Source organism: Coptis chinensis, chromosome 4 (genome assembly GCF_015680905.1).
Source record: "Coptis chinensis isolate HL-2020 chromosome 4, ASM1568090v1, whole genome shotgun sequence".
In the NCBI taxonomy this organism is placed as follows: Eukaryota; Viridiplantae; Streptophyta; class Magnoliopsida; order Ranunculales; family Ranunculaceae; genus Coptis; species Coptis chinensis.
The window spans coordinates 70905236-70977324 of record NC_141459.1 but is presented as its reverse complement, the minus strand read 5'-3'; the positions used below and the strand labels follow the sequence as shown (position 1 = coordinate 70977324).

The following is a 72089-nucleotide window of genomic DNA, read 5'->3' as shown; positions in this document are numbered from 1 at the left end:
TGTTCTTGGAATTTGATCAATACACCGAAGCCCAGCGCCCTTCAAAAAGCGCGACCAGCTAAGTTACTGGACTTTCGAATTTACATATAAGCGGGCGCGCAAGCCAGAGCGACCAGCTAAGTTCTTGGACTTTCGAATTTACATAGCGGCCAGCAAGATAAGCGCCAGCGCCAGCCTTTAGCTAAAATTTCCGGTTTCCACGGTTTGCTTGAACTTCGAGTTGTCAAGTTTTTCAGTGTTTTATTCTCTTATATACACGAACACGCGTACACAAGACGCCATTCATAAAAGCGAATCAAGGGCCTTGTCAGGTATTCCTTTCTTCCACACCTCGCATCTCCTGTTAGAGGTTTATACTAGTACATCAGAATTGTTTGGAGTGTTGCATGTTTAGTTAAGCTCGACTTAGCCTTGCATGAGATTAAGGTCTGGCCGAACAAAAACACCTAACGTAAATACACAACAACATCAACAAACAAGTCTATCTAGTATACCACAAACTACACCTCTAGCTACTATATCACACACACCACCTGATATAATGGGGGAAGAAAGAGAGACTCCTCTCTCGGACTTCTACAAAGCCTTGAGCGATAGCCCCAAATCTTGCATCGTTCTAGCGGACCACCGGGGATTTGAAATCCCTCCAAATATTTTTAATTTGTTACCCGTGTTTCATGGTTTAGACCATGAAAAACCTTACCAAAGATCGTTAGGATTGAACAAGTCCTAACAACATTCCACCATCCTACGGTTGGTTGGAACAAATTAAATTAAGGGTATTCCCTTTCACGTTAGCCCGATAAAGGCGTCTTGGTTAACTGCCCAAGCCTAATTACGTGGACTTCGTGGGCTAAACTTGTTCAAATTGTTTATGGAACATTTTTACCCACCCCTAAAGACGGATGAGATGCTTTCCAAGATTCATTTCTTTCGACAAAATCCTCATGAATCATTTTCAGAGGCTTGGAATCGTTTCACCGATCTGCTTATAGAGTGTCCACACCATAACTTAGCAAAAGACACGTTAGTTCGTGCCTTTTTCAAAGGACTTCAACATCACCATAAAGAAGTCCTTGACATAATGAATGGGGGTAGTTTCTTAAACAAAGGAGCCTCAGAGGCTTATAAATTTTTAGAGGACCAAACTAAGCGAAATAATAATTGGGGGGGTAGTGACGATTACTCCCGCTCCGCTAGTTCTTCTTCCACAGTTAAGGCTACCGGTATGTTTGAAATTAAACACGATTCCGAGCTTAAAACTCTAATCGAATCACTCACTAAAAAGGTAGAGGCCATTTCTGTACAACAAAAGCCTATCCCCGTCATGAATGTAAATTCAAACCCATGTAGTTTCTGTTGGAGCCCTGAGCATCCCGATTCCCACTGTCCCTATAGCCTATGAACAGGCTTGTTCCATTAATAGTGAACCTAAGCCCCGCGGAGACAAAATCCCAACTTCGGTTGGAGAAATAACCAACAAGTCACACCTAAAGGGTACAATAATCAATATGTTAGGCCGCAGAGCTTTAACCAAGCTCCACTCGACAAGGGCGATTGGGTCGGGGTAATTTTAATAATTATAACAACCAAGTGCAACCTCGACAAGGTCAAGCACAAGGTCAAGGTAATTATAATAATTATAATGCTAATAGAGGTATCGTTCCGGTAAATAATAACTATCAAAATCCACCAATAAATAATTCACGGGAAATAGTTCCAGTAACAACACCCGTGAACACTACACCCACCCAACCGGATCGTCTTGACACCTTCATACAAGTGAGCCAAAAACTTTTCCAAACCATGGCTCAATCTAACCAACAGCTTCTACAATCCGTTAATAATTTAACCCAACACGGTTGGCTCAAGATAAAGCCCAACCCAAAGGTGTGTTTTTCCGGGTAACACAATACCTAATCCTAAAACAACAAACACACGCCTTTGAGGTCACCGATAATACTAGTAATGAATATGAAAATGTAGGTGAGATAAATGCCATCACCACTCTCCGTTACGGCAGAGTGGTTGATAACAAGGTAACTATGCCTATAGTTACCCCACCAAGATAACCCCTACACCTCGCTCTTTTACTAGATACGAAATAGAAACTGAAGAGCCTACCACTGTAGAGGTACCGGTTCAACAACCTAAGAAACAGAAAAAGCCACGGTTAAACATCCGGTGATACCATTGCTAAATATAGACGAAACCACCGTTTCCACAAAAATTAGCCATGTTAACTAGAGATACAAATTACGAGGAGATTAGGGGCGTTTTCAAGAATCTAACTATAAACCTTCCTTTCCTCGAAGCTATAAAAAGCTACCACACCATGCTAAGTTTCTTAAGGAATTGTGTACTACTAGGCGTAAGACAAATATACCAAAAGACGCTTTTAACGAAACAATTCCCAACCTTATCTGAACATAATGGAATTGTTAAGTACAAGGACCCCGGTCGTCCCTTTGTGATAATGCACCTTAGGAGATTCCTATCTGACGACCGCATATTAGACACGGGGGCTAGTGTTAACTTACTCCCATTTTATTTGTATAGACAAATAGGTCTAGACAAAATGCAACCCACTAAAATGACGTTGCAATTAGTTGATCGGTCTATTAAGTACCCTAAGGGTGTAGTCGAAAATAATGTGTTTGGTAAAAGTTCGGGATTTCTACTATCCGGCTGATTTTGTAGTCCTCGATACAGAAATTAAGCTAACGACTCTGTCCCGATCATTCTAGAAGGTCCTTTCTTGGCAACCGCCAATGCGCTCATTAATTGCGTGATGGTTCAATGTCCATGTCTTTTGGCCATCTTGTTGTTGAAGTCAATGTTTTAAAACAAGGACCACGATTACCCGATTAGATCTATGGATGGAGAGGTTAGCATGATCGAGAGCTTTGCTCGAGATTATTTCAACAACACGTTCCCTGATAGTCATATGCCCAAAATTCTTTCCTTTGGAAAGTCATACTCCAACATTTTCATCCCTACACTAGTCGATACACGTATTATTGATGAGGAAGGGATAGAGGATTTTCTCAAAGATGTAGAGGACTACTATAGTAATGTGGATATGACCAATCTTGATGAGGAATTTGATGAGTTTCTTCGAGTAGGTGACAATTCACCCTATCAAGAACTAACTTGCACAACATCCACCTCGATTCCCCTCCTGCCACCCTTTCAAAGGAATCTCGAGTTTGCACTCGATCCTTTTGTTTCTCCTGTGCTTCATAATTTTTTAAATCCTCCTAGCAAACGGATACTTGAAGGACAAACTATTTGACACCTTCATTTTCAGAATTGAGGCAGTCCCTACACACACAATGAATGAGTTCAGTTGCCAAAACCACATCCTCATTGTGCACGGGCTGTCTTTCTAAAACTTATCCATATCCACCATATTCTCCACAACCATTCACTTTTCCACACTTATTTACTAAAACACCCACGCATTCAAAATGAAAAGAAGGTGCATGATAGGTTACACAATAGGGTTATCCGACTTCGTTTGGATTCCACTAGGTCATTAATGGTAGGAAATCTTGGTGCTTCATTGTGTTTGGATATGTTTTTGTGATATTTATTTATGGAATGATCCACAACTATTTAGGTTGTTGATATATGATCAACCGCATGTTCATACATATGTTTTAGATAAAGTCTTGAGTATCGACTATAAACGACACAAATTTCTGTGTTGGTGCATTTCCTTTCATTCCAATATATTGGTGAGTGCACCATTAAGGTAACCGGCCCTCCCTATGGAGTGTGTGGCTGTAAGTACGGATCCTAAGTCCACGGTTCACATAGTTCACGTTTTCCACTCTTGCATGTTTTCTCGGATTTTTTGAGTCATGTTTCTCTATGGTGTGAATTATGTCTTTATTGCTTATTGTTTTCTTTTCTAAAAAAAATAAAAATAAAAAATAAAATAAACATAGTAATCTAGGAAGTCTCGGGAATCGACTCTAAAAGACCATCGCTAAAACAAATTTTCTAAGCCGTTGTAAAAAATTTGTTTGGGGGTGTTCAAGTGTTAAATGTTCCGTACTAAAATGTTTTATGTCCCATTAGAGTTGCTTAGGCCGTTTTATTGTATTACGATTCGGATTGACATAATCTATTAATTTAGATTTCATTCGTTAAGCATAACTTACGTCATGCACGATTTCGAGGCGTTTTCCACTATCACGTATGTCATCTGAAGTCGGAATAGAGTGTTTTATGGATCATTGGATAGGAAATTCTCTCCTGATCATTTCCATATCTCATTCGCGCAAAAATCGGACCCGGTAACGAAGCGGGAATTTCGATTTGAAATTAGCGAAAAAAATCGAAAAAATCAAAATTTCGATTTTTGGGCTTGGGCCCAACCAGCCCCACCAGCCCATGGAGAAGCAAGCGCTCTTTACCTTCTCCGCGAACAGTTCATCGCGTTCTTCATCTTCCACCGCCATTAACGCCAAGCTTAAAGTTCAAAACCCTAGCAAAAATAAAATTTAAAAAGAAAATCCAATAAACCCACTTGATATCAAATCCTAACCCAAATCTTCTCTACAACCAAACCACCACAACCCCCACCGATTTTAAGCACTAAAACCACCGAAATTTATAAAATTGGTGCTTTAGCGCCACCACTCCATCACCACCACTGTTCTTTAGGTCGGTCAAGCTAATCCACCACCACCACCACATCATATTTAGACCCTCACTCCATTCCAAACACTAGATGGCTCAACGCCGAATCATCTGGAGCAAGTTTTCCTTTGCCGACCATTTCGCCCGTTTTCACGGTGACGAATGGCTAGTAAAGACTGGAATAGTCTCGGTACTTTCGACCGAAGACTTCTACCACGAAGACTTGGTCCGGCGATTCTACAACACTAGGGGAGTTGGAGGGAGTAGGATTTTTGTGATGGTCGGGGAAGAAGAGAGGGGAGTTGACTACGGGCTGTTGGCTGAGATTCTAGGCATTCCGCCTAGAATCAATCTGATGCCACTTTACAGGATCCTCGGTTTGAGGGTAGAGCCGCGATGATGAGGCGTTATCATCATCAATGGGAGTTACAATCCAAACTCCCATTGTGTTCGCCCGAGCATCCCTCGGGACCAACCAACCGGCTACAGCTTCGATGGATTGGTCGAATGTCTAAACAAGGACAAGGTCGATGACATCGGTCGACCTGCCTCCACGCCTATGGGTACTCGGGGGCGAAGTATGATTTCTGCATCCTGCGGTTTTCTTGAACATTATTAGGGGTTCGGAAGGTCTTTGGCACCTCTCCACGTGCTTATTACTAAGATCATCTTTGAGATGAAAGCAACTCCTGCATCGAGAGAATTTACATTACCCCGCACCGTAACCCGCGTATCTATAGGGAGTGTGCCCAACAAGTATGGAGGAGGGCTGAGGATAGAGAGGAAGAAGAAGAGGAGGGGGACAGCGGGGATGATTCGGAGGAGGATGAGGAGGATGGGACTTGCTTTGATCACGGATGCCTTCGAGAGGTGTTGGTCGATCTTGAAGCGCATGACTATGCTTCATAGGGGCATCGTTCACTCAACACTCTCGTGCGGACCTCCGGACTCGACGAGGCGACCATTCATCATAACCGAGATCCGCACCCGGAGGGAGGATGAGAGATGGGAGCAGGCGAGGGCTGAGATGGAAGCCAGCGCCCGGTTTAGAGTGGATATGCTAGCACGCTTCCCACCTCATCTGACTCTGCCTCACGAGGACCAGCTCACGAGGCATGGCGTCGTCGGCGAAAGGGCGGCTACTTCTTTGGACCTTCGGGAGCCGGGAGCCACCACTAGAGATCGCGTGCCCCTCGGCCCACCGGGCGAGGAGTTTAGAGAGGATGAGGAGTGATAGTGGTAGTTATTTTTGTTTTATAAGTTGTTGTTTTATTTATTTTTGTTGTTTTATTGTAATGTAATTTTTATTCTCGTAATTTGAATTTTGTAAGTGAAAGGACCTCGAATGAAAATTATAATATAAGGGTTATTTTCAGTATGTGTGCTTGTTTCATATTGATCCCACCTTCCCAACTTGTTTGGGGGTGGTTTTATCATTTCAAAATCAGATTTTTATAAAACCCCTAGTGTTAGAATTTCTTTGGGAGTAAGGTGAAAATATGGAGTTTAGGCCTATCTATGATTGAGAATCATTGTAGGATGAAATCTAGATTAAATAGGTACATTCAATCATAAAATCCAAATAAGAATCTTGGGTTTGAATCGAATCCGGGATATGAGTTGTTCCGTTTTTTCGAGTTTGGAAATTTTAGGATTTTCGAAACTGCCGTAATTAGTTTTGGCAACTTTCCGATCCATTCTAGCAACTTTAAACCTATATAAACTTGATACAATCTACCCTCACAACTCACACTACACCTAAACCCCATCACTCACCCTTCACACCCGCGATTCCCGCGTTTAGTCTCCATTTTCACAAAACGCAACTTCGGGCCCGTGCCCTCTAGTTAAAGGCGCTTCGCCCCCTAACCTTCTGTCGAGAAAAATTTGCTCGAGCGCCCAGCGCAAGTCAAAAGCGACCAGCGCTAAGTTCTTGGAATTCTAAAATACAAAGCGCCCAGCGCCTATTTAATGCCCAGCGCCACGACTTCTGGGACCAGAAAAATTCCAGTTTTTCGTTGTGCCGGTCGTTTTGCAACTATTCCATAACGTAGTTTTGAGATGACTTCTCCCATAATAATACGGAACAGTCTTTTCGAGATTTGTTCCAAAACACTACTTTACGGTGCTTGGTTTTGGCGAGGTGATCACATCGTTGGTAGGGAACCTCTTATGGTAAAGACCGGCTGAACTTTATTCTCCGGCACTTGCATCTTATTTTTATAATAACTGCATTTTCTTTGAGAGACGGATGGAGAACAAGTGTTCTCCATCACCATTGACGATGAACCAATGGAAATTACCGTGTTCTTGCTAGCATTTGTTCTTGGACTTGCTATGCCCGGTTGAGATACAAGACCCATGGTGTTATTGGGTTGATAATATGCATGTCTATACTTATGAGTCTTTGCACGAGGCTTATGGGGCAGGCATTTTCCATTATTGAGGACCAAGGGGACTATAACGCGTTGCCGCTTGGTAGCCTGTCCATGAACATAGGAACTGTTATGTTTTGGATTATGCTAAACATTTTAGGGAATGGCGTTTTTCTTACGTGAATGGCGCCACTTGCGGCGTTTTCCTTTGCTTTAGCCAATGGGCGCCGGTTCTATGACCTTCCCGGGACTTTGATGTCTAGTTTAGCACGAGCCCATACCATGAGGCATAAGTACCTTCTTATGCCTGTTCTAATTTCAATGATTATGCTATGTTTCTTTCCTGTTTTTGTACCGTTTCCGCGGATTGGATTAAGGTAGACACGGTCGCGACCCACCAATAGTATTATTATTCGATCTTTCCGTGCAATGACTTGGCATGGGTGGCGGATACAACCTCACCAGGTTGCATCCTACACCCCATCGGACCAAGTGGCACTTAATAGGTTAGCAACCATAGATGATAAATGGCGTGAAGCACAAATTATTATCATAGCATGGCAAGGCGAAGGAACCTCACTTCTTTATAGAAGTAGAGGATGGCGAAGATGACGAATAACAACGGAGTGGAGGTAAGTTTTAGTTACGTTGAGTGTGCCGCTTATGTCCCAAGCAATTTAATTATGTTAACCCCATAATGGGTAGAACTCTTATAGAGTTGTGTCGGTTTTATTTCCTATATTAGTAACGTTCTAACTTTGTTTTGCGGATGTTCCCGAATTTCACGCGCGTTTCAATGGTATTTTTTCTACCCTCTTTATTTAAATGCTTTGAGGACAAAGCATGCTTTTGTTTGGGGGGGGGGGGGCATAGAAACACGTGTAATTAAGACATCTGTTACGATATAGATAGACATAATATGCATTTGTTTTCTAGTTAAAATTTCAAAAATTTAAAAATATAAATAAATAAGTCATGCTATACACTTAGGAATATTGGTATTGTTTCTTTCTCCATGCTTTTAACAATCTAGAAGTCTCACATAGCTGTTGCATCAGAATAATTGTTAGAAACTTAGGTTAATACGTAGGTAATAATCTTTGCATCTATCTATAAATATATTACATGAGTATCTATGATTGTTAGCAGTAAGTTTCTGAAATCTAGGCTAGAGTACTTATTCTACAAATCCTGTGAGAATATAGCCTAAAGCCTTATATGAGCGAAACATTTGAGAAATGACACAAGGGAGAAGTAAAAAATCGGATAGAAAATCACACGTCCACTTGCTTGATCACTAAACCATATCCTAAGTGAGAATTTAGGCGCTCTTTGGATCGATATAGCCGAGAAATTCAAACCTATGAATTATTTTCCGCTAGTAAGCCACTCTCGAGCCTTTCATTAGCCCTTCCATAAACCACAATTCCTTTATCCTGTTACAAAAACAAAAACAAAATAAAAAAAAAAAAAAAGAAATAAATCAACCTACCCAATTTAGAATAAGTCTGAGAATAGAATGAGTGAAGAAAGAAGAAGAGAAAAAAACTTGTGTAAACAAAAAAAAAAAAAATTGTTAGTTGCTTCAGAAAATAAAGAAAAGAAGTTTCCATCCAAAGAAAAGAAAAATAGAAATAAAATAAAACTCCAAAAAAATAGAATAAAAGGGAGTCAAAAGCCAAAGAAAAAGAAAAAGAAAAATATGGCTAAGGATGGAAACAAAGTATAGAAGCAAAAGAAAATAACAAGGTTTTCTCTAAGTTACATAATATGAAGACTCTATTATCTCAGACTTGTCCTTTTGAATATCCATTTCCTTCCTTCTTAAACCATCTCCTAATCCCCGTAACACCTAATAAAGACCTCTAGCTCATTAGGAATAGGTTAGTGTGATAGTAAGTGGCGGATGTGTTTGATCGACCCGGCTTCCTTGTTGTCATTGAGATTGTAAGGTAAAGTGTACCCACTGTACAACTTTAGCTTAAAACCTGAGTGGAAAAATCAGAGTGTTGTTTCTTGACTATTATTGTGAGAACCTACTTAAGGGCAGCTATTAGGAGTTCTCGAAAACAAACCCGCTAAACATTTGATAGTACTACTCATTGTATATATGTTTATTGTAGATGATTGATTATTATGCATATATTAACTTAGGGTTTTGACTGGTTATTCTTATGTAATTGCTAGAGAGATGTATAGATAGTTGAGCATGAATAAAGGAAACAATAGTTTTATTTTCTTAGTCGTTGTAGTATAGATGAAGTTTGTGAGTACCTTCATTGAAAAACTCTCCGAGGCTATAACTTCGTCCACTAGGGAATTCCTAGTGGTTTAAGGCCTTGTTGCATATGGTCAATGCAATCGCACTCAGTAAAAACGAGATTAGGTAGAACTCCATTTTTGGTCACTTATTCTAATTTCTCATCTTTGCTTGAGGACAAGCAAAATCTTTGTTTGGGGGTGGTTTGATAAGAGCCCAAAACTGTAGTTTTAACCCCTTAATAATCATCTTGTTAGACCAATTATGTGAATAATAAGTAAGAGTTAATACTGATTAAGTGTTTTTATGCATTTCGGGCTTCAAAGTCCATTATGTGCGAAATGTGCCACTTTAGCGAGATAAAGGAGCAAAAGTCAGCAGAACTTCCAAATGCCATATCTTTGGACTCAGACCTCGGATTGAGGCCTACCTTATGTCAAAACGACCGGCTCGGAAAGAGCTTTGCAATGGTCCAAGCCTTGACCCAATCAGAGGAGCAGAAATGGACGAAAAGTCTGTGGAAGCCAACTGCAGCTGAAGAGGCCTTTTTGGACTGAAAGAATTGGGTTTTGGGCCTGATTCTCTGGCCCAAAACATGGCTCCAAGCCCATGCACGATTTTTGGATCTGAATGTATAAAAACAAAAGCTTAATTCTTTGTTAATGGTAGAAAAAATAGTAAAGAATTAGGGTAGATAGCTTAGAATAGAAAGTAGCCATTAAAATAGCTTCTAGATCTAGATTTAATTGTTTTCTTTAATTAGTTTCAAATCCCTTATTAGATTAAACCTTTGGATCTTGTTCTTCAAATTAATTAGATCAATAAAGTAGTATTTCTTATCAATTTCGATTTTTGTCAAATCCAATTCTAGATCTAATTTCAATTCATGTCCTTATTTCAATTTAGTCATTAAATTAGATTTCATTATTGTTAAATTAAGTAAATTTCAATGCTTTATATTATGTTTAGTTTTAATCTAAATGGAAATGATTATGAATGATTCAAGGCTAAACCTCCATTAGAGGGGGTTGTGAAGCCTTGATGAAAGCTTGAGTCCGATTATCGTAGAAGTCGCCGTATTTTCTATTCCACTCTAGAAATGATTAGTTCACCATGAGAATGGGTTTAATTGTTCACATGCTAGTTATGATTGGTAGAAATGCCATGTATAATTAGGGGATTAGGAATAACCAATTGTTCTGCTGGCGATTCATTCGGATTACGATTAAATTATTCATTAGTGGATTAAGTTGAGTTAAGGTGGAATCAATCCCCTCTAACTCCTTATCATAGAATCAACGTAGCCTTCCCATAATTATTTAAATAATCGACTAGTTGCATCTTGTGGGTAGTTGCATCGTAGTATAATTCCCTTCGTAAAACTCTCATAGACTTAAAAACGACTAGTTAGATTAGAAAACATCCATGCTAGAGCACTAGGAGTGGAACGAACTTATCTACTCCACTATATCTCATAGGATTGAGAGTAGAAATCTTTGATAACTCAAGCACGTAAAAGTCCAGTTTTAGTTTACTTACGGATTGAATTCATCGTTCATTTCGTAGGTAGACTATTCATTTTTATCATATTCATTACATCATTTTTTACTTTTATCAACTTCCTTGATAGTATGATACAAGAATTCGTCCCATTCGAAGATACAATTGAAAGTGCTCAATCTACAGAAAACTGTGATGAACCTGAGAAACCCACCACAGAGGCGTTGCTAGCTATGTTCTTAGAATCTATGCAGAAAATTCAGAATCTAAGTGAGCAGAATGGAAAATTGGCAGAGAGTATCATATCTTGAGAAGATGAACTCTACATTTCAAGATGAACAACAGACTTCTACCCAGAAAAATCAGTTACTAGATAATCAGCTTAAAGAAGTTTTGGAAAAACAACAGAATCTAGAAACTGAAATGAGTCTTCTGAAGCAGAAAGTGGACCATATTGATAAGAAGAATTGCACTGTTGAAGCCTCTTCTACACCATTATTGTCTGAACGAGAGAAGTATGTGAACCAGTCTACTGCCCACCCTGAGAGTAGTCAGCCAGACATCCATTATCATCACTGTGGTGGTAAAGGGCACATCAGATACTATTGTCCTGTTAGAAAGAAAGATTTTCAACAATCTTCTACACAGAGGAACCACAAGGCCTATCACACAATCATCAGACCTGAAATAGTTCAAGGTAGAGAAGCAACTTCACCAGTAATCTTTCCAGCATATCAAGGAGTATTTTTAACAACCCACAAGGTGAGACCTCCTCGTCCTCCAAACATTAAATCGATTTGGGTAAAAAATCTGATCTCCTCACTCAAATTGATAATACATTACCTTGGGGATCCGGCGTAAAAAGACCTAAAAATTCGCATCAATGGTAATATCCTACCTTTTTCTCATCCATTTCATTTACTTCTTTATACATTGAGGTCAATGCATGCATAAGTAGGGGAGGGTGTACTTGAGAAATGAATTTGAAAATTAGTTTTCAAAAACTAAAATATTTTTGTTTCTATATCGCCAAAGATGAGAAAAATGAATTTTAATGATGAGTCCGGGATATATATTCTATAATTGCTTAGTGTTGAGTTTGATAGATAGTTGATATTATTGATTTCATTACCGCTTAGACTATTTATTATGCTCGGACATAGTTCTTATTGATAGAATTCTTTATCAAGGCATCACCATAATACTTGGTGGGTTTTGTGTACTTTTGCTAGAAGAGAGATTTAAACCCCTAGTAAACTAGAAGTAGATTTTTAGACTTAGCCCGTAAGACTTGAGCTTTATACCCATTCTTTGGAGAGTTCTTACGAAAAATCCGAAGTTTTAGTGACTCAACATCTTTCAGTTCTTTATGTCGTTGTAATATAGTCTCATTATTAAGTTAATTTGGTTAATCACGCGAAGTGACATCAACTGGGGAGATAGCCATTAGGTCTTGTAGTCTATTCAAATAGAGTATCATCTTGATAAGTCAAGTAGTGAACCCATTCAGCCTTTATCCCACCTAGTAGGACCATCATGTTAAACCCTTTGAGCCTTACAATAAGCCATTTTCTTTCATAAAACCTTTACCCACACCCAACTCCGGACAAGGAGTATAGCCAAAATCTTTATCAGCCATACCCATATGTTTTTAAATACGAGGGACACAAAGAGGAAGAAAGAGCACAAAAGGAAGATTACAAGGAAATACCAGAGAGATACAATAAAGACCATCATTCTATTCTAAGTGAAAGAAGCTAGTGGAAAACAAGCATATCCAGTACTAATCAAGGATATACCACTGAAAAAAAAAAAAAAAAAAAAAAAAAAAAGTTGAACAGAATGGATGGAAAAGCTAAGATAAAGGAAGAATTTTTTCTGCAATACAGAATTTGAATAAATCTTCCAAAGAAATAAGCAAAACCCTTAGTGTTTTCAGAAACAACCTTAGAATCCTTTTTACCTTTCCTTCATAAACCAATACCCAAGCCAAGTTACAACCCATGACTTATCATTACAGTATGGTACAAAGTCTAGAATAGGTGAGAGGATGCTAAAGTGAAGGACCCGACACTTCATATGTGATTGACATTCTTTCCATGAGACTAATTTTATTCGTAAGTCTGTTTTCAAGGTAGTATGTGGGATGTTCGTATGCATTATTCTTTTCCCCACATACATGAGGTAAAATAGTAGACCATCTTCTGAGAGATTCTTTTCTGAGAGTATGACCGGTGAGGATTGAAAGTCGAGATTATCTACCTATGGTAAACTAGGGATTCCGTTTCTTGGATAGGAGAGTATAGGAGATTGACTAAGTACACACATAAGCCTTGATTGAGAATTTTGTCAATTTTTACTATCTCCCATCATAATCTATGAGTCTTTGCAGAAATGTAGTTAGCAATGGAGACTGTCTATTGGGGTAAGCACTAAGTGGGTAAGGAATTTCTCTCTCTGAAAAATACTATCATTCTTAAACATGCTATTGATTGATTTTGTGGGTATATCACCTGAAAACCCTCACGAGACTATAACTCGTCCTTTTTGGGGAACTTAAAGGTTTAAAGCCTTGTTGCATATGGTAAATGCAATCGCGATGCCTGTGAAAGTGAGTTAGGATTTTATTTTTTAGGATGTGATTTTGATCACTTATCTATTTTTTATCTTATTTGCTAAGAGACTAGCAAAAGGCTAGTTGGGAGTTGTGATAAGTGCTCAAAAAGTGCTATTTAACCCTCGATTATGCCTCTTGTTTAGCCATCTTAGTGGACTAATAGTGCTTGTAAGTTATGTTTTAAGATTCTACAGGTGAAAAAGAGAGTTTTGTAGAATATTAGAGAAAATGGGGTAAAACGAAGCAATTCGGAGCATTAAGGATCACATGGGAGGTCCGTGGACAATCATGGAGAAGGCCAAGGAATTGGAACTATTAAATATGCGACTTGGACCTATTTTAAAGTCTATTTGGAAGCCTAAGGACAAAGGATTCATTGCTTGGACCAAAGCCCGCAAAAGAGGATAGAAGGATAGAGCAGAAGAGAGAAAATCGGCTTATGCGTCTGGGACGCATGTATCGAGCGTCCAGACGCATTGATTGCATCTGGGATGCATAGATCGAGCGTCCAGACGCATTGATTAAGTCTGGGATGCATGGATAATGCGTCCAGACGCATGAATCGACACTGTAGCCAATTCCTTCTCAGTTTTGAAGACGAAGTCGGACTCTGAAAGAAGTCTATTTGTATTAGGAAACAAATGACGGTTTGGAATGCTTCTAGAACTCATTGTAACCCCTATAAATAGAGGACCTAAGTGCCTCATGTAATTTGCCAATTCACTTATATTCTTGTCTCTAGAACTTGAGGCAGAGAGAGATTAATAAATTAGTCTTTCTAGTCTTATGTTCTTCAACTCTTCTTCTTCTCGTTCTTCGTGTTCTTCCTTCTTTATGGAAGGCTAATCTTCTCCTTTAAGGGAGGAGATGAAGCCAGTGCTTAAGGTTTAATGATTCTTCTGGTTTATGGTGTTCTTCAATCAGGTTAGTTCTTTATGTTTTTAGTTATTAGTTCCATTGCCCACACCAGGGGATGGAAGTATAGATTAAGGTTTTTATTTATTACAATTGAATATCATGCTAGTTTAGGGTTTTATTTATTGCAATTGAATATTTGCTAGTAATATGCTTTTATTTATTGCAATTGAATATAATACTATAATAGAGTTTTATTTATTGTAATTGAATATTATACTATTATTCTCTACTTTTCTTCTAATTGTGTAGTGTTTTAGAGTAAGGGAAGTATTCCTTGTGTTTGCCTTAGATGGTGATTCATTGAATAGCTGCCCAAGCTCACATAAAAGGAAAGAAGATACTAGTAACATAAATATAGGAACAACCTTAAGTAGAGTTAATTGTTTAACAATGTTTCACCCAAAAAGGCATTGGCACTTGCTCGATTGCCCGATTGTAGTCTACTTGGAGAACAACATGAAGCAAAAGGTCATTGAATCAAAAGCATTGGTGGATTTGAATCTCTTGAATCTATCTCTCTCATATTCTCTCCTTATTTCCAATTCTTAGCTTTAGTATAAGTTTAGTTTAGCATTAGAATCTACAATATCTATAATCATAGTTTTTAATCCCTCAAACCCCCTTTCCAGTCCTGTTCTTCACATAACATACACTTAAAAGTGGAATGATACCCTACTCATCCTTTACTTATTGAGGGATAATTAGGTTTTGATACGCTTCTCTTTTGTTCAACGACCATACCACATCTAACACACAAAAAGAGGTTGGTCAAGTGACCTAAATTAGCTTCATTGAAAGCTTTAAGGGGGTTTTTAGGACTTACTGGTGGCTTTATATCGTAAGTTTGTACAAAGGTATGACCATATTTGTGCTCCTTTAACTGAAATAGCTTTTGAGACACTCAAAACCGCTATGATTTCTGATAGAACATGAATTTATAAGAATAACTATTAATATAAAAACACAAACAATCACTCAAATAAACATGAATTTAAATAAATACTCTCTCTCTCTCTCTCTCTCTCTCTCTCATCTTTAAATAAATAAATCTCTCTCTCTCTCTCTCTCTCTCTCTCTCTCTCTCTCTCTAATCTAGATCTAGTAAATGTCTCTCTCTCCTCTCTTCTCTCTCTCTACAAAGACTAAATAAAATTTTAACTAAAAGACTAAATCAATAATTAAATCAAAAAAAAGGGGAGAGTAATAATTATTTGAAGAATTTCTATTGTACGATTGTACTAGTGATTATATTTTTAATCTAATTTAACTAAGCAATTAAAATATGATATAAGAATGAAAATAAACTAGAGAGAATGATAATCCACCTAATGATTTATTTTATGCCAAATTCAAATTACATACTCATTGAAAAGTAATATTTTTTAGTTTTTCCCACAATTTTCCAAATCTCTAGCAACAACCTACATCTATATAGTCATTATTACTAGCATGTAGGATAATTACAACTAAACATCTCTGTTCTAATCATAATAATTTTTTGTTCTATTCAATATACAGTTTATCTCTAAACATATTATATAAGAAACTAAACCTATTAAAATATATACAATGAATAATTGTACTTTAACAATTTATTCCTCATTAGACTTCTTAATCACTCCCTCTAACGTGAGGATTAACCTAATGTCATTGGAATAACCACAAGTACATGATTAAAATAAAAGAAAACATTATGCTATATATATGGAAAAGGAAAGGTGGAAGCTTAATTTATTAATGGTAGAATAATGGTGGCTATAAAACCCTAATTTTCTAATCCTAAAAACTATACTAAAATTGGATAATACAATAGATGCTTAGGGATTAAGTTAACCTCTACTTTTATAGTGAACAATTATGGTTTTATATGACTAAGTCAGAATCCCATCATAGCTTGAGCTCATGGGCTAAAATATTTCACTAGGGTCCAATAATCATTTTTTTTTTTTTTTTTTTTTTTTGCTTGGTAAGTCAAATATATTAAAACTTTAACGGAAATACAAAAGGATTATGGTATAGGGTGGGCAACATGCTGTCCCCCTATTTCCGGACTCTCCTAAACATGCCTGTAATCCTAGACAAGTATGTTGAAGCAAAATCTCACACAAATCTATAAAATCTTTGAAATGGGGCTTCCCATTTACGCGACCCGACTTAATTAAGCCCAATCGTGGTGTTCACTTCTCCTTGACTATTGTTATTCCTCGTTTAGCCAACAAGTCCGCGGTGGTATTGCCTTCCCTCCATATAGAAGAGATTGTCCATCTAGTCAACCTCTCTATACATGTTAACCACCGTGGTTGCATCATCCATGGGACATTCCCAGTTTCAAACGCCACAGCACTTTAGCTTCGAGTCGGTTTTCAATCCACAACTTCAGCCATCCTTTAGTGATTGCAGTCTCAACTCCGATAAGGATAGCCATATACTCAGCTCTGTAGTTATCACCCAACCCAATATTCATGCTGAGGGTGAGCAGGAATTGACCCATACTCCTTCGAAAAGATATGCCAATCCCAGAAGGTCCGGGATTTCCCATTGCCGAACCGTCAGTGTTAAGCTTCACTATGTCGGGTTCAGGTGGAATCCATGTACATTGTTTAACCTGCGGTGCTTTTTTCATTCTTATACCAATATTCCAGAATCTGAGAATGTCAAACTCTGATGGGTTATTGTAATAGTGACCCTTCGAGAGTTTACCAATGGTCATGAGCTGCAATCTCACGTAGTACTTGCACGCCCATAGCTTTGGCTTTCTGTCTTCAAAGTACACCTTAATCCTTTCCTTCCAAATGTTCACCAGGCATGATACAACACACGATTTCCACATATCCCAAAGCAGAGGGCTCCAATTCTTGTTGATCTTCATTGTGTCTTGGAAGCTATTAATGTCAGTGTTGATTTTAAAAACCTGTATTAGCCATCTCCAAAGCTTCTGAGTGAACTTCGCCTTTGCCGGAATGTGGTGGTTGGATTCAACATTGTTTTCACACAATCTACAACAAGAGGGTAGATAGATGCCTTTCTTCTGTACTCTGTCATCGGTTGGCACTCCTCTTTGTATAATCTTCCACACCAAAGCTGATACCCGAGGGTGGATCGAACTCCTCCATATATTTGTCATCCATTCAACCACCGGCTTTCTTTTTCTAATCTCTTCATATGCTGACCTCGTCGAAAAGTTGCCCTTCAAATCAGGGTACCAGATAGCATAGTCTTCGGAGGCAGAACTACACTTAAGGACATATGATGGGCTTTTATGGGCCCGTTGCATTACATCTTGCAGCACATCAGGAATACACCAACTATCCCCTTCAAGCAGGTCACATACCCGAGCTCTACATCCCTTCAGATCCATTGTACTGACGTTGAGCATGTGTTTGAGGGACTGAGTCCCTAACCAATTATCCCTCCATATGTCTACCTTTTCCCCATTAGCTATCACCCATTGAGTTCTATGTTTAACTTCCTCGAGAGCTTTCATTATCCCAGGCCATATAGAGGTTGGCTTGTGTGCTTTAATAATCTCTCCATCTGGGTTGAAATATTTTGCTTTCATGAACAAAGCAAAAATAGTTTCACCATTTAGAATTTCCCAAGCCATTTTCATCAAGACAGCAGTGTTCACATGTTTGAGCCTTCTAATCCCAAGTCCACCTTCACAAGCAGGCTTGCACACTCTTTCCCAGCTTACAGTCACACCTTTTCTTATAGTAGGATCTCCCGACCATAGAAAGTTTTTCATAATAGTTTCAAAACTTTTGACCACGGACATTGGCCATTTGTAGATGGACATGTTGTAAGCGGTATGCTACAAAGAACAGATTTTATCGAGTGATTCTCCCTTGAAAAGACAACCTCTTTCCCTTCCACCCCCCGAGTTTCTTCTTAATCTTGTCCAATATTGGTGTTACACGGGCCCTGGTAACTCTCCCTTGATGTAAACCCGACCCCCCAATATTTCTCCGCAGATAGCCTTCAACCATATTCACTCCATCAAGACATCATGTTTCACGAGATGAGTAAAGCTACTAAAGAACACTTTACTTTTGGCTTGACTAATGAGTTGTCCAGCTGCCTTTTGGTACCTTTGAAGGATGTGGTTGAGCTTTTTAATACCTCTTATCTCACCATTTGCAAATATAATGATATCATCCGCAAATATGAGATGGCTAGGTGTCTTGCCACTTTCTTAATGATAGTTAGTGGCTTGAGATGGTTTTTTCCCCGAAAATGCAAAGCTCTACTCAAGGTGTCTTCAGCCAAGGCAAACAGAGAGGGGAGAGGGATCTCCTTGCTTGAGTCCTCTCTCCATGCCAAAGAAACCCACAGGTCCACCATTAATTAGCACTGAAATCTGTGCTGAGCTCACAATCGTCCTTATCCATTTAATCCAGGTGCCTGCAAATCCCAGTCTTTGCATAACTTGGAAAAGAAATCTCCAACTCATTGTATCATATGCCTGACTTATATCCAACTTGATAGCTAGAGATCCACCAAATCGATCCTTCTTCAACTCATTCATCATTTCAGATGCCATGGAGATGCTAGTTTGAGAACATCTTGTAGGGACAAAACCAGTTTGCTCTTGTGTGATGATATCATCAGCCAACTCATTAAGCCACAGCTGTAGAAGTTTAGTAATGATCTTAAAAAGAAAATTACCCATGCATATGGGTCTATATTGACTGAGTTTCTTGGCATTTTTATCCTTCGGGATCAAAGCAATAAAATTTGAGTTCAATCCCCTAGGTAAACACCCCTGGATGAAGAAAGACTGGATAGCCCTGCACACATCTTGCTGTATAATATTCCAACATTTGAAGTAAAAGTTCCCTTGGAATCCATCGGGTCCAGGTGAACTATCAATATTCATGCTGAAAACAGTCTTCTGGATTTCCTCATAAGAAGGCACTCTTGTCAGATTGTAATTTGCTTCGTCATTGATCAACCTGGGTATAATGCTCAATAGCTCTGGATCTTCTTGCACTTGAACCTCCTTGTATTTATCTGCATAATAGCCTGTTACATACTCTTTAATCTGCTCCTGATCCTCTAGAACAGTGCCACTCTCCGTCATCAATTCTGTGAACATGGAGGCTCCCTGTCTAATCTTGCATATGTTATGGAAATATGTAGTGTTTCTATCACCCTCATCTTCAAAACAGGTTCTACTTTTCTGTCTCAGTAGGGAAGATCTGTTTCCTCTAGCTGTATCCAGTTCAAATTCTTTGTGTATCACTTCTGCCGTGAGGAGATCATCTTCAACTTCCAGATCAACATGTTGTTGCATTCGAAGAAGTTCATCTTCAGCTTTCCTGATGGCGGTATCTGTGTGACCACCTCTAAGTTCCATTTCTTTATAACCATTTTCAGGCGTTGGAGCTTTCACATTACCTTAAGGAGAGGAGGGAGAGGCATGCCTTCATTTAGGGGTGCAACACGAGGACTTCCCAGGAGGTCACCCATCCTAGTACTACTCTCACCCAAGCACGCTTAACTACGGAGTTCTGATGGGATCCGGTGCATTAGTGCTGGTATGATCGCACCCAAAATAATGGTCTGCATTGGCGGTCCAATAATCAAGGTCCAAATCTATAGTATTTTACTGTTTTACCATTTTCATTAACTTTTACTACTCTATATCCGTCGAGGTGCAAACCATTATAAAGCTATTTCTAAGCCGGTCGTTTTGATATAAGTTGGGTCTCAATCAGAGCTATGAGTCCAAAGATATGCCCATTTGAAGTTCTGTTGACTTTTCAGTAGTTTTCCATCTGGGTTGACTTTCACTTGACTCCTTTGGCTTAGGCTTTTTGAGGGTTTTTTCTTCATGAATCTTGGCCTTTATCCATGTTTTTTCACCTAACAACCAATTTAGCTTATTTTCACGCACAATTGATATCATTTCAATACTTATTCAACTCCAAAACCTAAAATATACAAAAACAAGTAAATAGTATAAACTCATATTATTAATAACATAATAGACTTAAGTTGAATACTATTAAGGGGTTTAAAGTACAGTTTTGGGTGTTTATCAATTTCTACTCCAGTTCTTGCATTGCCTGATTTTTCAAAAGTTTTTTATGTGGAATGTGATGATTTGGGTAAAGGTATAGGTGATGTCCTTCGTCAAGATGAGCACCCATTGGCTTTCATTAGCAAGGCATTGTCTGGTCGTAATTTGAAGGAGATGCTAGCCATCGTTTTTACTGTTAATAAATGTCGACCTTATCTATTGGGTAACCACTTCAAGATAATCACAGACCATCATACTTACGAACATCATGTAAAGCTGCCGGACTGCCAATAATGTGATTGGAAGCCGCAGAGTCAATTAACCTAGGAGAAGTAAGGAGATGTTTCTTACCCTGGAGACCAAGAGCCGAAAGAGCATAAATAATCATATGTTGAACCTGCTCGGGAGTAATGTTGGAAGCAGAACCCGTAATAGCAGGTAGAGCAGAAGATGTAGGCATAAAAGTGGATTGAACAACAATATGAAAAGCAGGAGCAGATTGATTCTGAGGGCATACACGACAATCCTTAATGATATGACCCTCCTGCTTGCAATAATTGTAGAATTTCTTGTTGCAATGTTTTGCAATGTGCCCAATTTCCTTGCAACTATAACACTGTGGCGGAGATTTGGATTGTCCTCTGCCTTGAGCAGTGTAGGCCATATTAACCATCTCAAAACCACCAGTGTCTTGAGCAAGGCCAAGCTATGAAGCGAAACGTTGTTCTTCACGCAAGAGTTCACCCAAGCAAACCTCCAAAGATGGGACAGGTGTGTGATTGATTAACCCAGCTCGTGCACTTTCAAACTCGGGTCGGACCTTCATCAAGAATTGATCCTGCTGGCTCTCATAGTGAACCGCTTGTAGTGCTGGTAAAGTTCTTTGGAAACTTGAGAATGCACCAACCCAGAATAATCACTCCAAAAATTAATAAAACCAGAATAAAATTGCTTAATAGAGAGGTTCCCTTGGCGATTGATAAAAGGTAAAATGAATAGTTTTACCTACGAATAAACGATTAAGCTCAAACGCAAGTAAAACTAAAACTATTTTCTTGTCTAATTTATCAAAGTTTTTCTACTCTCGATTCTATCAAAATAGAGTTGGAGTAAAAGATTCGTTTTACTCCTAGTTCTTTAGAATTAGCATTTCATAAGATTATCAATCTATCCAAAGTTAATGAGAGTTTTACGAAATTTATACTACGATGGAAATTTAAATAACAAGATATGATTTCATACGACTACGGAATACTAAATTGATACTATGATAAGGAATTAGGGGGGATTTATTCCACCTTAACTCAACTTAATCAACTAACAAAGAAATGTCCCAATCCAAATCGAAATGCTTTCGCATAACAAATTGGTACTTCTAATCCCTAATTATTCATGAAAATTTCTACCAAATAATAACTAGCATGTGAAGCAATCAAACCCATTCTCATGGTGAACTAATTACTCTCTATAATTGAATATATTATCACGATGATTTCTAAGTTAACAAAGATCAATCTTCATCAAGGCTTCTTCAACCCCCTCTAATGGAGGTTTAGTCTAGAGTCATTAAATTATCATTTCCAATTGAATTAAAACAAGACATGATATAAAGATTCTAACTTTACTAATTTGAACTAATCAATAATAATCTAATGATTCCAAATGAACTAAAATAAGATTTAAAACTAATTGGAACTATAATTATGATTTAACTAATTATCAATTGAAGACAACCTAATTTATGAATTTGAAACAACTTAAACTTAAACAAGAATTTAATCAATAAAATAATTGGAATGAAATTGAATACTTTATTATGAACTAATATTTGATTCTAAAATTATAATCTACTTGTTCTAACACTAATTAATTGAAAGGTAAAACTAGATCTGAAACTAATTAATGGAGAGAAAACTAGATCTAAACTATTCTCTAATGGCTACTTTCTACCTAAACTAATTGATTTCTTAAGAGTTAAGTCTTGTGTGTTGAAATGGAGAAGACCAAATCCACATTTTCGTGCATGGGCTGAGGAGCCATGTTTCGGGTCGGAAAATCGAGCCCAAAGCCCAATTTCTTCAGTCCACAGAGCTCTTCTCAGCCGGATTTGAATTTAGCAAACTTTTCATCCACTTCTGCTCCTCTGATTGGGTCAAGTCTTAGACCATTGGAAAGCTCTTTCCGAGCCGGTCGTTTTGACATAAGATAGTCCCAATTCCAAGGTCTGAGCCCAAAGATACGGTCTGAAGAAGTTCTACTGACTTTTGTGTGCTGTTTCTGCCCGCGTTAATTTTGACTTTTCAATTTTGACCGGGTTTTAAAAAGGTTTTTTCTCCTTGAATCTTGGCCTTAAATCACAGAACTTCTTATGAACCAACCCTTGCTCCTTTATCTCGCCAAAGTGACACATTTGTTCACATAATTGACTTCAATGCCCGAAATACATAAAAGCACGTAATCAGCATTAACTCTTATTTATTACTCGCATAATTGGTCTAAAAGTATTATTGTTAAGGGGTTAAAACTACAGTTTTGGGCTCTTATCAAACTACCCCTAAACAGCATTTTGCTTGTCCTCAAGCAAATATGAGAAATTAGAATAAGTGACCAAAAATGGAGTTCTAACTACTCTCGTTTCGCCGAGTGCGATTGCATTGACCATATGCAACAAGGCCTTAAACCACTAGGAATTCCCTAGTGGACGAGTTATAGCCTCGTGAGAGTTTTCCAGTGCAGGTACTCACAAACTTTTTCTATACTACAACGACTATGAAATAAAACTATTGTTTCCTTATCTATGTCTCAATTATCTATACATCTCACTAGCAATGAATACAGAATAATCAAGTCGAAATCTAAGCTAATATATGCATAATAGTCAATCATCTACGAACAAACATATATAAAATGAGTAATACTATGAAATGCACTAGTAGGTCCGTTTATGAAAACTCAGAATAACGTCCTTAAGTAGGTCCTCACATAAATGTCAAGAAAAAAACTACTCTTATTTTTCTGCTCAAGTTTCGCTACTCCAGTGTGCAATGGGCACACTTTACCTTACAATCTCAATGACACACAAGGAAATCGGAGTCGATCAAACACATCTGCCACTTACTATCACACTAACCTATTCCTAATTGAGCTAGAGGTCTTTATTAGGTGTTGCGGGGATTAAGAGATGGTTTAAGAAGGAAGGAAATGGATATTCAAAAAGGACAAGTCTGAGATAATAGAGTCTTCATATTATGTAACTAGAGAAAACCTTGTTATTTACTTTTGCTTCTACACTTTGTTTCCATTCTTAGCCATATTTTTTTTCTTTTTCTTTGGCTTTTGACTCCTTTGATTCTATTTTTTTTTTGGAGTTCTGACTCTTTATTTTCTTTTATTTATTTATTTGGATGGAAACTTTCTTTTCTTATTTGAAGCGACTAACAAATTCTTGATTTCAAAGGTCTTTCTCTTTTTTATTCTTCATCTATATTCTCAGACTCATTCAAAGATTGGGTAGGCTGATTTTTTTTTTTTTTTTTGTTTTGTTTTTGTAACAGGGTAAAGGATTTGCTGTTTATGAAAGGCTAAAGAAAGGCTCAGAGGGGCGACTAGCGGAAAATAATTTCATAAGGTTTGAATTTTTGGCTATATCGATCCAAAGAGGGCCTAAATTCTCGATTAGGATATGGTATAGTGATCAAGCAAGTAGACGTGTGATTTCTCTATCCGGATTTTATTTCACTCTTGTGTTATTTCTCAAATGTTTCACTCATATAAGGTTTTAGGCTATATTCTCATAGGATTTGTAGAATAAGTACTCTAGCCTAGATTTCAGAAACTTACTGCCAAACAATCATAGATACTTGTAAGACCCCTATTTTATATTTACATTATCTGCATAACAATATTTAATATTTTCTGTATTTGACTGTATTTTTCTGGTCAACGTGCTAGCATGTGGAATACCAAATAGTAATTTCAAAAAATGTTAATATAGGAAAATAATATTTGAATTTTGAATGTGGGTAGATTATCTTTAATTTTTGGAAAACTTTAAATAAAAAGGAAATAAGATATTAACCTAAGGAACATATATATATATATATATATATATATATATATATATATATATATATATATATATATATATAATAATATTTCCATAGTTATGATATAAGAATATTTAGTAATTTGGAAGTTAATCAGAATATAGGGTGTCTCCGGAGAAAACTAGTTTTTCCTGAAAACCACAAACAACACACACAAGCAAAAAACGGAGAAGAACGCGGATTTCGCAAGCTAGCTGAGATTGGTTCTCTCATTATTTTCTTCGATATTTTCTGTTGCCGATAACACAGGAGGTGAGTAGTTTATTTTTTGTATTTTTCCCGTATATAGACACAGTTAACTGTACGTCCAAAACCATGTTCTGTTCATCTTTCATTTTCTACTATTTTCTGTTCAAAGAGTTTTCTTATTGTGAATGTTTAAAACTTGGTAGATTTGTTAGGACTGTCAACACCATTAGGTGGTGGTAAAGGGAGGCGCGAGCCCCAAACCTCCTCCCCTGTAAAGGATGCCATTACTGCCATTACGGTGATAATGAGGGATTTAATTTTTGTTTTTATTCTCGTGTTTAAACTACTATTTTGGTATTGTGGGTTGGTGGTTTGATGTATGGTGGTAGTGGGGAGTTTGTGGGGGTTTGAAAGCTCCAAGAACATTAATGGCGGTCGGATCTAAGATTTTAGAGGTGATTTTTATAACTGGAAATCGGGGGTTGCTTGGTGAATTAAAGCTTTGGGGTTTTTCACTCTAACCAATTTCGGTTGCTTAGTTTAGGGTGGTGTGTGAAGGTTGGGTGGCCGGAATTTGGGGTTGGAGCGCTGGAGAAGATGAAGGGATCGGCCACTGTTCCTGATGTTTTGTTTGGGTACTTTTTAGTTTGGCCGGACCGCACTAGTTGGGTTACCTTGGGCCGGACCACATCAGTTTTGTTTTGGGCCAATTCTTTTAGTCTTTTATTTTTGGGCCAGTTTAATATGTTTATGTGGGCTGGTTCCTAAAATTTGAATTGGATCGCATGGGATCTAGTTTAGTTTCGAAATTTTCAAGTTGGGCCAAATCAATTTATGGGCCGGGTTAAACTGGGTCAGTTTAGCTAGTCGCTTAGGACCAGGGTTTGAACTCTTTTTAAATATGGGTTTGGGTGAGGACCGGGTGGAATGACCACCGGTTAGGACCGTCGACTGTTGGGTTGACTGTTGACCCGTTGACTGTTGATCTTTTTCCAAAAATGTTATAGATTGATTTTATGGACCAATCCGATTATAGGATGTGGGTGACACTTGTATAAACTTGTTTGTCAGTATCTAATATAGATTTGACGTCGATCTGGTGTAAATTTTGACACGTGAAGATAGAGAAATTTTAAGATGCATAGATATATATGTTTGAATAAATTACGTAACGAAAATCCTAGAACCTAGCTACCACAACTCATGTGATTTGCCCTATGTGGGCAGTGGGCGTGTGCAATCTGAATGGCCCTTCTGGCGTAGCCGAATAGTGGCTTGATTATCTCGTTCGCCAAACTTTAGAACGAGACGCGCGTTACTTTTATGCCGAATAGTGGCATTACTTACATAATGGCTTTCGTGTGAGGGTTACCTGGTGTGCGGCATCCCGCTCAAGGTAGTTACGCACGGAGTGATACATTATGTAAGGGGAGGCATGTGGATGTATATGTTCGGCGTTGGGTAGCGATTGTGGTAGCCAGGAAAACTAGGTAAAACATAGAGACGACGGGTTACTAGGGACACTTGATAAATGTTACTGCCATGATATTTCCCTCAGGTGTGGTTATTGATTTAAGACTTTCAAGTTAAGTTTCATTTTTTGCTATGATTATTACAAATTGCTTGCAGGAGAGTGAGTTAAACTAATTATTCTTGCAGAGAGGACCCACTCTGCGATAGAGCATGCATAAAGGTAAGTACTAGGCTGACATAAGTTATTTACTCTTAGTTAGAAGTTAAGGTGCCTTTATGAAGGAACTAACTACCTTAAGCTAAGGCGCCTCGATGGAAGAACTACCTGCCATGTAAAGAATGAAATATTATGTATGTCTAAATGGTTTTACTAAGGCTACTCATACCAGCATTATTTATAATGCTGACTCGATTTGCATGTTTGCTAATCGGGTGCGTTCTTATATGAACATAGTCGATCAGCCTGGATAGGGTTAGCTGATGTTCGAGAAGGTGGTGTGCTGCTCGTGATTGATGTTAGCATTTATTTTTAATAAGATGTCGTTTCATTTTTCCTCAGAGATGTAGTGGAATTTGTTGAGGACATATGTTTAATTTATTTTTTTTCCGAATTCTTAAGTGAAGAAGTTTGTAACTTAATTTTTTATCACAAGTTTTCTTAATGAGGAGTGGATTGTTTTGAGTATTTTATTGTTTAGTTTTTCCGCATGTGTTATTATTCATTAGGGTTATAATATAGATTGGGTTGTGAGGTTGTTGTCACATCTCGGATATCGAAGAGTCGGATATTATTATTATTATCTGATTTATCGAAATTCGGGGTGTGACAATACTCATGTAATATATTTATAGATAAATGTAAAGATTATTACCTACATATTAACCTAAGTTTCTAAAAATTATTCTAATGCAAAAGCTACGTGAGACTTCTAGATTATTCAGAGCATAGAGAAATAAAACAATACCAATATTCCTAAGTGTATAACATAATTTTTTATTTATATTTTTGAAATTTTTGAATTTTTACTAGAAAACAAGTGCATATTATACATATCTATATCCTAACAGATGCCTTAATTACACGTGTTTCTATGCCCCAAACAAGAAGCATGTTTTGTCCTTAAAGTATTTAAATAAAAAGGGTAGAGAAATACCATGGAAACGTGTGAAATTCTAGAACATCTGCAAAACAAGGTTAAACATACTAATATAGAAAATAAAAAGTGACGCAACTCTATAAGAGTTCCACCCGTTATGGGGTTAATAAGAATTAAATTGCTTTGGACATAAGTAGACACTAACTGAAACTAAAAACTTACCTTATCTCCCGCTTAATCCTCATCCTCCTCATCTTTAATAAAGAAATGAGGCTCCTTCGCATCCTGCCACACCATGGTGATTTGCCAGGCTTCACGCCATTTATCATCTACTATAACTAACCTATCAAGCGCCACTTGGTCGGATAGGGTGTAAGGAGCAACCTGATGAGGTTGTATCCTCCACCCTGGCCAAGTCATTGCAAGGAAAGATAGAATAATACAATTGGTGGGTCTCACAATGTCGACCCCAACCCAATCCATGAAGCAGGCACAAAAAACAGGGAAGAAACATAGCATAATACGACAAATTAAAACAGGCATAAGAAGGTACTTATGCCTCTTGCTATGGGCTCGGGCTAAACTAGACATTAGGGTCTGGGGAATATCATAGAGTGTACGTCCCCCAGCTAAAGCAAGGAAAATATCACAAGTTTCGTCATTCACAGAAGAATAATGTCATTCCCCTTTAATGTTTAACATAATCCAAAACATAACAGTGCCCACATTCATAGACAGGCTACCAAAGGCGATTTTATAATCCCCTTGGTCCTCTATCCTAAAGATTCCTGCCCCGTAATGCTCATGCAAATCCTCATAGTTATACATGTACATATTATCTACCAAATAGGACCATGAGTCTTATATTTCAGCGGGCATAGCAAGTCCAAGAACAAAGGCTAGCAATAACCTCGAAATTTCCATCGGTTCATCCCCAATGGTGAAGGAGAACACTTGTTCTCCATCCGGTCTATCAAAGAACTGATAATTATCATAAAAATAAGATGTAAGTGCGGGAGAATAAAGTTCATCAGCTCTTACCATTAGCGGTTCCCAGCCTACGTGTATGATCACCTCGCGAAACCAAGCACCATAAGCGTCACTTTGGAACAAGTCTTCAAAAGACTATTCCAGTATGATACGAGGGGATGTCATCACAAAACTACTTTCTAGCACAGCTGCAACGGTCCTTGAATAACCCACTAAGGCTTGTATGGGCGTGGGTCGCGCTCTGGAGCAATTGAACTTATAGTGTTTTGGGCGCGGGTCGCGCTCAGGTATGGTCTTGGTAGGGCACGAGTCGCGCTCAGGGGAAACTGGACTTACAATTTTCTAGGCGCAAGTGGCGCCCACTGAGGTGCAGGCGCGCTCCGTGAGCTGCGAAACTGCTGAAATGCTAAAGTGAGAAGGAAAAAGAAGGAAACTTGGGAGTGAAAGGTGAGAGATGAATGTGAGAGATGTGAGTTTTGTGTGGAGAATGAATGAAGTTTATATAGGTTTGAGTTTCCAAAACGAATCGAGAAGTTTCCAAAAAGTTTTAAGGCAATTGCCGGAAACAAAAATTTCCAAAACCGAAAACGGAAACGACCCATATTATTGATTCTAATACAAACCTAATATCTCTTAGACTTAATTTAGAATAGTAACTTCTAAACTCTTATAGATTTCATCTTACCACCACATCTAATCATAGGCATGCCAATATCGGCAATATTCTCAACCATCACTCCAAAACAATTTTTAAAATGAGGATCATATAAAAATCATGTTAGAATAAGTAATACCACCCCCAAACAATTCGGGAAGGTGGGATTAACAATAAAAACAACGCACAATTTGAAAAGAACCACATTATATTAAAAATGAAATTCAAACAACATTTAACTACCAAATTCAAATTTAACTACGAAATTCAAAATTAACATCCGAACTAAATAAAAACAAATACAAAACAACATCAACTCATAATATCCCTAAAGAACGCGCTGCTGGTAGTGGATGGCACATGGGAAGGAGATGACTCCTGAGCTCCCAATGGGCCAGAGCCATCCGGCCCTTCCGGCGACGACGCCGTGCCTCCTCACGCGGCCTCCTCAGAAGAGGAACCCCCATGGGGTGGGTAGTGGTCAAGCATATCTGCTCGGAACTTTCGCTGAGCTTCCATCTCAGCCTTCGTCTCTTCCCAACGCTCATCTTCGCGCTGGGCACGAGTCTCAAAGTTACGATGGATGGTAGCTTGCCGAGTCCGGAGATCTTCGCAAATAGTATTGAGGGAACGCATGCCACGATGAAGCACCGACATGCGTTCTGCATCAAACCTACACCTCTCCAAGGCATCGACATCAAAATATGTCGTGTCCTCCTCATCCTCCGAGTCAGTCTCTTCCACTACCCTTTCTTCAGGCAACCTCCAAACCTTCTGAACACAGTTCATATATGTTACGGCATTCGTACGCATCTTAATCATAGTACGCTCAGTTTTTGGAGTTGCTCTCAAATACATCATGATCTTTGTTATCAATACGGGGAGAGGTGCAATACTCTTCCCAACTCCCCTAATCATATTAATCAAAAACTCGAGAATACAAAATTCATACTTCTGCTCCTGGAGTATCCAAAGAACGTGAAGGCAATTCAGACTGATGTCACTTACCTTCTCTTTTCCTGTGACATTCCTACCAATCCATCGAAGCTACGCTCTACCCGGTGGTTGGTTCAAGAAGCGACGATCGGCAAAACACAATGCGAGCTCGCATTGTAGTTTCCTTCCATAACTGTCGCATTCATCAAAGGCTCGATCCCACCAAATTGGGATTCCTATAATGTAGCGTCGAGATGGCGTTTAGGCGGAATGCCTAAAATCTCAGCCAGCAACTTCCTAGATACTTCTCTCCTTGTCTCGGCCACCTTAACAAAAATTCTATTCTCATCCAACTCTCTCTTCTTATAGAATTGTTCTACCAAATCGGAGTGATAGAAATCATCTGTCGAGTACCACAACCTACTCCAATCCCTCCTAATCATCTCGTCACCTTAAAACGGCGTGAAGCGGTCGGCCGTAAACGCTTGCTCCGGCAAAATTCTCCGTCTTTGCGCCATTGAGTTTTTGGAATGATTGGAAGGTTTAAAAGCAATGTGGGGATGGAGTTTGAAATCAACTCACTAAAACTAATGGGAGGAGGCATGGTGGTGGCGGTTGCAGTTTGATTTTTTGGATATTTTTATGTTTTTGGTGGTTGAAATTGATGAAGATGGTGGTGGGAATAGTTTGGAGAAGATTTGGGTTGGGATTGAACTTTGGGCGTGGATGTAGTTAGGTTTTTTTTTTTTTTTTTTAGGGTTTGAAGCTTTGTTAATGGCGGTGGTGAAGGTGAAAACGCGTGATCTGTTTTGGTATGAAGGAAAGGGACGCACGTGCGTGGCACGTGCATGAGAGATATTAGGCCCAAGCCCAATTTGATTTTTTGAAATTTGTCCATTTTTCTCGCAACTTCAAAATAAAATTGTCGCTTCGTTACCGGTCCGATTTTTGCGAATGATCTATGGAAATGGTCAGGAGAGAATTTCCAATCCAATTATCCATAAAACACTCTATTATAACTATGGTTGACATATAAGAAGATGGAAAATGCCTCGAAGTGCGTGCATGACGTAAGTTATGCGAACGAATGAAATCTAAATTCATAGATAATGTCAACCCGAATTGAAATACGATTAAACGGCCTAAGCAACACAAATGGAAAGTTGAGCAATCAAGAACGGAAAAATGAACACCCCACCCCCAAACAAATTTTAGACAACGAAGTTTGAAAATTTGTTTTAAAACGTGGGTCTTTTAAAGTCAGATTCCCGAGACTTCCTAGATTACTATGTTTATGGTTTTGATATTTTTTACATTTTATAAATAAGATTTAATATAAGAAAAATGAAAAGCAATAGACATAATTCACACCATATAGAAACATGACTAAAAAACTGAGAAAATATGCAAGAGTGGAAAACGTGAATTATGTTAACCATGGACTTAGGATCCGGTACTTACAGCCACACACTCCATAGGGAGGGGCCGGTTACATGAATGGTACACTTACCAATATATGAAAGTGAAAGGAAGTACACCAAACGACAAAATGAGCTGTTTATAGTTAGATACTCGAGACTTTAACAAATTATATATATATATATATATATATATATATATATATATATATATATATATATATATATATATATATATATATATATATATATCAACCCCCAGAGTTTTCCATAAATCAACAACCTAAAGAGTTATGGGTCTTTCCATAAATAAATAACATGGAATGCACCCCCGAACAGAATCAAGCACCAAGATCTTCTATGACGCAACTTATTGAAATGAAAGCGAAGTCAGATAGATCTAGAACGTAACCGAGCATGCACCTTCTTTTTCATCTTTGAACGAGAGGGTGTCCAAGTGAATGATCGTGAGAAAATGGATGTTTGTGGAAGATATGTTGGATATGGATAAGTTTTAGAAGTAAGGAATGGAAAAAATGAGAATGTGGGTTTAGCACAAAACTCATTCATGGTGTAGGTGGGAACTGTCTCAATTCTAAAAATGAAGGTGTTAAGTGCCTTTCCCTTGGGAATTATTTCTGTATTAAGAGGATTTAGAAAATCCTTAAGCACAAAAGAAGCAAGAAGGTCAAGCGCAAACTCTAGGTTCCTTTGAAAAGGTGGAAGGTGGGGAAAATTGGTGATGGAAGATGAATGACTGTTAGCTAGAGCTCTCAGGTCTAGATCATTAGAAGCCTTGAGATATGCAATACATTCCTCGATAGGTAGGTCAAAAAAATCACTAGGATAGAGGGTGAAAAATTCATCTTCCGTCATAGTGTCAAGGGATGAAGGAATGTTGGCAGGGTGGGACTCGCAAGGTGGCAAGGAAGAGTTGCAAAATAGACGAAGGAAATCTTCCTCAACTTCTAGGGAGTTCTCGTCGAAGTTAGAACTTCCAAAGGAAAGGAATTTGTGCATCTGATCATCCGAAAACATGGTTTTGAAATATGAGCTAAGCTCTCGATCATGCTAACCTCTCCATCGATATTCGTGTCAGGAAACTGTTTCCTCATTTTAAAAACATTGACCTCAACAGAAAGATGGCCAAAGGACAAGGACATCAAACCATCGTGGCAGTTTATAAGCGTGTTGGCAATTGCCAAGAAATGGAGCCCTAAAAAGATCGGAATAGAGTCGTTAGCAACTTCTGTTTCAAGGATAACAAAATCCACAGGATAGTAGAAATCCTGAACCTTAACCAGCACATTTTCAACTACACCCTTAGGATACTTGATAGACCTATCAGCTAATTGCAATATCATTGTTGTAGGTTGCATCTCCTGTAGACCTATTTGTTTATATAAATAATAAGGGAGTAAGTTAACACTCGCCCCCAGATCTAATAAAGCACTGGTCGTGTGAGTATCCCCTAAGGTGCATTGTACAGTAGGACGACAGGGTCCTTGTACTTAACGATTCCATTGTGTTCCCTTAAAGTTGGAAATTGTTCAGTTAAAAAGGCGTCTTTAGGAATCTTTGTCTTACGCCTAGTAGTGCATAACTCTTTGAGAAACTTATCATGGTGAGGTAACTTTTTAATTACTTCAAGAAAATGTAAGTTTATCGTTAGATTTTTAAAAACTTCTCTAATCTCGTCAAAGTTTGTATCCTTGTTTAACATAGCTAATCTCTGAGGAAATGGTGGTTTCTCTCTATATTTAGCATATGGATCAACAGGATATTTAACCTTGGCTTTCTATTTCTTTGGTTGTGGTTTAACTGGTACCTCTATAGGGGTAGGATCTTCAGTTATCATTTCGGTATCTAGTTCGATATCCGATGTAGGGACTACTAGTGGGGTAACTATAGGTATAGTTACGGCATTATCAACCACTCTGCCAGAACGGAGAGTGGTGATGGTATTTAGCTCACCTACTTTTGCATTTTTAGTACTAGTATTATTGTTTAGCTCAAAGGTTATGTTTGTTGTTTTCGGATTAGGTATCGCTTGACCTGGAAACACACCTTTGGGTTGTACTTTCTCTTGTGCTAACTGCTGTAAGGAAAGTTGGATGGCTTGTAAAATTTATTGTTGGGTTTGCATAAAGGTATCAAAATAATCCGGTTGTGGAGGAGTGTTAGCAATAGGTTGTGTGACAGGAACTATGTCACGTTGATTATTAATGGGTGGATTTTGATAGTTATTATTTGCCGAAACGATACCTCTATTAGCATTATAATTATTATTGTTATAATTATTATAATTACCTTGACCTTGTCCTTGACCTTGTCGTGGTGGGGCTTGGTTATAATTGTTTGTTTGCCTAACATTTTGATTATTAAACCCTGGAGGTGTTACTTGTTGATTATTTCTCCAACTGAAGTTGGGATGTTATCTCCAAGGGGCGTTAGGAATAGGATAACTATTAATCGAGCAAACATTATCTTGTTGTGATGTTTGTTGTTCATAAGAGAAATGACAATAGGAGTCAGGATGCTCAGGACTCAAACAGAAATTACATGGATTGGTGTTGACATTCATGACGGGAATAGGCTTTTGTTGAACAAAAATAGCCTCTACCTTTTTAGTGAGAGATTCGATTAAATTTTTAAGTTCAAGATCGGGTTTCATCTCAAACATACCGGTGGCCTTCACTGTTGTAGAAGAACTAGCGGAAACGGGATATATCGTCACTACCCCCCCCCCCCCCCAGTTATTATTCCGCTTTGTTTGATCTTTTAAAAATTTATAAGCCTCTGAGGCTCCCTTACTGAGGAAACTACCCCCATTCATTATGTCAAGCACCTCTTTGTGGTGGTGTAACAACCCCTTGAAAAAGGCACGAACTAACGTGTCTTTCGCGAGGTTGTGGTGTGGACACTCTATAAGAAGATCAGTGAAATGATTCAAAGCCTCTGAAAATGATTCATGAGGATTCTGTCAAAAGAAATGAATCTTGGAAAGCATTTCATCGCTCTTTAGTGGTAGGTAAAAATGTTCCATAAATAGGTGAACAAGTTTGGCCTACAAGTTTACAGAATTAGGCGCTTGGGCAATTAACCAAGACGCTGCCTTATCAGCTAAAGGAAACACCCTTAGTTTAATTTGTTCAGCACCAACCGTAGGATGGTGGAATGTAGTAAGGACTTGGTCAATCCTACGCATGTGCTGATAAGGTTTTTCATGTTCTAACCCATGAAAAACGGGTAACAAATTAAATATATTTGGGGGGATTCGAAAATCCCTCACTGGGTTTGATAGAACGATGCAAGATTTTGGGCTATCGTTCAAGGCTTTATAAAAGTCAGAGAGAGGAGACTCTCTTTCTTCAGCCATTATTTCAGGTGTGGTGTGTGGTATATTAGCTAGAGGTGTAGTGAGTGGTATACTAGAAATGCGTGTTTGTTGACGTTCTTGGGTTGATTCGTTAGGTTTTTTCTTCGCCCGACCTTAATCTCATGCAAGGCTAAGACCAATCTTAACTAAACACGACAACACTCCAAACAATCCTGATATGCTAATATGAACCTCTAACAAGAGATGCGAGGTATGGAAGAAAGAAGTACCTGAATGCCTCCTTGCTTCGCTTATGAATAGCGTCTTCTATATACGTGCTCAATGTGTAAAACGAGTTAGAAACACTGAATAACTTGATGTAATGGAAGTTTGAACTAACTTGTGGAAATTAGGCGTTTCAAAGTAGAGGGCGCTGGGTGCGCTCAGAATTAGCCTAGGTGAGGGGCGGGTCGCACTCAGGTATAACTCGAGCTCCAGTGCGTCAGCGCGGGGGGCGCTTGAACTTTGCCTTGGCAAGGTGCGGGTCCCGCTCAGGTAAAACTCAAGTTCTAGGCGCTTCAGCACGGGGGGCGCTCGAGTTTTGCCTTGGCAAGGCGTGGGTTGCGCTCAGGTAAAACTCAAGTTCTAGGCGCTTAGGCGTGGGGGGCGCTCGAGTTTTGCCTTAGTATGGCGCGGGTCACGCTTCGTGTATTCCTGTGAGGAAGAATTCAATTCTGAAACAAACAACCACCATTAGAATCAAACAAGGGTGGGTGGGTTATGGGACTTTGGAAGACTAACAATACTAAATAAAACAATACTAAAGGGAACTAAGATGGCAGCGGCACCATTTGATAAAAGGTAAAATGAATAGTTTTACCTACGAATAAATGATTAAGCTCAAACGTAAGTAAAACTAAAACTATTTTCTTGTCTAATTTATCAATGTTTTTCTACTCTCGATTCTATCGAAATAGAGTTGGAGTAAAAGATTCGTTCCACTCCTAGTTCTTTAGAATTAGTATTTCCTAAGATTATCAATCTATCCAAAGTTAATGAGAGTTTTACGAAATTTATACTACGATGGAAATTTAACTAACAAGATATAATTTTATACGACTACAGAATACTAAATTGATACTATGATAAGGAATTGGGAGGGATTGATTCCACCTTAACTCAACTTAATCAACTAACAAAGAAATGTCGCAATCCAAATCGAAATACTTTCGCATAACAAATTGGTACTTCTAATCCCTAATTATTCATGGAAATCTCTACCAAATAATAACTAGTATGTGAAGCAATCAAACCCATTCTCATGGTGAACTAATTACTCTCTAGAATTGAATAGATTATCATGACGATTTCTAAGTTAACAAAGATCAAGCTTCATCAAGGCTTCTTCAACCCCCTATAATGGAGGTGTAGCCTAGAGTCATTAAACTATCATTTCCAATTGAATTAAAACAAGACATGATATAAAGATTCTAACTTTACTAATTTGAACTAATCAATAATAATCTAATGATTCCAAATGAACTAAAATAAGATTTAAAACTAATTGGAACTATAATTATGATTTAACTAATTATCAATTGAAGACAACCTAATTTACGAATTTGAAACAACTAAAACTTAAACAAGAATTTAATCAATAAACTAATTGGAATGAAATTGAATACTTTATTATGAACTAATATTTGATTCTAAAATAATAATCTACTTGTTCTAACACTAATTAATTGAAAGGTAAAACTAGATCTAAAACAAGATCTGAAACTAATTAATGAAGAGAAAACTAGATCTAAACTATTCTCTAATGGCTACTTTCTACCTAAACTAATTGATTGCTTAAGAGTTAAGTCTTGTGTGTTGAAATGGAGGAGACCAGATCCACAATTTCGTGCATGGGCTGAGGAGCCATGTTTTGGGCCCGAAAATCGAGCCCAAAGCCCAATTTCTTCAGTCCACAGAGTCTTTTTCAGCCAGATTTGACTTCAGCAGACTTTTCATCTACTTCTGCTCCTCTTATTAGGTCAAATCTTGAACCATTGGAAAGCTCTTTCCAAGCCGGTCGTTTTGACATAAGGTAGGCCCAATTCTGAGGTCTGAGCCCAAAGATACGGTCTTCAGAAGTTCTGCTGACTTTTGTGTGCTGTTTCTGCCCGCGTGACTTTGACTTTTCAGTTTTGACCGGGCTTTAAAAAGGTTTTTTCTTCTTGAATCTTGGCCTTAAATCACAGAACTTCTTATCAACCAACCCTTGCTCCTTTATCTCACCAAAGTGACACATTTGTGCACATAATTGACTTCAATACCTGAAATACATAAAAGCACGCAATCAGTATTAACTCTTATTTATTACTCACATAATTGGTCTAAAAGTATTATTATTAAGGGGTTAAAACTACAGTTTTAGGCTCTTATCAGTGATAGTTTCCAATGTCTAACTCCAATTGAAACTTTCGGGTAGAATTATCTTGATAATAAATTCGCCGAAGGTAATCCCACATCATCTTAACAGTAGTTCTTGCCATTAAAGCGAACAATAGAATTTTCCCTTTCTCCAGACATAATAACCACGAATAATTAGTCATAATCAGAAATACTCCAAGAAACCAAGAATTGGTCATAACCAGAATACTCTAAGAAACCAAGAATTCAGCCAAGCCGAGAGAAAACCACGAAAATAATTTGTGGCTCCGATACCATGTCAATTTGGGTTTTGTTCTGAATACCTCTCCTTGTGAGAGTTACTCTCTATATAGAAACTGTCGAGCTAATTACAAGGTTGAGAATCAGCCATTACATCAGACTATGCAAGGTAAGAATAAATGCCTATCGATTATGTCTATATACAATATACTCTTCTATATATAGCTAGACTAAATAAGATAGAATATATGCTGTCTTAATAAACTAGCCCGCACATATCCATCTACCAATTCTGCTAACACTTGTATGCCTTTACTGTTGTTTGTGTGGTTTTTTCGACAATACAACTTCCAAACACATAGTTTCTACGTACTGGTGTTGTTTTAGACATTGTTACATGTCCATTGTTAATAATGTTGTTTTCTACTTTGTTTAGGATTCATTTTTTTTTGTTTTTGTTTTCGTTTAAACTAATTGATAATGTAGGAATATGGATGATGAGTTCGAGGTTGCAGCTTATGTGTGCATAATTGCTGTGTACTTTATTTGTGAGAGGGCACTCACATATTTAGATGTAGATAGAGCACCATCTATAAATTGCGATGAGGAGAGAAATTGATATCTTGAGAGGTTATACACAAATAGTGATCGTCAGTGTCATAACATGCTGCGAATGAATACAATTGCTTTTCATAGATTGTGTGAACGACTAGTTTTGAAGGGGTCGAGTCCTAGTAGGTGGGTTGGAATTAAAGAACAAGTGGCAATGTTCCTTTTTGTTCTTGGCCATGACACCAAAATAAGGTAGGGCACTTTTGATGTTATTATAAGATCATCGGAAACGTATCATTGACATTTTCATAATATCTTGCAAGCTATTTTAAAACTTGGGAAAGAAGTAGTGAGGCCTGCTCGTGCAAATTATTCTCCAAATATGGGTAGTCGAACACAACTTTGGGCCATGAGATACTTTCAAGTAGATCTGTAAAAACAAATATAATGTCTTCTTCTCTATGGTCCAGTTTATTTTGGATATTTAATCTAGAGCTCTTCATTGTAGAAGCATAATCGCTCAATGGTTGGAGGTTTAACAACTGAAATGATTGGATTGAAAGGAGCGGTTGACAGATTTGCAGTGGTAATGGAATCAAGGAACAAGATTGAAAAAGCGAGGAGCCGAATGGAAGACCCACTATGGGATCAATGTTCTAGTGCAATTGATGCCATAGTTGATATGGATGATGATACTAAATTGGATGCACTAGAGTGGTTCATGGGAGACTCTGAGAAGAAAAGGATGTTCTTAAGAATCAAAGAACATCGACGCCGATCTTAGATTATACAAAAAATTAGGCACGACGACTATTATTAGACCTTTTTCTTCTTGTTGAATAAAGTAGGACATATGTTTGTCATTTCTGCTTTAGATATTGACTTTATGTAAATGTCCACTAGGTTAGTTCTTTCATGGTCCCTCTTATAGACTTAATTGTTTACTGAAGTTTGGGACTAAAGTTCAGAGCCGATTTTAAGATTTTAACACATGCGAGTTTGTTATTTGTGTGAACTAGTAAATATTTACTAGCTAGCCATAAGCATAAGCTGTATGCTATTAAGTTTTTCAGTTGGATCGTACTTGATATGTTTGTTAGTTCTTGTTGTTCCCTGTGAAGCATAGTCTAATTTGCAGTGATTGTATTATTATTGCAAGTGCATGGATACTTCTTTGTTACAACTTAACTACTATTTCCATCTACATTTATTTTGCTTCAATGTAGCAAGTGAGTTGTTTCATACTTATTATTTGAAAAAAAATGGGGATAAATTGAATTGAAATAAACCAAAAGTTGGAGTCCGTTAGAGGATTCCATATGACAACCAAACACAAAATTCTAAATAGGAACTGAATTTCGATGATTTCTAAAAGTTTGCCAAACACACATTTTGTAAGTTGGAATCAAATTCTATTCTAGTGGATTCCATTCATTCTATTCCTAATTAGTTTCCAGTCTCAGTTGCCAAACGCACTATATATGAACTTGGAGAATGGCAATATATATGAACTTGGAAAATGGCAATGTGAAGGGATTAAACAAGGGAAATCCAAGGGTGATCTTGGACATACCCAACAAAACACTCCCGTACCCCAACTTTAAAAAAAAATAAAAATAAAAATTTAAACCACATTTAGCTTCCTAAATTACCTTTCTTTTTTATTAGACGTACCCAAGATATTTATTGACTAAAACAAGTAATTTACTGTACGTGATTCAAAAAAAAAAAAAAAAAAAAAAAAAAAAAAAGACCGCGGTTTTTTTCCCCTTCTTCTTCTCCAATAACCTCTTATTATTTTATCTCATCAATAAACATGCAAACACCCACTTTTGATTTGAATCCATCATACCAAAGTAATGAGGATGAAGAAAAAAATAAAAAATCAAATTTTGATGAATGGGAGAACGCAGAAGACTATTATACTTTGGATTACTACAATGAACAGATACAAACACCAAACAAAAATGTGAGTTTGTTTGCAATATTAAATAAAGTGCTATTTTTTTTGGGTGCATACTGAGTATAAGAAACCTAAACCATTTTTTTTTTTGATAAAATTTTACTTTGAATAGCCTCATCCTATTAGTAGTGCATCTCCAAATGCGTTGTCTTTGCTTCAACTGAATTATGAGTCAGAAAATGAAGAGCAAGAAAGCCCGACAGAAAACTTTAATTTTGTTTGTTCGGATGCAACTGACGTATTTACAACTGCAACAGTAAGAACTTGAAGACACTTTTATAAATTTAGTATATCGTTTTTCCAAATGGTGATGTAATACAATCTATAACAAAATGATTACAGGTATTTGAAAATAAAAAAGACCTTGTTGATTGGTGCAGAGAGGTAGGGAGAGAAATTGGTTTTGTGGTTATCATTGCAAAGTCAGATAGCGTTGAAAGTGGCCGAAGACCTAGGGTGCTTTTAACTTGTGAGAGAGGTGGTGTTTTTAAACCTCAAAAACCAAAGAAGATAGATCAATACAAGTTATCCATAAAACTCCCTCGACAGACAGGAACGAAAAAGTGCAAGTGTTCATTTAAGTTGAAGGGTTATCAGCGTAATCAAGGGGGATGGGAAGTGGTAATAGTTTGCGGAACTCATAATCACCGTCTTGCAGAAAATCTTACAGGCCATTCTTTTGTGGGAAGGCTAACACGAGATAAAGAAATGATTGTGATCGAGATGTCTGAGGTTGGCGTTAAACCAAGAGAAATTTTGAATGCTTTGAAAAGGAAACGACGGTCTAGAGAATTTGTCAACCCTAAGTACCACCCCTACAATTTTCGAGCGAAACATCGTCTTACAAAATTGCAAGGGAGATCACAGATGCAACAATTATTGAAGATGTTGGACGATCGCGATTACTATGAGTCTCATAGAGAGAACCTGATTACAGGAGAATGCAAGGATCTTTTTTTTGCTTATTCGAGATCAATTAAGTTGGCCAAGTGTTTTCTGAAAGTATTGATTATTGATTGTACCTACAAGACTAATCTTCACAATCTGCCATTGCTAGAAATTGTTGGGTTTACATCTACAATGAAGACATTTGCTATTGCTTTTGCATATTTAGATTCAGAGAAGGAAGATAACTTTGTTTGGGCTTTGGAAATGTTATACAGTGTTTTAGAAGGCAAGGCATCTAGTGTGAAAGTTATTATGACTGACAGAGACTTGGCATTGATGAATGTTGTGGCGCGTGTATTTCCCATGGCTAAACACCTCCTTTGTCGTTGGCACATTCAGACCAATGTGATTACTAACTGTAAAAAATCTTTTGAAGAAAACAATGAGTTTGAAGTTCTACCTAAAATGGTTTGTGATTTATTAAGTTCACCTACTGAAGATGTCTATAATGAAAATTTGGTTGTGTTTAGAAATGAATATGCACATATGACACGTGTGGTACAGTACGTCGAAGAGTTGTTGAACAAGTACAAGGAACAGTTTGTGGTGGTTTGGGTTGATTTAGTGATGCACTTCGGCACTCACACCAGCAATAGAGTAGAATCCCAACATTCATCTTTGAAGAGAAATTTGAGGAGTTCGCGCGGCAATTTGTACCAAAATTGGGATGTGATTGATAACCTCCTTGAAAATCAGCTCAATGGTATACAAGCTTCATTTAATATTAGTCACAACACTATGCGTCATTATAGTCGAGACAAGGCATACAGTGAGATTAGAGGATTTATCTCTAGGGAGGCGATTGATATGTTGTCGAAAGAACTTGTACGATCAAACAAAGTGGGCATTTATGAAAAAGAATGTGGGTGTGTTTTGAGGCGTACTTGTGGTCTTCCATGTGCTCATGAATTTGTACATATGGTAAAACTTAGTGATGGTTACATACCCTTGAGGTCCATAGATCGTCGTTGGCGGCAACTTGATTTTAAGCCAACGGAACTTCCAAGAGGGTCGCTGGACATTTCACCTGAGGTGGAAGGAATTAAGAAGAAGTTCAACTGCTTACTAGAACACCAAAAACTAATGTTGATGAAGAAATGTTTATAGCTTGCTGATCCAAAGACTACACACATGCAAGAGCCTCAAGAAAAACTCAATGTCAAAGGTAGACCATCAATTTCAAAGAAACATATGAAAGTATCAACTCAAGATCAGAATGACACAAGAAGAGAACCATCTGCTTTTAAGTATGCACAGACGCAAGAGGAGAAAAAAACAAGTTAACAAGTTCCGAAGAAGAGAGGCAAACCACGTAAGAACCAAGGAGAAACGCAAGCAATTGAAAAAGTACCTAAAAAAAGAGGCAAACCACCTAAGAAGCCAGCTCAAACATCTTTGCTAGAAGATTTGAATCCATTGCTTGACAACTTTATTGTTTCATGTGAGGATGTCCTTGGGGATGGACACTGTGGATATAGGTACATAGCTAGATTATTGAACTATGGTGACGAGACTGGATGGTTTACCGTGAGGAAGAGGTTGTTGGTCGAGTTGATGGAATATGCAGAAGAGTACATTGAATGGTCTGGATTCACCATTTTCGAACACTTAATTCGAAATTTACAATGTACAAAGTCGATGATGATGAACCCGACTGAGTGGTTTGAACTTCCTGACATGGGTTGGTTAACTACTTGTGCTTATAATTGTGTGTTTGTCACCCTAGCACCAAACCAGTCGTTAACTTACCTTCCTTTGAGAACTCCACCAGACTTGGAGCATAATTTCATTATCTCAGTTGCTCATATAAATAACGGCATACATTATGTGCCGCTTAGACTTAGTGATGATGCTCCCTTGCCACCAGTTATATCAGGTTACCACAATCGAGCCTACTCGGGCATCACTGACTTGTGGATAGCAAAGGTTCAAGAAAAACTTGCCGATTGGGATAGGAAGGTAAATCCAAAAAATAAATAAATTATAGGCTGGACTTGGGTGGAAGCATTTTTGGTTCTTGATTTGAGTTTGTTAAATTATGTTGAGCTTGGTTGAATTAATTTTAGTAAGATGTTGAGCAGGTTGTATAGGAGCAAACTAAAAAGAAGCGCACAAGCACAACATAGGGGACTTCAAAAAAGAGAAACAGAAACAAGAAAGGTTTGTCATATATGTATATATACTTGTGTACGATTGCATATTAAACTGTTTTTAGGTAAGTAGATTATTTGTTGGTAATGGGCATCGATTATTTGTTATTTTTGAGTATGTAGTTTAGTTTAAGAGTTCTGTAGTAATATTGTATATCTCAGTTTGTTTGTTTTTTCGGTTGGCTTGGTCTTATTTCACTTTTGCGTAACATTTTAACTTGTCTCATGCTCATTTCTTTTTTGAAGAACAAGGTGATACAAATATTGCTCAAGGCACAAACAACAACCAAAATGTTCATTCTAACATTGGTGAAGCAGCTGCATGTCCCAATTCTTTAACCAACATGCGGGACTACCTGATTTAAATGAAGATGTTCATCCCGAAGTGGATCGATCGTCGACCTTGACTCGTTTAGCTTTCAAGAACTCATTAACAAGGCCAAAGAGAACATGAAGAGAAGCAGAAAAAAAAAAAAAAATACTAGGTCGAGATAATTCTAAAAAGATGAAGAAATCGAGCATAAGTGGGAAAATATTTTCACGGACTTTAATCCTTTGATCGTGATATGATTAAAGATTTGGTTGAGGTAACCCTGGATGGGCATTGTGGTTATAGATCCATAACTACACTGCTAGGATATACAGATGATTTAGCATGGCGGACGATAAAAGGTCTTATCTTTGGAAGAGTTGATGCGATATGCAGATTACTATCTGAGAGTTGTACGGTAATGACGGGTTTGAAAACCACAAAAGAAACTTAGAGTGTACCAAGTCTTCTACAATGAATGAGAAAGAATGGCTTGATCTCCCGGACATGGGTTCCTTAGTTGCAAGTGCTTTTAATTCTGTTTTTGTCACCATAGCACCGCGACAATTAGGTGTCACGTACTTTCCGTTGAGGACAGGTTCAGAAGAAATGTTCTGGATAATCGCCATTGTCTACATAAACAAAGGACATTTTGTGCCAGTTGTGTTAAAGGATATTGCTCCTCTACCTCCGGTTTGGCGAGATTGGCAGTCTGTTAGATAGCTCGAAGCAGCAATGTGGGAAACTGTTCTGAAAGGAAAATTGGACGGGTGGGACGGATCGGTTCTGACCAATATGCAGAACCTACAATATGTTTATCCATATTAGTTTTAGTTGTTGGATAAAAAAATAAAATAGTTAGTTGTAATTTCTCAAGAATTACTCTGTGCTTATTTCATTATAGAACATGGCTTATGGCAATATTGAGGTTTAGTTGTTGGCAATATGTATGGCTTATGGCTTATGGCAATATTTCATTTAGTTGTTGGCAATATGAGGTTTTGAGTGTCAACAAAACAAAGATCTCTTAATATAGATATACTTAATTTGCGTAGTTATTATGGAAGATAGACCTGCATTTCACCATTTTGTTGTTTCTGTTGATGCCCCTTTAATTTTTTTCCGTTGTCTATGATGGGAAGTGAAGTGAAGTGTTGATTCTTTGAAATATAAAGAAGACTGGAGGGTGATTCTGAGGTTAAGGCAGTCGCTTATGAAAGAACAAATAGTCGACAAAAAGAGAAGTGGAGGTGGGAGATCATTTGCCACTGACATAACTTGGGTTTTATAATTGAGCTGATTTAGTGGCAGCATGAATTTCTTTTTATGTTGCCCTCTTTTCTCTGTTATGTAATAGTCTATTGATACCTGAAAATACAAGGAAAAACAGAAGAAAAAGAATTTTGAGACCCTTGATGATATCAGGGCTTTATTTCTCGTTATTTGAGGTTTGTATTTGATTTCCTCTAGTTTTGAGATTTATTGAAGGATCTTGGTGGACTTGAACCACCATCTCTTGAGATACATTGGAGACATGGTCCAATTCTCAAGCGTTTTTTCCATTTAAGCTAAAGATCCATTACACATAGTTATTAAGCACATAATTGTAACGCTGCTGCGGCATTTACTATCTCTAGGCACTATATTTATTTACAAAATAAGGCATTCATATGCTTGGATGTAATATTCCCTTGTCTCGAGTAATTCTCGTTCCTTACTTGATATAAAATCATTCTTCTTGTGTGGGTGGGGTCCAACATATTCGTCAAGGTACTCCTACAAATGAAACAAACGTCAATAAACTGTTCAAATGGATGTATCTGCTAAACCATGTTACACACAGAAATATAGTGTCATCTGACCTTTGTGTAGTGTGTATCCAAGTCAACAGTTGTCCATTGCTAAGGAGTTTTTGCTTTCAAGAAACGCAGTGCTATGGATATCATTTTTCGGTCAATCTGCAAATCGACCTCTGGCTGATTCATATCATTGAGGTTTCTGGATACATTATTGTTTCTTAAGAAAGTTTTTCTTCTTCAAATAAGGAGTAATGTCCAAGTCAAATTAAACCTCCTGAAGTTTCAAGACATCGACGATCATACCAGATATAGGTTGATATTAGAAAAGGTAACAAATACATCAATCAGAATATTAAGAATCATAAGTTTTATCGATTGCTGAAGAATTTTCATAGCTATCTGATAAACGTAAAAATGATAGTTTACCTACGAAATGAACGATAAAACTCAAAACGTAAGTAAAACTAGACGAGATTACGTGCATCTAATTTATCAAAGATTGTTCTACTCTCTATCTATTGAACAGATATAGTGGAGTAGGAAGTTCGTTCCACTCCTAGTTCTTTCACATAGTAATGTTCTCTAAGTATAAATAATCTTAACTAAAGTCTAATGAGAGATTTACGAATTATAACTACGATGCAACTACCCACAAGATACGACTAATTAACTACTGAATGCTGCGTTGATTCTATGATAAGGAATTTAGGGGGGATTGATTCCACCTTAACTAAACTTAACTTACTAACGACAAATCGTCGTAATCTGAATTGAACTGCCACACAGAACAATTGGTTCTTCCTAATCCCTAATTACACATGGCACTTCTACCAATTCATAACTAGCATGTGAACGATTAAACCCATTCTCATGGTGAATTAATCGTTTCTAGTGGAATAGAAATTACGACGACTCTACGATAATCGGAATCAAGCTTTCATCAAGGCTTCTCAACCCCCTCTAATGGAGGTTTAGCCGAGAATTATTCCGCAATCATTTCCATATGAATCTAAACTAAATATAATATCAAGATTCCAACTTTACTAATTTAACAAACAATAATTGAAATCTAATTAATAATTAAGAAATGATATCAACAAGAATTTAAACTAGATCTATAAATGTAATGACAGGAAACGAATTGAATAATAATAACTATTTTATTAATCTATTCAAATGAATAACAATATTTTAAAGGTTTAATCTAAAACAAGGAATGAAATGAAACTAAACTTAATTAAAAACCATTAAAACTAGATCTAGAAGCTATTCTAATGGCTACTTTCTATCCTAAGCTCCTAGATATCTTAAGAGTTAAGTCTTCTTTGTTGATATGGAGGAAATCAGATCCAAAATCGTGCATGGGCTTGGAGCCATGTTTTGGGCCAGAGAATTAGGCCCAAAACCCAATTCCTTCAGTCCACAGACCCCTTTTTAGCTGGATTCGTCTTCAATAGACTTTTCGTCCACTTTTGCTACTCTGATTGGGCCAAGGCTTGGACCATTGGAAAGATCTTTCCAAGCCGGTCGTTTTGACATAAGGTAGGCCCAAATCTGAGGTCTGAGTCCAAATATACGATCTTCAGAAGTTCTGTTGACTTTGTGCACTGTTTCTGCCCGCGTGGACTTTGACTTTTCATCTTTTGACCGGGCTTTACAAAGGCTTGGTCTTCTTGAATCTTGGCCTTTAATCACAGAACTCCTTAGCAACCAACCATTGCTCTTTTATATCATCAAAGTGGCACATTTCTGCACATAATTGACTTTGAAGCCTGAAACGCATAAAAACAAGTAATCAGTATTAACTCTTAATTATTACTCACATAATTGGTCTAAAAGTATGATTATTAAGGGGTTAAAACTACAGTTTTGGCCTCTTATCAAACCACCCCCAAACAGCATTTTACTTGTCCTCAAGCAAATATGAGAAATTAGAATAAGTGACCAAAAATAGAGTTCTAACTACTCTCGTTTCGCTGAGTGCGATTGCATTGACCATATGCAACAAGGCTTTAAACCACTAGGAATTCCCTAGTGGACGAGTTATAGCCTCGTGGGAGTTTTCTAGTGAAGGTACTCACAAACTTCATCTATACTACAACGACTAAGAAATAAAACTATTGTTTCCTTATTCATGCTCCCAATTATCTATACATCTCACTAGTAACGCATACACCAATATCAAGTCGAAACCTAAGTTAATATATGCATAATAATCGATCATCTACGAATAAACATATATACAATGAGTAATACTATGAAATGCATTAACAGGTCTGTTTCTGAAACTCGGAATAGCGTCCTTAAGTAGGTTCTCACAATAATAGTCAAGATACAACACTCTAATTTTTCCACTCAAGTTTCGCTACTCCAGTGCGCAGTGGGCACACTTTACCTTACAATCTCAATGACAAACAAGGAAGCCGGAGTCGATCAAACACATCTACCACTTACTATCACACTAACCTATTCCTAATTGAGCTAGAGGTTTTTATTAGGTGTTCCGGGGATTAGGAGATGGTTTAAGAAGGAAGGAAATGGATATTCAAAAGGACAAGTCTGAGATAATAGAGTCTTCATATTATATAACTTAGAGAAAACCTTGTTATTTTCTTTTGCTTCTATACCTTGTTTCCATCCTTAGCCATATTTTTCTTTTTCTTTTCTTTGGCTTTTGACTCCATTTTATTATATTTTTGGAGTTTTTATTTATTTCTATTTTTCTTTTCTTTTCCTTGGATAGAAACTTCTTTTCTTTTTTCTCAAAACAACTAACTAATTTTTGTTTACACGGGTTTTTCTCTTCTTCTTTCTTCACTCATTCTATTCTCAGACTTATTCTAGATTGGGTAAGTTGAATTTTTTATTTTGTTTTGTTTTTGTAACAGGGTAAAGGAATTGTGGTTTATGGAAGGCTAAAGAAAGGCTCAGAGGGGCGACTAGCGTTTAATAATTCATAGGTTTGAATTTCTGGCTATATCGATCCAAAGAGGGCCTAAATTCTCGCTTAGGATATGGCATAGTGATCAAGCAAGTGGACGTGTGATTTCTCTATCCGGATTTTACTTCTCCCTTGTATCATTTTTCAAATGTTTCGCTCATATAAGGCTTTAGGCTATATTCTCACAGGATTTGTAGAATAAGTACTTTAGCTTAGATTTCAGAAACTTACTGCTAACAATCATAGATACTCATGTAATATATTTATAGATAGATGCAAAGATTATTACCTACATATTAACCTAAGTTTCTAACAATTATTCTAATGCAACACTACATGAGACTTCTAGATTATTAAGAGCATAGAGAAAGAACAATACCGATATTCCTAAGTGTATAGCATAAACTTTTTTTATTTATATTTTTGAATTTTTTGAAATTTTACTAGAAAACAAGTGCATATTATACATATCTATATCCTAACGGATGCCTTAATTACCGTGTTTCTATGCCCATCCCCAAACAAAAAAATATGCTTTGTCCTCAAAGCATTTAAATAAATAGGGTAGGAAAAATACCATGGAAACGCGTGAAATTCTGGGACATCTGCAAAACAAGGTTAGAACATACTAATATAGGAAATAAAAAAAACTGACGCAACTCTATAAGAGTTCCACCCATTATGGGGTTAACAGAATAAAATTACTTGGGACATAAGCAGACACTAACTGGAATTAAAAACTGACCTTATCTCCCACTTTTATTCTTCATCCTCCTCATCCTCTTCTTCTATAAAGAAGTGAGGTTCCTTCGCGTCCTGCCATGCCATGATAATTTGTCAGGCTTTCCGCCATTTATCATCTATTATTGCTAACCTATTAAAACCACTTGATGCGGCCGGGGTGTAGGGTGCAACCTGATGAGGTTGTATCCTCCACCCTTGCCAAGTCATTGCATGGAAAGATCGAATAATACTATTGGTGGGTTGTACAGTGTCGACCGTAATCCAATCCGTGAAACGTGTAAAAAAAAAAAGAAACATAGCATAATACAGGAAATTAGAATAGGCATAAGAAGGTACTTATGCGTCATGTTATGGGCTCGAGCTAAACTAGACATCAAGGTTCTGGGAAGGTCATGGTACATACGTCCCGTGGCTAAAGCAAGGAAGACGCTACAAGTGGCATCATTCACAGAAGAAAAACGCCATTCCCCTAAAATATTTAGCATGATCCAAAACATAACAGTTCCTATGTTCATGGACAGGCTACCAAAGGCGACGTTATATTCCCCTTGGTCCTCGATACGGAAAATGCCTGCCCCATACGACTCATGCAAAAACTCATAAGTGTAGATATGCATATTATCTACCCAATAGCACCATGGGTCTTGTATTTCAGCGGGCATAGTAAGTCTAAGAACAAATGCTAGCAAGAACCTGGTAATTTCCATTGGTCCATCCGGTCTCTCAAAGAAAATACAATTATCATAAAAATAAGATGCAAGTGCTGGAGAATAAAGTTCATCAGGTCTTACCATAAGCGGTTCCCAGCCTACGTATGTGATCACATCGCGAAAGCAAGCACCATAAGTAGTGCTTTGGAATAATCTTCGAAAGACTGTTCCGGTATTATTGTAGGAGATGTCATCTCAAAACGACCCTCTGGAACAGTACCAACCCGATCCGGAACAACCCGTGAGAAAACTGGAAATTTATGGTCTACGGAGGTCGGGCAAGAAGTGCGCTCGGGTGCTTTTGATTTCTGATGTTTTGAAGCAGGTGCGCTTCTCTTGAAGCGCAAAAGTCCGAGGTGCTGATTTGTAAAAATGGTGAAGAACAACGGGAAACGTGGGAGTGAAAGGTGAGAGATGGAAGTTAGGTGTAGTGTGGGTTGTGAGTGTAGAATGAATGAAGTTTTTATAGGTTTTAAGTTGCTAAAACGAATCGGAAAGTTGCCAAAAAGCTTTTACGGCAATTTCCTGAAATACTAAAATTTTCAAACCCGAAACGAAAACAACTCATATTCTTGATTCTAAAACAACCCTAGTATCTTTGAGGTTGAATTTAGGATAAAACTACCTAACTTATCGAGATTTCATCCTAACCAATATTTATTCATAGATATGCCCAGATCGGCAAAATTCTCACCCTAACTCCGAAATAACTTCTAAAAATGAGGGTTATATAAAAATCATGCTGGAATAGATAATACCACCCCCAAACAATTTGGGAAGGTGGGATCAACATTAAACAACCACGCACAATGAAAATAACCGCATTATATTAAATTTTTCATTCAAAGTACATTTCACTACAAAATTCAAATTACCAAAATAAAACTTACATTAAAATAACTAACAATAATAAAACTACAAATAAAAATCATCAAGCTATACTATCCCTAAAACGCGTGATCGGGTAATGTAGCGGAGGGCACACGCCTTCGGGAGATGGCTCCTGAGCTCTCGATGGGCCAGCACCATTCGTCTTTCGGCGACGACGCTCGTGCCTCGATGATGTATCCTCAGAAGGAGAATCCTCGTGAGGTGGAAAGCGTGCAAGCATATCATTTCGGGCCGGCGCTGAGATTCCAGCTTTCGGCCATCATCTGTTCCCACCGCCATCCTCCATCTGGAGTGCGAATCTCGAAGTTATGGTGTGCATAGTAGCCTGTCGAGTCCGAGGTCTTCGCAGATAGTATTGAGTGAACGCGATGCCACGATGAATCATCACAGCCATGCGTTTTGCATCGACCAACACCTCTCCAAGGTATCGATCAAAACATGTCAAGTCCTCCTCATCCTCCGAAGTCATTCTCATTTCCGGCGTCCTCCTCGTCCGACTACCCTATCCTCAGGCAACCTCCAAACTTGTTGGATACACTCCTTATAAATCCGAAGATTTCGGTGTAGGGTGAGGCAAATCCTATCAGACGTCGGAGTCGCTCTCAACTTCAACATGATCTTGGTTATCAAAATTGGGAGAGGTGCAATAGACTTCCCCACTCCCCTAATCATGTTAAGCAAAAAACTCCAAGATCTGAGAACTCATACTTCGCGCTCCCGGAGTATCCATAGAATGTGAAGGCAGCTCGGACCGATGTCGACCTTCCTCCTCCTTCCCTATGACATTCCTACTAATCCACTGAGTTGCAGCCAGCTGGTTGGTTCTGAGAGATGCCTGGCGAACACAATGCGAGCTCACATTGTAGTTCCCTTCGGTAACAGTAGCGTGCATCAAAGGCTCTACCCCAGTATATTGGGACTCCTGTAACGTGGCATCAAGATGGATTCTAGGCAGAATGCCTAGAATCTCAGCCAACAACCCAGTAGTTACTTCTTTCCTCCTCTTTGCCACCGTAACAAAAATTCTATTCTCCTCCAACTCCCTCGTGTTGTAAAACCGTCGGACTAACTCTTCGTGGTAAAAGGCGTCGGTCGAGTACCACAAGCTATTCCAATCTCTATTAACCATTTCGTCACCGTAAAACGGCGCGAAGTGGTTGCCAGTAAAGACTTGCTCTGGCAAAATCCGGCGTTGTTGAGCCATTGGAAGTTTGATAAGGTTAGGGGGTTTGAATAAGGTAGGGGGAAGCAATGAGGGACAACCTCACTAAAAAAACGATGGTGGTGGTGGTGTGGTGGCGTGGCAGCTCCAATATTTGGATTTTTCGATGGTTTTTGGTTTTGTAAATTGATGGAGGTGGTGGTGGGACGGTTTTGAGAAGATTTGGAGTAGGTTTGGATGTTTGGCGTGGGTGTAGTTAGTTTTCTTCTTAATTTTAACTTTTGGTTTAGGGTTTGAAGCTTGTTTGCTTGTTAATGGCAGCAGTGAAGATGAAAACGCGATATGAAGGTTTAAGGTAAGGCTCAGGTGCGCTGCCGGTGAGCGCGGAATTCGAATTTTTAGAATTTTTGTCGATTTTTAGCGCGACTTCAAACTAACATTGCCACTTCGTTACCGGTCCGATTTTTACGAATGAGATATGGAAATGATCAGGAGAGAATTTCCAATTCAATGATCTATAAAACACTCTATTTCGACCGTGGATGACATATAAGATAGTGGAAAATGCCTCGAAGTGCGTGCATGACGTAAGTTATACGAATAAATGAACTCTAAATTCTTAGATTATGTCAACCCGAATCGGAATACAATTAAATGGCCTAAGCAACTCTAATGGGACATAAAACATTCTAGGACGGAAACACGAACACCCCACCCCCAAACAAATTTTTTACAATAGAGTTTAGAAATTTTTTTTTTTTTTTTTTTTAAAAGTGGGTCTTTTAAAGTCAGATTCCCGAGACTTCCTAGATTACTATATATATATATATATTTTATAAATACAGATTAATATATAGAAAAACAATAAGCAATAAGGACATAATTCACCCCATAGAGAAACATGACTCAAAAACCGAGAAAACATGCATGAGTTTAAAACGTGAATTATGTTAAACGTGGACTTAGGATCCGGTACTTACAGCCACACACTCCATAGGGAGGGCCCAGTTACCTTAATGGTGCACTCACCAATATCTGGAAATGAAAGGAAATGCACCAAACACAAAAATTGAGTCGTTTATAGTTAGATACTCGAGACTTTATCTAAACATATGTATAAACATGCAGTTTATCATATATCAACAACCGAAATAGTTGTGGATCATTCCATAAATAAATATCACAAAAAATATACCCAAACACAATCAAGTACCAAGATTTCCTATGACGCAACCTAGTGAAATGAAAGCGAAGTCGGATAAACCTATAACGTAACCTAGCATGCACCTTCTTTTTCATCTTTAAACGAGAGGGTGTCCTAGTGAATAAGTGTGGAAAAGTGAATGGTTGTGGAGAATATGGTGGATATGGATAAGTTGTAGAAGGAAAGCATGGAAAAAATGAGGACGTAGGTTTAGTACAGAACTCATTCATGGTGTAGGTAGGGACTGTCTCAATTCTGAAAATGAAAGTGTCAAATGGTTTGTCCTTCTGAAGTATTTGTTTTCTAGGAGGATTTAAAAAATTATGAAGCACAGGAGAAACAAAAGGATCGAGTGCAAACTCGAGATTCCTTTGAAAGGGTGGAAGGAGGGAGTCGAGGATGTTGTGCAAAGTAGTTCTTAATAGGGTGACTCATCACCTGCTCTAAGAAACTCATCGAATTCCTCATCTAGCTTGGTCATATCCACATTACTATGGTATTCCTCTATATCTTTGAGAAAGTCATCTATCTCGTCCTCATCCATAATATGTGTATCGACTAGTGTAGGGATGAAAACGTTGGAGTCTGAACCTTCAAAGGAAAGAAATTTGGGCATCTGATTATCAGGGAACGTGTTGTTGAAATAATCTCGAGCGAAGCTCTCGATCATGCTAACATCTCCATCCATAGACGAATCGGGTAACTGTGCCTTTGGTTTAAACACATTTACTTCAATAGAAAGATGGCCAAAAGACATGGACATCGAACCATCAGCATAATTTATGAGCTCATTGGCAGTTGCGCCGAAAGGGCGCCCTAAGATGATTGGGACCCAGTCGTTAGCGACTTCAGATCGAGGATGATCTAAATCAGCCCGGATAGTAGAAATCTGAACCTTTACCAGCACATTTTCAACCACACCCTTAGGATACTTAATAGACCGATCAACTAATTGCAACGTCATTTTAGTGGGTTGCATCTCCTCTAGACCTATTTGTCTATACAAATAAAACGGGGAGTAAGTTAACACTAGTCCCCGTCTAATAACGCTGCGTCGTATAGGAATCTCCTAAGGTGCATTATACAGTAGGACGACCAGGGTCCTTGTACTTAACAATTCCGTTATGTTCAGATAGAGTTGGGAATTGTTCTGTTAAAAAGGCGTCTTTTGGTATATTGGTCTTACGCCTAGTAGTACACAACTCCTTAAGAAACTTAGCATGGTGTGGTAGCTTTTTAATAGCTTCGAAGAAGAGAAGGTTTATAGTTAGATTCTTGAAAACGTCCCTAATCTCCTCATAATTTGTATCCCTAGTCAACATGGCTAATTTTTATGGAAACAGTGGTTTCTCTCTATATTTAGCATATGTATCACCTGGATGTTTAACCTTGGCTTTCTGTTTCTTAGGTTATGTTGTAACTAGTACCTCTACCGTGGTACGCTCTTCAGTTTCTATTTCGGTATCTAGTAAAGTAGTAGGTGTAGGGGCTACTGGTGGGGTAAATATAGGCATAGTTACTTTGTTATCAACCACTCTGCCAGAACGGAAAGTGATGATGGCATTTAGCTCACCTACATTTTCATTTTCATTACTAGTATTACCGGTTACCTCAAAGGCCGTGTTTGTTGTTTTAGGATTAGGTATCGCGTGACCTGGAAACACACCTTTGGGTTGGGCTTTATCTTGAGCCAACTGTTGGCTTAAATTATTAACGGATTGTAGAAGCTGTTGGTTAGATTGAGCCATGGTTTGGAAAAGTTGTTGGCTCACCTGTATGAAGGTGTCAAGACGATCCGGTTGGGTGGGTGTAGTGGTCACGGGTGGTGTGACTGGAACTATCTCGTGTTGATTATTTATGGGCGGATTGTGATAGTTATTATTTACCGAAACAATACCTCTATTAGCATTATAATTATTATAACTACCTTGACCTTGTCGAGGTTGCGCTTGGTTGTTATAATTATTATAGTTACCCTGACCCAGTCCTTGTCATGATGGAGCTTGGTTATAACTGTGCGTTGGCCTAACATATTGATTATTGTACCCTGGAGGTGTGACTTGTTGGATATTTCTCCAACTGAAGTTGGGATTTTGTCTCCAAGGGGCGTTAGGTTCACTATTAATGGAACAAGCATGTTCATAGGCTATATGACAGTGAGAGTCGGGATGCTCAGGACTCCAACAGAAACTACATGGATTGGAATTTACATTCATGACGGGGATAGGCTTTTGTTGCACAGAAATGGCCTCTACCTTTTTAGTGAGTGATTCGATTAGAGTTTTAAGCTCATAATCATGTTTTATCTCAAACATACCGGCGGCCTTAACTGTATTAGAAGAACTAGCGGAGCGGTGGATATCGTCACTACCCCCCCCCCAGTTGTTATTTCGCTTAGTTTGATATTCTAAAAATTTATAAGCCTCCGAGGCTCCTTTACTTAGGAAACTACCCCCATTCATTATGTCAAGGACTTCTTTATGGTGATGTAGAAGTCCTTTGAAAAATGCACGAACTAACGTGTCTTCCGCTAGTTTATGATGTGGACACTCTATAAGGAGATCGGTGAAACGATTCCAAACCTCTGAAAATGATTCATGAGGATTTTGTTGAAAGAAATGAATCTTGGAAAGCATCTCATCCGTCTTTAGGGGTGGGTAAAAATGTTCCATAAACAGCTGAACAAGTTTAGCCTACGAGTCCACAGAGTTAGGCGGCGCTTAACCAAGACGCCTTTATCGGCTAAAGTGAAGGGAAATACCCGAGTTTAATTTGTTCAGCACTCACCGTAGGATGATGGAATGTTGTAAGAACTTGTTCAATCCTACGCATGTGCTGATAAGGTTTTTCATGGTCTAAACCATGGAAAACGGGTAACAAATTAAAAATATTTGGGGGGATTCGGAAATCCCCACCGGTCTGCAAGAAAACGATGCAAGATTTGGGGCTATCGCTCAAGGCTTTATAAAAGTCCGAGAGAGGAGTCGCTCCTTCATTGGGCATTGTGTCAGGTAGAGTATGTGGAATAGTAGCTAGAGGTGCAATGAGTGGTATACTAGATAGGCGTGCTTGTTGACGTTGCCGTGTAATTACGTTAGGTGTTTTTGTTCGACCAGACCTTAATCTCATACAAGGTAAGACCAAACTTAACTAAACACGACAACCTCCAAACAATCCTGATATTCTAGTATAAACCTCTAACAGAAGATGCGAGGTGTGGAAGAAAGGAATACCTAATTGCGTCCTTGCTTCGCTTATGAATAGCGTCTTGTTTGGCGTGTTCGTGTATATAACAAGTTAGAACACTGAAAAACTTGAAAAATCGGTTCAAAACAAACCCGTGGAAATCCGCAAAAAATCGGTTGAGGCGAGGCCAAGCTCACTTTGGGCAATGCGAAGTGCGCTCGTAAACTAAACCTTTACAAGATGTTTTGAGCGTGGGTGGCTCAACTTCTAGTAACTTTAAGCAGTGTCGTGCTCCTTTGGAAGTGCGTGCGCTCGCGTGCAATTTTGGTTTTTATGAGGAAGTTTAATCTTTGAAAAGACAAACCACGTTAGAATCGAACAAGGGTGGGTGGGTGAAATGGGACTTTAAGAAGAGTACTTATACTACGAAAACAATGCGAAAGTGAAACTAAGATGGCAGCGGCGCCATTTGATAAACGTAAAAATGATAGTTTACCTACGAAATGAACGATAAAACTCAAAACGTAAGTAAAACTAGACGAGATTACGTGCATCTAATTTATCAAAGATTGTTCTACTCTCTATCTATTGAATAGATATAGTGGAGTAGGAAGTTCGTTCCACTCCTAGTTCTTTCACATAGTAATGTTCTCTAAGTATAAATAATCTTAATGATAAGAGCCCAAAACTGCAGTTTTAACCCCTTAACAATCGTATTTTTAGACCAATTATGTGAATAATAAGTAAGAGTTAATACTGATTACGTGTTTTTATGCATTTCAGGCTTCAAAGTCCATTATGTGCAGAAATGTGTCACTTTAGCGAGATAAAGGAGCAAAGGTCGGTTGCTAAGGAGTTCTGTGATTAAAGGCCAATTTTCAAGAAGACAAAGCCTCTGTAAAGCCCGGTCAAAAGATGAAAAGTCAAAGTCCACGCGAGCAGAAACAATGCACAAAGTCAACAGAACTTCCGAAGACCATATCTTTGGACTCAGACCTCGGAATTGGGCCTACCTTATGTCAAAACGACCGGCTCGGAAAGAGCTTTCCAATGGTCCAAGCCTTGGCCCAATCAGAGGAGCAGAAGTGGACAAAAAGTCTGTCGTAGTCAACTGCAGCTAAAAAGGCCTTTTTGGACTGAAAGTATTGGGTTTTGGGCCTAATTCTCTGGCCCGAAACATGGATCCAAGCCCATGCACGATTTTTGGATCTGAACATATAAAAACCAAAGCTTAGCTCTTTGTTAATGGTAGATAGTTAGGTTAGAAAATAAATTAGGTTAGGATAAGAAAAGTAGCCATTAAACCTTAGTTTTTAGATCTAGATCTAGTTTTTTTACATTCATTCAATTAGTTAGTTTAGAATCATATGTAGTTTTTAGAATAAAGTATTAGTTCTTTATTTCAATTTAGATTATTGCTTAAATTCTTATTTGGATTTAGTTGTCTTAAATTCATAATTAGTTATTCACAATCTTAGTTATAAATTAGTTTTAATTTCAGTTTAATTTAATTATGTCTTGTTCTTATTATTGTTCTTGTGTTGGGAATGGTAGTATAGAAATTTCACATCAAATCATTACTCTCACCATTGTTCCTTTTGGGTTTGATTAGTTGAATTTGTTTAAGTCTTGAGATTTAAGAGTGGAACGAATCCTGACTCTCTTATATTATTTCATTATTGAGAGTAGGAATATTGATATAAACACGTATTTACGTAAATTGATTATTTGTGTTTACGCATAGATAGTTAGAATACGTAAAATCACTTTTATCACTTAACTAAAGTCTAATGAGAGATTTACGAATTATAACTACGATGCAACTACCCACAAGATACGACTAATTAACTACTGAATGATGCGTTGATTCTATGATAAGGAATTTAGGGGAGATTGATTCCACCTTAACTCAACTTAACTTACTAACGACGAATCGTCGTAATCCGAATTGAACTGCCACGCAGAACAATTGGTTCTTCCTAATCCCTAATTACACATGACACTTCTATCAATTCATAACTAGCATGTGAACGATTAAACCCATTCTCATGGTGAATTAATCGTTTCTAGAGTGGAATAGAAATTACGACGACTCTACGATAATCGGAATCAAGCTTTCATCAAGGCTTCTTAACCCCCTCTAATGGAGGTTTAGCCGAGAATCATTCCGCAATCATTTCCATATAAATCTAAACTAAACATAATATCAAGATTCCAACTTTACTAATTTAACAAACAATAATTGAAATCTAATTAATAATTAAGAAATGATATCAACAAGAATTTAAACTAGATCTATAAATGTAATGATAGAAAACGAATTGAATAATAATAACTATTTTATTAATCTATTCAAATGAATAACAATATTTTAAAGGTTTAATCTAAAACAAGGAATGAAATGAAACTAAACTTAATTAAAAACCATTAAAACTAGATCTAGAAGCTATTCTAATGGCTACTTTCTATCCTAAGCTCCTAGATATCTTAAGAGTTAAGTCTTCTTTGTTGATATGGAAGAAATCAGATCCAAAATCGTGCATGGACTTGGAGCCATGTTTTGGGCCAGAGAATCAGGCCCAAAACCCAATTCCTTCAGTCCACAGACTCCTTTTTAGCTGGATTCGGCTTCAACAGACTTTTCGTCCACTTTTGCTCCTCTGATTGGGCCAAGGCTTAGATTATTGGAAAGATCTTTCCGAGCCGGTCGTTTTGACATAAGGTAGGCCCAAATCCGAGGTCTAAGTCCAAATATACGGTCTTCAGAAGTTCTGCTGACTTTGTGCACTGTTTCTGCCCGCGTGGACTTTGACTTTTCACCTTTTGACCGGGCTTTACAAAGACTTGGTATTCTTGAATCTTGGCCTTTAATCACAGAACTCCTTAGCAACCAACCATTGCTCCTTTATATCATCAAAGTAGCACATTTCTGCACATAATTGACTTTGAAGCCTGAAACGCATAAAAACACGTAATCAGTATTAACTCTTAATTATTACTCATATAATTGGTCTAAAAGTATGATTATTAAGGGGTTAAAACTACAGTTTTGAGCTCTTATCACTATCTATATACAGAAGTTGCTCTTCAAGGTCACCAAGACACCAAGGCAAGGCACCATGGCAACCAAGGTGCCAAAGTCAGAAAGTTTTAGTGAAAATAGTAGGTTGTTGTCCAAGGAAGAAGTTGGGAAACCTAGCGCCTCACCTCACCCTTGACAACATAGGCTGCAACAACACTCGTCATCTCTCTGCCTTCTTTATTATCACTTACTTTAGAAGAAAGGTTGATCTTAGCTACCAAAAATTTGATGCAAGTATATGGCAGAGATTTCATAGTACATTTTATTCCTTTAGGTTGTATCAGCTACTGTAATACTTATCTTATCTAATGCCACCTTAAACAAATGAAGGTTATTTACTCTTTGGCAAGTGAAACATTTATTTTCAATCCTTCAACTATACTCTTTTCACCTTAAGAAAAGCCATAGTCAGTAAATAGTATACGAGGTATGAATGGTTTATCAATAATTCCAATCTCCAATACAATAGCGGACCCTGTTAAAGCAAATACTGTGTATTCACAATCACAAAGAAGTCAACATGCTTCTGAAATCCTCCAGTTAAGATAAAATCTGGAGCTGGAAAGCATTGAGAAGTATGAGTTCCAAACCCTTCTGTTGAAATCATATCAGCATTTTGCTTCTTTCATCTTTTTTTTTTTTTTTTTCTTGTTCACTGGGATTTTAATATCAATAGAAAGTATGAGTTTTAAACCGAGTTTCACATATCACTACAATACGATAATAGGTTGGCCTAGTGAGCCATAACTTTGACGTTTCTCATTCATAATCTGTGGGAAAAGGAAATTTTGTGCTAACTACCAAAATAGCCTCCACTCTTAAGAGTTCAGACGTGTATTCAAGTTGAAGAATCATCAATATCAACATCTACTATAAGTTATAATTTATAAGCTAAAAGAAGAAAACTTTCAAACAAAAGAATAGAACTCTAGCACCTAAGATCAAATATTTTCTAGTGCTACAAACTTCCATCAAATTGGTACTTACACATTCATAACATTGTTTGAATCCACAACTACGGAACACAATATAACATACAAATATTTTTCAGTGTGGAAAAACACTATAGTGTACCTTTGGAAAACATTCAAACCCCTACTTTGTTACATTAAGTAAAGCCAATGATAGTATCCTATCAGGTACCATAGCTGCTAACTTACAAGCTATCATTTTCCTGTCGGTACAAGAACATGCTTAGTAAACTGAACAACTAGGCATCAAAATAATCAACTTAATCACCAGTTCACTCGTATGTTTCTAATAGTACTTGTTAGCTACGACGGAAATTCATACAAACTATATATTTTGGCCAACTACTGAGAAGAAGAAACTCACTCCATTTATTCAAACAAATTTCGAATTGGTTGACAAAAACAAGTAAACAAAAGAGGTTTAGGAACTCACCCATGGAATGCCCAAACACATGAGCTTTACTCCAACCCAAATGATCCATTAAAGCTATTGTATCGTTTGCCATGATTGTTGTACTGCAAACCATACAACACCAAAAAACACCATACCTCAAAATGGGAAAACATTCACAACAACAAAATTTTGCAATTCAAATTACATAAAAAATTATTAAAAACTCACGTGTACTCAGATTTCTTGGTGGGAATAGAACTACTACCCATCCCCCTTTATCAAATGCACAAACTTCAACACCCTCATTCACCTCATCATCGTTATCGATCTTTCGATCAAATTTCACATATTCAACACCATTAGCCATCTCCGTACCTGTCATTCCTTTTATTTGTGGTCCCCAAGAATCATGTGTACTTGGTAAACCTGTCCATCATTTCCAAAACCAATCATTGCCCATCACATATATCAACAAAAAGAATATAACTTTTGCATAAAATTGTAAAACAAAACAAAATATAGAATCATTACCAATGATCAGAAGGACTTTTGTTGCCCCTTCACCATATGTTCTGTAAAAAATATTTATTCTATTTTTGTTGTTCAATTCAGTAACACTGCTTTGGTATTTGCTTGTTTCACAATATGGAATTTTTGTTAAGTTTGATTTCCAGTTTTACAGGAAGAGATTGAAATATAAAGGGTACCCAATATAAATGAGAAAAGAGGAGAAGACTTCGTTTTTTTTTTTTTTGTAAAAGATAGAGCGGGGGAAGAAAAATGGTTACAAAAATAGACGTGTGTTATTTATTTTTTCTTATTTTTTTAATCTTTTTGCTGGAATACCCCAAAAATAAAAATATATAGGAGATATTATTGAATTTAATGTTAGTTATGGGGTGCGAGAGTGTTTTGTTGGGTATGTCTAAGATTACCCAAATCCAATTGTACACTGCGGAGTTGTTTCTTAACCGTGCTGTGGGAGTAGGGAATTGGGGTGTGGAGAGAATAAAATAGGGTATAATGGTCATTATAACGTGCAACGAGTATTTTAGGGCTCAAAATTTTATTTTCTGGGCTGATTGCCAACAACGCCCCACTCCCTGACTCCCTTCCAATGAAACGATCCAGACCTGAAAATCATCCTCCTCAAAAAGACGCATTCATTCCTGGGAGATATATTTCGAAGAGAGAACGGGCTATATTAGCCGCAGCAACTTCTTCTTCAACTGATTCTATTATTAAGCAACCGGCTTCCTCGGTCGTCACGTCACCCGGTTCTCTCACTTCCTCTTATCCTGAATTCTTTACCTTAGCTAATCGAAATATACCGCAGTTGCTAACAACAGTTGTTTTTTTTTTGACAGTGGTGGGAAGTATTTCGGATTTTAAAATACGGGCTGATATATTATCATCTCTCAAGTCTAAATCTAAAGGAAAGGTTGTTGGTAAAATTCCAGAAAGGGTAACCACATCCCTCAACAGTCACACAAAGGCTGTTAATGCTATACAATGGTCACCAACTAATGGTGCGTGCGTTTTCATTTCTTACGCTTAAGTTATTGTATTACTATTTAAGTCTAGCTTGTACTGGAGTGTACAAATAGGTAAATAATTACAATATGCCGCTTCCACTAATCCACATAATAATAGTACCGAAACTTCTATAGTATGACATGAAGTTGTTGATTTTACGTTTAACATGATATAGAAAAAAAAAATTAGTGATTAATTAGTTATTCACAAAATAGACATTAGAGAGGATGAAAAATAAATAAAATCCAACTTCTGGTGATTTAGTATACTGCTATGGTGAATATAAGAGAAACGGTTGCTGCTTGTGCTAAGCAAGGTTAGGACTCAAACCTCGTTATAGAGAAGATGAACAGTTTGATTCATAAAGGAAAACTCTTTTTGTTTATGTTATTGCTGATCTTCTGTTATAATGATTATTATTTGTTTTTGTTTTTTTTATCTCCTTTTCATTTTTTAAAATCAAAGAATAAGTGGATGTGGTTAAGTGGCTGGTCCAATTGGTGTATGGCTGCTGCCGTGGACCAATCAGCTTCATTTGTCCCGTTGACAGGATTTCCTTGTATGCCCACAAATTCATTCGCTCTCATCTATCTAGTTGCAAAATTGTAATAAAGCTTTACCTTCAGGCTTCAACATGTTGTTTGTGGTTAAAATCTTTGGCAAGAGACAGCAGCACAATTAAAAATTTATTCCTTCCAATGTATATTGACTATATTCTGACCCTCGCCCTCCCCTCTCATTATACAGGCTTTAGCTTCAAAAATCACAATATTAGCAACTGATATGAGTACGGTTTTCCGATTTGTATCCTGTCTTATTGAGATTCAAGGAGTGATCGTTCACCATATTTGGTTTGTAATAGTAGTGGCAGCTTGGACTCTTAGTTGAAAATGGAGCTCTTATATCAGAGATTTGAAGTCTTACAGTCTTCCTGCTTTTGAGCTTACTCTTTTTAAGGTTATGAAAATTAGGAGACTAGTTGAATTCTTCCACTGGAGTTTGGTGGTAATATGACTTGCCTTTTGCAGCGCATCTTCTTGCTTCTGCTGGAATGGACTATGTTTGTGTTTGGAACGTGTGGAGCACAGAAGGTCAGAGGAAAGCACGTGTTTTTAATTATCACAATGCTGCTGTTAAACATTTGAGGTGGTCCCATGATGGACTTTCATTACTTTCTTGTGGATATGATTGCTCCTCAAGGTTAGTTGATGTTGAGAAGGGAATACAGACACAGCTCTTCAAAGAGGACCAAGTTCTTGGGGTCATCAAGTTCCATCCAGACAACTGTAGTCTCTTTATTTCTGGAGGGTCAGAAGGCCTGCTGAGACTCTGGGATATAAGAGTCGGTAGAGTGGTACAGGAGTTCATGCGTAATCTTGGGCCAATTCTAGACATTGAATTTAGTAATGATGCCAAACAATTTATATCTTCTAGTGACATCTCCAAGAGCAATGCCACTGAAAATTCTATTGTTGTCTGGGATGTCCTGCGACAGGTTCCTCTTTCTAACCAGGTAAGGGGCACCAACTCCTTTACAGCTTACTTACTTGGATAATATATTTTGGTTTCACACATAGCAATTAATGTTTTATTTTTTTGGAGATCACACTAGTTGTTGCTGTAGCTTCAGTTCTTTAGCTTCAGCTTAGTTAGAGCGTTTGGAGTAATTGGCAATTTGAGACTGTTTTAGTGGTTCTCATTACTTTAAGTTGGTTAGTAGCTTTAAGTTGGTTAGGAATCTCTGTTCATAAGGAGTCTAATGTGTAATCATAATTAAAAACTTGCAATTGCTTATAGTCCAGGGAACCATATCTATAACACTATAAATATGGTTTCCCTAATGGTTTGTAATACGACTTGAAGACTTTATTTACAAGGGTGAAGTTATATTTATTTTATTGATTGGAGGGGGGCGCTTCGAATTGTGACCTTTTGGAGTGAGGGAAAGTAGTAAAAGCACAGTGCATGCCTATTAGATTTTTTTTTTCCAGTTGAATGTGCTAAGCCTAAGAGTATTTTACCATCCTTGATGTATTCTTGGTGGTGCTTTTTCTGTCTTCTCTTTTACTGTATATAATTTTCTCGATGCGCTCGCTCTCGTCTTTATCCAGAATTCTAGGCTAAAGGTCAATAACATACAGAAACAAGATAAATGGCGAGATTTTAGAAAGAATAATTCTGTGTCTAGTGAAAGATATGTGCTACATTCTAGTGCATCACGTGCTTTAGCTGATATAAGTTCAATTTTGTCTTGGTACTATTTGGTTGGCATCTTAGATGTTATTGCATTGTACTTTTAAAACTAAATTCTTGGCCAGAACTCATGTTCTTTTATTTGTCAGATATATGTGGAGGCTTATAGCTGCCCCTGTATAAAGCACCATCCTTTCGAACGATCCTTTGTTGCACAATCTAATGGGAATTACATTGCAATTTTCTCTTCTAACACCCCTTTCAAGCTAGACAAGTACAAAAGATATGAGAATCATGGAGTTTCTGGGTTCCCTGTTAAGTGCGATTTCAGCTTGGATGGTGAGAAACTTGCATCAGGTTCTTCGGACGGATGCTTATACTTATATGACTATAGGTCGTCTGAACTTCTGAGGAAAATAAAAGTGTATGAGCAGGCATGTATAGACGTTGCTTTCCATCCCAAACTCCCTAATGTTATTGCGTCATGCAGTTGGAGTGGAGATGTGTCAGTATTTGAATAAGATTCCTCACTTTAGCATCCAAATCATTTTATTTTCTGAGTCCTGAACTAGGGGAAGATATGATCAAAGTTGCAGCTGAGTTCTCTTTAAGTCTTGAGCATGTGAGTAAAATGATACTTCTAGGTGCTCTTTTCTTTTGTTAGTTCGATTGGGATTTTCATAAGCTTTTCATTATTATATACCTTTGAATAACTTTTGCGGAGCAGGTTAAATTCATGAGCTTTCTGGAAGCTTCAAAAATCATCGTCAGCATCTTCTATGCCATATCGTATAGGAACTTTTGTCTGAATGATTGCTCTTGCTGACACCTGATGGTAACCATTGCACAGGGTGTACAACAGGGAATGCAACCTAAGCTTGCAAATGCTAATTATGTAGAGAACAAAAGTTTCATCTTCAACTCATCATTCAGCCGTTATATTTTCAACAGTATTTCACCCGTTTTATTAGCGAAGGAAAAGGCTGGAAGGGGTGCATAGTCAATTGTCCTTACAGTGGCCATAAATGTAAATGTCAGGGTAGTAATCCATTGTATCTACAAACCTTAACTTGTTGGTGCTGCAAGGGTGAACTATAGTGGGATAATGATCCTTATGGCTGGGTTTGTTTTGGAGTCGAGTATTATGTACAGCAGCGCAAATTTAGGCGATACAAGTTGAGTTCATACTATTGAGGGTAGTATGAAAACGCTATTGGCCTTTCATGGAAAAGTCATTGGTGATTCCTAGTTTCTTAGAGAACTCTATGTGCTATCTGTAGTTCTGTACTACCTACACCTATCGCGCGGACAAACAAATGAATGTATCAGTAACTCTCTCGCGTGTGTTTGGCTGGTTTGGTTATCCAACCAATCTGAATACGGGAACATTTACAATTTTACTTAGGTTCAATATCAAGGCTTACGAGGGAATTGACTTGTGATACTCTTTTATTGAGCTTTATATTAAAACAAGTATGCACACTGTCCTACGCACCTAGGTATTTTTTTCCTAAGTGACATTAGGAAGTTTTTTTTGTAAATTTTTAATAAAAGAGGACTTGTTCTAAATTCAGAGAGGGAAATGGAGAATAATTAAATAATTTAAGTGACATTAGGGGGATATTTCTAAATTATTAATAAAGGGGATTCTAAATTTTGTGAAGGAAGTGTTTATAAATTGAGCAAATAGAGAGATTTTAATTTACTCAATAGTGGAGAGTGGGTTCGTGAAAACCCTATCATATATATTAAAAAGACCTCAGAACGTAAACAAATTAAATAATTTAAAATTAAAAAATAAAGCGAAAGAATTACTAGAGCCCCGTGTCAAGTATTTATAGTAGTATGCTCTACTTGAGTTTTGCATTTAATTTTTATGGGGAAGATAGTCTCTAGTGTAGTATAAAATATCAGGATATTGATATTTATTGATATTCAATTTCTTTATATATAGTGTGGATATATTCCTTTTTTTTTGGGGATCTTTTATATTGTTTCACATGCAAATATCACATATATATATATCTAAAATATCGATAAATAGTGTAGATATTTCTTGATATATCAATATATATCATTTATATTTATTTAAAATATAATGGTAAATATTAAATAAAATTGTTATCTACACAACATATCACCAAATATCACCATATATCTCTAAACATATCATGATATTTATGTATTTCTTATTAAAATTTTGATATTTATCGCAATATTTCGTGAAATTTTGTACTATGGCCTCTAGTTTGGAACTGCCCACCTTTGCTTATCCTGGAATGAGCGGATCAATTTACGTTTTGGACAAAACGGGTAGTCTCAGATTTTCGTTGATGTAAATATGTAATCCTATTTTATGTTCGAATGTTGGATGAAAGTGTTTTTTTTTAGATCGGTAAAACAGTAACATATATTAGATAATGAGAAAGAGATACAATACAAAAGAGAGCCAACAATACATGCTGCCTTATAGTGAGGGAGATCCTCACACTAGTAGCAAAGAAGAAGCCAAGTACGATTAAGTATCAAACACTGTAGTGGTATGTGCGATTTCGATACTAAGATTTCCACCTTACCATTGATCGTCAACTAGTCTTGCAGACTCTTGCCCAGTTGAATACCATGTCGGAGAAATGATGATCTCTACGAGCGATGTATTCGGTTTTGTTAATGCATAGCCATGCCCAAACACTTATTTTAATCCTTGTCGTCGAAGGAAAACGTCTCATCACGAAATATGATATTGTTCGGTGTGCACCATATCTACCAAACGGTGGCACAGGGGAGAATGTTCCAGATATATTCTCCAAGTCCTCTAGCATTGAGTGGTGGCTAATTAGAAGAGATAGCATGGTGTCGTTGGAGAGAATATTACTCCAAAGCGTCAATGATAATTGTGCAAGAAGTAAAGAGGTGTAAAATAGATTCTTCTTGCTCGAGGCACAACACACACCTGTTGGGGCTAGTCATACCCCTTAGTCCTTAGATTATCAATAGTTAGAGTCCGGTTCCACAATAAGCACCACACAAAGAACTTAACATTGGAGGGTATTGCCGCCTCCCACACGATCTTGTGAGGAAACAGATTTGGGTGCAGTGTCACTACCCGATTGGCAACAAAGAGATACATATAGAAAGACTTCACTGAGAAAACTTTGTTCTTTCACCACTTCCATTCCCAAGAATCGTTATTGTCACTTGGTTGAACACTTGTGAGCAAAGCATTCAATGATCTCAGATCTTGACCTTCACTTCCACGGAGGTTTCGTCTTCTAAGATGTGGATCCCAGGAGGTATTTCGACTAATAGATAAGTGACTCTCAACTATAGCATCCTTGAGGGCATACCTATATATGGAGGATAGGAAATATGGTATCTAAAGGTGTGTCACTACACCATGTGTCCTGCCAAAAGCGAGTTTTGTCACCTCTTCCGACCTTGTGATGAATTCCTTCAAAGAACTGGTCCATAGATGCTTGGATGTCACGCGATAAGCACTCATAAATTTGTTTCACTGCCAACGGTCTGCCACCATTGTCGCCAGACCCGTATTTTGCCTCAATGACACTCTTCCATAACACATTGTCTTCCATGCCATATCTCCACAGCAGTCCCCATAATGCTTGATTCATGATTCTCAATCTACAATATCCCATGACAACAAGGTGAATTTTTTTTCCTTTGTTCACTAGAACCCCATAGGAAGTCTCTTATTATTTTTTCAATCTTCTTGGCAACACTTGCTGGAATAGTCACTATGGAGAGATGATAAATAGAGAAGCTAGGAAGGGTGCTGGTCATAAGAATGAGGCGACCACCTTTGGAGAGCAACTTCGTTCTCCAACCTGCCAATTTAGAATGGAAAGATTCAAGGACGTTGTCCCAAACTTCCCTATTCTTGTACTTGGCAGCCAGAGGAAGACCAAGATATTTAAGTGGGAGGGAACCAATTTGATAACCAATAACTTCGGCTAGAGAGTCGAAGTTGTTCACCTCACCAACGCCAATGATTGAAGATTTCGCAAGATTGACTTTAAGACCAGAAGCCGCTTCAAACAATAGAAGAATGGTTTTGATCATAACCAAACAACTATGCGAAGCATCCACAAGAAGAATGTTATTCCCTCTAATACACGAACTATTAGTAAAACAATTGTTTTGCTGGTTAAAGAGAAGTCTGCTCGAGCTTAGAGCTATGGTTGTCACACTTCTCAGATAAAACCAATGTTGGTGATAATCGTTTCTCGAAATCTTCTCATACTGGTTACAGATTAGTCATGAACTCTGACGGTTATTGATCAACAATCTATAAATGGAGAAGAGGGACATTGATGAGCATTAGGATACTGGATATAGACTTAGGAGTTTCTTTGATAATTCATCACACTTGTGTTAGTTATTCAAGGCTTTCAATGTAGTTCCTAGATTTTTTCTTGCTTAAATGGTAATTGATTAATGGGTATTTTTGTTGTACGTCACACTATATTAGTGCGCTTTTGAGTTTAGTCACACGAAGTTCAAAATTTTGATTTTAGTCACACTCCGTTAACAAGTCTGTCTCAAACAGTTAGTCAACGTCTTTTCTTTTTTTAAGAACTGAGCCAATCCATCATAAGAAATTTAAAAAAATAAGTTCTATGTATTTGGTTCATTTCTAAAAAAATTTAAAAATTAATTTCTACAATATATATCTCGTAGAAATTTTTTTTTATATATATATATATATATATATATATATATATATATATATATATATATATATATATATATATATATATATAGTAATTCTCTAAAAAGTACTTGTTAAGTTAACTTAAAATAAAATACGACGTTAAAAAATTTTACTTACAAAATGAATTTAAATCTAATTTTTTTTTTGTTATGAAGCACTCAACATAATGATTATCTTCCCAAAATTTCAGCTAATTTGGAAACCTCTAACATAGATAAAAATTGTTGTCGTCTTTAAAAAGAAATCTAACGGTCTATAAATGTTGAATTTTTGTAATTATTTTTTGCCAATGTTAGATGTTTTCAAATGAGTTGAAACTTTGTAGAGATGATCTTAATATTGAGTATATCATATCCACAAAAAAATAGGTTTAAATTCATTTTGTAGGTGAAGTTTTACTTACGTACTTATTTTATAGTTAACTTAAGTAGCTACTTTTAAGAAAAAATTATATATATATATATATATATATATATATATATATATATATATATATATATATATATATATATATATATCAATGTCAATCGTATTGTCAAACCTAGTCAAATACGTTGACTAACGGTTTGAGACAGATTTGTTAACAGAGTGTGACTAAAATCAAAATTTTGAACTTCGTGTGACTAAACTCAAAAGCGCACTAATATAGTGTGACATACTTACAAAAAGACCCTTGATTAATTAATGAAATAAGAAATTACAAGAGTTCTACATAAACAACTTATTCATCCTGACATTGATATCTAACTTGGGGTACTATATCTCACCAGATGTTCGTCACTTAGATTAGCCCAACGATTATATTTTAGAGATCTTTCATTGGTCTAATAAATTGTTTGCTTGTAATTTGTATCCCTCACCATAATCTTTTGAACGCCACATTGTAACAAACCCAAGTATCTGTCTGGCATTGTAATCAACTAGTCGAGAACTCGAGATGTTAACACCGATGTCTAGGTACCATTCACCTATAAGGCTATAACTACCATGTTGCGAGGCCTGGGTCCAAAGTGTTTCTGTGAATTTTAATTCGTTGCCCTAAATAATGCCGATTGGATATGGGCCCTAGAAGTCTATGCACATGGTGCAACTGTGCAAGTTTCTTTATTATGAGTATACTTTGTCTATTTCTCTACACCCTAGAAGTGTGAGAACTGAGAAGCTCATGGCCACTCTATAAACTGAAATGTTAATATATTTGCGACATAGATTCTCCATTGCTTTCTCTTCGTATGACAGTAGGACTTGTGTTTTCATAATGACATGTTTTGAAGACATACATAGATTGTGTCAAGGTCTCACAAGTCACAAGTTGAACAACGTCCCTACTATTTTCGCAACACTTTGAAGCAAGATAATCACATTATCATCATGGGTGTCTGAGAGGAGATAAAAGTACCAATGGTGAACATGATTCATGTGTGAGGGGGCAGATTTTAGTTATGTGCACCCTCACATTGAGAGAAGGGAGAGAGACATATGGCGATGCCAATGCAAAACATGATTTTTCTGTGGGGGTTCATTTTCTAATTATGTTCACTCTCCTCCACCCTCATAAGATTGAGAGGGGGACAAAAAGAATGCTACAAAAGACATAATCATGCCTACTCTTGCATCCCTCAATGGAGGGGAAACAAGACATACCACCACCCTTTACATGGATCTACAAGAGGGACCCCTCCTCTCTCTTAACTCTCTATTCCAAATCTTAGCTTTCAACAACACATCAAAAACACTAACTCATATCCTCTACTTAAACAAATACAAACCCTTAAGTCAAAATAATCGTAAAGAAAACACGCCCATATCATCTACATTCCTCAGCACTACATAGACAAGCCAGCTCTTCTCCATAGGACCATGGTCCACATATTTTCTTAACTGTTGGTATTGGATTATGCAGTCATCCTAACCCCATTTAAAGGCAAGAACACATTTATGAAACCTACATTGCCTATGTTTTTCTCAACTCCTACATAAATGTGCTCCCCACATTACCTGGTTTCATTGTTTCTATCTACCTTTCTCCCTTTCCCCCCTCTCCTCTCCTTTAATATCTATCACCTGTTCTTCATAAACAAATGTAAAGTTCATTTAAAAAGAAAAGGAAATCCTTCAGAAAAGTAAGCTGAAGTGCGTTTCTTTGTCCATATGACTTCAATCATCTTCTGAAATGTAAACTATACTTTCGGAGTACTTGGTGGTCAAGCGGATGTTCGGTCTTGGGGACCCATGGGTGAGCCCAATGAGGGACATGAAACGATGGGCTAAAAGGTTTCTCTGGTATGACAAATTAACCTTTTGGATTGGCTCATAACTCCTTACTAGAATCACTAAGACATTTAGACATTTAGTTAGTAATTGATTAGGGAGACCAAAAGTGCTCCTTAAGAGCAGAATCATAGCTCGTGCTTAGCGATAAAATTATTCATCGATACACAAAACACCATTCTTTATATATAAGTTTCTCTAATCCATCTTTCCAACTTTGTGTTTATTTTCCAGCAAAAAAAAACTTCGTGTTTATCTTATTTATCCTTACTTCGGTGGACAATATTATTCAACGATTATACTTCATTCTAAGTTTCATTAGAAGTCCTTTCAAACAGAGGCCTCATAAAGTTCGTGATTAAACCCTTCTTTTTTGTACTGACTTGATAGGTTAGACTAAAATGCTCAAAGGTCAACAATTTTGCAGGGCACTAATGGTCTTTTCCCAATAAAAGATGGTTTTACTGAGTTTATCAAGAAAAGAAAAAGCTGGCTTACTAGGTCTTGCCAACTGTCTTGTAATCAAGTTGTATGTTTGTCAAACACGGAGAAAACATATATAATCAGTTCACTAACTCAGCACAAAAAAAAAAAAAAAATTGACACTAATAATCACTTCAGATGTTGTTTAACTAATTGATTTAATTACTTCCATTTGATCCTAGTAAGATAAGATAGTAGAGATGAATTCTAATATCCAAATGATAAAAAAACTGAAAAAATAAAAATTTAGAAAAAGTGAAGACTTTATATATATATATATATATATTTATTTTTTTTTTTTTTTTGAAAAGTTTGCTGTGGTTAAGGTAAACCCCACCTGTTTATTGCATGCACATAGAGAAACATTACATACCCTATCATTAGAGGGAGGTACACATAACATAAGGCATCAAGCCTAAAACACTTGGGATTTCTCCCTACACGTACATTCCCGAAGGAACAAACACTGGTAAGGAAACCACAATCAGCAACTCCATCAACCATAGCCTGAGGGACATCTGCCTTCAATCCACAAGCCCCAAACAAAGACAGAGAGCAAATACCACCAAGGCGACCGATTGAAACTCACTGTTAAGTGTAAAAATCAACATGGATCAGAGTTCTGACATGAAGAGCGAGCAAATTACGATGACGAACCATGAAACCCAAAGATATCCTAAACAT

At 37.4% G+C, this 72089-nt stretch overlaps 2 protein-coding genes, 1 non-coding gene and 2 pseudogenes across 6 annotated transcripts; 2 read left to right on the top strand and 3 right to left on the bottom strand.

Annotated features, from left to right (window-relative positions):
• Positions 1–19752: 19752 nt before the first annotated feature.
• On the bottom strand, positions 19753–19871 carry LOC147504637 (5S ribosomal RNA). The gene has a single exon (XR_015194111.1). It is a non-coding gene; the product is annotated as a 5S ribosomal RNA (ribosomal RNA).
• Positions 19872–20583: 712 nt separating this feature from the next.
• LOC147504636 (uncharacterized) lies at positions 20584–37065 on the bottom strand (annotated as a pseudogene).
• Positions 37066–38258: 1193 nt separating this feature from the next.
• Positions 38259–42736, top strand: LOC147504635 (PKS-NRPS hybrid synthetase cheA-like). Its single transcript, XM_086605292.1, has 5 exons — positions 38259–38321; positions 39811–39954; positions 40041–41567; positions 42093–42605; positions 42728–42736. The coding sequence occupies exons 1-5, from the start codon at positions 38259–38261 to the stop codon at positions 42734–42736; spliced, it is 2256 nt and encodes a 751-aa protein (XP_086461418.1).
• Positions 42737–44186: 1450 nt separating this feature from the next.
• LOC147504634 (uncharacterized) lies at positions 44187–61221 on the bottom strand (annotated as a pseudogene).
• Positions 61222–61235: 14 nt separating this feature from the next.
• LOC147504633 (Transducin/WD40 repeat-like superfamily protein) lies at positions 61236–65361 on the top strand. 4 transcript variants are annotated; one of them, XR_015193082.1, is made up of 5 exons: positions 61236–61467; positions 61558–61719; positions 62755–63239; positions 64069–64541; positions 64770–65361. XR_015193082.1 is itself a non-coding variant. In XM_086557431.1 (4 exons), exons 1-4 carry the CDS (start codon positions 61308–61310, stop codon positions 64917–64919), a joined length of 957 nt encoding a protein of 318 aa, XP_086413557.1. In that variant the 5' UTR covers positions 61236–61307; the 3' UTR covers positions 64920–65361. The 4 variants fall into 4 exon arrangements, 2 of the variants coding, with proteins under 2 accessions (XP_086413557.1, XP_086413556.1); XR_015193081.1 differs by having other exon boundaries at positions 64647–65361; XM_086557431.1 differs by lacking the exon at positions 64069–64541.
• The last annotated feature ends 6728 nt before the right edge of the window (positions 65362–72089 follow it).

Coding starts and splice junctions, on each gene's coding strand:
- LOC147504633 (XM_086557430.1), top strand. CDS start 61,308: ATGAAACGATCCAGACCTGAAAATCATCCTCCTCAAAAAGACGCATTC. Junction 61,468..61,557: donor CTCGGTCGTCACGTCACCCG/GTTCTCTCACTT, acceptor TTTTTTTGACAG/TGGTGGGAAGTATTTCGGAT. Junction 63,240..64,068: donor AGGTTCCTCTTTCTAACCAG/GTAAGGGGCACC, acceptor TTTATTTGTCAG/ATATATGTGGAGGCTTATAG.
- LOC147504635 (XM_086605292.1), top strand. CDS start 38,259: ATGGTTGGAGGTTTAACAACTGAAATGATTGGATTGAAAGGAGCGGTT. Junction 39,955..40,040: donor ACGTATTTACAACTGCAACA/GTAAGAACTTGA, acceptor AAATGATTACAG/GTATTTGAAAATAAAAAAGA. Junction 41,568..42,092: donor CTCATGAATTTGTACATATG/GTAAAACTTAGT, acceptor GTTTCATGTGAG/GATGTCCTTGGGGATGGACA.